Below are 59464 nucleotides of genomic sequence, written 5' to 3' on the forward strand. Positions count from 1 at the left end.
TAGTTTCCAAAGCTCAGTCCTGGGGTTGTTCAGCCCATACTGTGGCCTTCTTGGCCTGGTTATCCCAGGCTCTGGCCACTTAGATTGTATCCTTTAGTTACTAGCAATTTATTAGAACCCAATCCATCTTGGGGGATGCTCAACTATACAAGGCTAAGTAGCTTAAGTAAGTGGGAACATGAGGCTTCATGTCAATCCTCTGGCTGCCCCTTCCCAAACCACAAGGTCCTGGTCCTAGCTCTGACTCCACTAGAAGAGTAAGGTGGGACCACGCATGCAGAGGAGTCACCCACAGGGATCACACATAAGACTTGTACTCTCGGGAATGGCACTCAGATATTGTCCACACCTAGAGCTCCATGCGCAGGAATCTCACAGATGCGGGGTTGTGCGTGAACACTGCCATACCCAGGATGAATATGAAACACTTTGAGTCCCACATGACAAATGTTGCTTACACTAGAGGGGTGTGTTCTGGAACAGTTGCTTCAGGGTGCTATATCTGAGCAAGCCACGAGGTGGTACCCAAAGCTCGAGTTCACTAGCTCACTTCAAACTGAGCATGTGCAAAAAACACACCATTGTCTTTAGCTTTTCTCTTTATAACCCCTAGTGCTCTAAATTCTGCATTCTTTCTAAGGGTTTGGTTTAATCTCCCCCAAATAAATCAAAACTCTCTTGGCTTTGTGACCCTTTGTCCTTGGATCCATAATCTTGTCCCATTATCAGAATAGACCCAAAAGAATTCACTCATTTTGGCAGAGGCTAAATGCATTTAATTCAGTTAAAAATGAAAATAAAATATAATACTATGAAACTCCAAATTGGCTGAATTTAGTCACACCTAGTAAAGTCTGAATTTCCAACTCTCTCTCTTCTGTATCCTCTATCTGGGCATGGGTAACCAGTAACAGGTGGCCCCAAAGACCATTTTTTGAGGAATGCTTTCAAGCATTCTTAGTGTCAAAGATCAAAGGAGGAGCAGAAGTCTAGTTTCACCACAATGGCCTCACACCATCTCACTCCTCCCATAAAGGTTATTGCTCCTGGCTGGCAGCCAGGCAAAACCTGCTATACAATACTTCAGTAGGCCGGCCCTGGGGAAATAATCCCTTGGGGCTGCCCATGTAGCCAACTTCCTTCTCTGAATCTCCTCCCACTGTGTAATAAATAGATGCACCTAGAATCCCAAGAGAGTCAACCACCAGCACTGTGAACAGCCCTTAAAATGTCCTCCCAAAGATTAGCCGGTACATAGTGCCTGGAAATTTTAATATCACCCCTGAGCTACCTTTCCCACCGTATTTTCTCAGAGGGAGAAAGTTTTAAGCTATGAAGCAGAAGTGTGCTTCAAAAAATGGTTACATACTTGCCCACAGGGGTCACACACAGAGAATCCACAAGCACAGAGGTTGCACACATGGGATTGCACATAAAGGAATCAGACACACAGGAATAGTGTATAAAGAGATCACACACAGGGGTCACTCACACCAAGATTACACACAGGATTGCACACACATGAATTATACACAAATACACAGGGATCATACCACAGTGACTTTCGCAGCCAATAGGAAGAGGAGGTTGGGTCCCCCTTACAGGCCAGGGTCTGGGGCATGGGGACATGGTTGGAGAGCAGAGCGAAGACTTGGAATAGGCCCCTTTAAGCAGTCTTTGAGACCTTGACCTCAATGTTCCATGGAAGTTGTTGGGACATCAGCAGTTGGTAGGGAGGGGACCATGGAGAAGTGGCCTGTCTATCAGCTCTGGGCTCTGTCCTCTAGCTCATCCACCCTGGCTCTCTTGCTTATTACTTTCACCTTCCTTCTTCTCATTCTGATGTCCTTCTTCATTTTCTACTATTTTCTGCCTGGAGAGGGAATGCCATGGACCTACCTAGGGCCTTTACAAGGGGCATTCCCCAGTGGGCAAGCAACAGGCAGGTGGACCAGCAGACACTGAAGGAGCAGGCAGACTTTCCAAGGGAGATGTGGGCTAAATTAACTAAAGACTGACAGACTGATCAGGAACAGGCAGATCAGGTTTACCAGGAAGAAGGAGACTGGATTTATCAGATAGATAGATATAGCAACTAAATCTTGAGCAGACAGATTGACTAGGGACTAGATACTTTAAACCAAGCAAACCAGGGTAGACAGGCTGACCAGGGAGAGGCAAACCTGACTCAAAAGAAAAAGGCCAGTTGAACTTATCAGACATAGAAGAATAGGCAGGAAAGAGATAGACAGGAAAGATATACTGACTGTCTGAGTGACAGATGAACCAAACCAAGTAGGTACTAAGACTGACCAGGATGCATGTGAACAAGATTTACCAGAGGATACATGCACACAATCAGTCAAAGACAGACTGACTAAAGATAGATATATTGGCCAGGGGCAAGCAGACCATACCAACTGAGGAGAGATAGTTTAACTACAAGATAAATGGGACCAAACTGACTGGAGAAAAACAATCTGACCAAGGTACAGATGAATCAAACCAACCAGATTGATATGGACTGACAAAGAGAAAAATGGCCCAAACAAATGAGGACAGAGAGATTGACCAGGAGACAATGAAGACCTAACCATTGTGTAGACACAGACTGATGAGGAGACAGATAGACAAAGCCAAATAGCAACAAATGAATTGTCTACGGATAAAAAGACCAAACCAACTAGTGATGGACTATCCAGGGATCAGATGGTCCAAACTGACTAGAGATAACAAATTGACTGGTAGTATGTGGACCAAACCATCTAGGGTCAGACAGACCAGGGGACAAATGTACCAAACTGATCAGAGATAGATGGACCAAATGAAAAAGATAGATATTGACTAGAGGACAGAATAAACAGAAGACAGAAAGTTCCACAAGGAAGAGACTTAATGACTAAAACACAGAAACACTAGCCATAAGCCAACCAGAAGACAGATTAAACTGAAGAAGAAAATAAAAACTAATAGGGACAGATAGGCAGACTAGGGAAAAGGAGGATTGACCAAAGAACAAAGAGGACCACTCAAGGAAAAAAAAAAACTTTCAGAAGACTTGATGATAGACAGAAGCAGGGCCTATGAGGACACATTGATTAATGAACTGAAGTCACATCACTTGGCCTTGTAGTGAGCAAAGGCCAACTTTAGCTGGACCTGCCCCAAGCCCTGCCCAAGACCTAGCAATTCACCCATGGGTCCACCCATGTCCCTGCCAGAGAAGCTGTAAATGTAGGAGGTACATCCTGGAATCTTAGGGTAGGAGAAAATGGACTGAGCACAAGGAAAGAGCTTTGGGGTTTCTGTAAGAGCAACATTGAGGAATCTGGGGTGGCATTTATGTGTGGAAGGGGAACAACAGGAATCTATAGGGAGCATGGGGGAATGGGTCTGTGTGAAGAACAGTAGAGATATGTCAGGAGAACAATAAGGTTATAGGAGTTCTTTTGGAGGGCAGAAGGAATCTATACCTTTAGGACAATGGAGGAATCTGTGGTGGATACAGGGAGGTGTCTGTATGATGGGGGCAGAATAAGGAGTAATGGGAGGATAGAATCATAGAACATTAGTAATGGAAGGAACCTTAGAGATCATCTCTCTCCTTCATTTTATAGATGAAGAAACAGAGACTGTCTTTAGGAGTGAGGTTGGGTCAGCTTGTGAGAGACAGCCTAAGAGATAGTATGTAGGGGACAGATGGTATTATGGGTTAGTGGAGTATTTTGTATGAGGACAATAGAACTCTGTGGGGGAATCAGTAAGTTGGGAAGTAGTGGGCATCTGCAGAGAAGGGAGTTTGTAGATGAAAAGATGGTGGAAGATTTGTTGTAGGGAGCTGGTGTGGTAAGGACAGTAGATCTGGGGGGACAGGATCTTATGAGTTTATCAGGAACAATGGGAGAAGTCTCTGAGGAAGGGTAGCTGGTGGTTGTTGTCCTTCATGCTCAAAGAGGATCAAAATGACATCACTATGTTGGGGTCAAGGTACAGTGTGTTTGACTGGCTGATCACACCAGTACAAACTCAGAAGGCTCTTTCACAGGTTGGGCACAAATACTCCATATAAACATTTGGAGTGGAGATGTCTAAATTTGTGCATTTCACATTTCTTTTGAGCTATTGCAATTTTTCTTTGCTCATAGAGCACAGTGCCTTCTTTGATGTAGGCACACTATGCTGGATGCTCCTGTGCCAGTGTCTCCCATGTCTCACAATCAATACCAAAGTTTTTCAGAGAGAAGTTGAGAGTGTCTTTATATCACTTCTGACTTACATGTTAGTGCTTGCCTTGTGTGAGTTCTCCATAAAATAGTCTTTTAGCAAATGTATATTTGCCATTTTAACTACATGGCCAACTCAACAGAGTTGCACTCTCTGCAGTAGAGTTTGAATGCTTGGCAGTTTAGCTCTAGAAAAGACTTTGGTGTCCAGTGTTTTATCTTGCCAGGTGATCTTCAGAATCTTCCTAAGACAATTCGAATGAAAACGATTCAGTTTCCTGGCATGGTACTGGTAGACTGTTCCGGTTTCACAGGCATGTAACAATGAGGTCAACACAATGGCTCTGTAGACCTTCAGTTTGGTAGGCAGCTTAATACCTCTTCTCTCCCACACTGTCCTTCAGAGCCTCCCATACACTGAGCCAGCTCTGGCAATGCATGTATCAATCTCATTATCAGCGTGTACATCCCTGGAAAGTATACTGCCAAGGTAAGTGAACTTATCCACAGCATCCAGAACTTCTCCATTTGCTGTAACCTACGGTTCCACATATAGATGGTGTGGTGCTGGCTGGTGGAGAACCTCTGTTTTCTTGGTGTTAATTGTCAGGCCAAAATCATGGAAGGGCATAATAATGGCTGAGAAAAAAGTAGAAGGATGTTTCTGAGTTATGGAGATCTCCAGAGGATTACAAAAAAGAAAATGTTGGGGGAGAGAGGTCATTGATCTCCAACTTCTGGCTTAAGGCACTGAGCCTATGACCTTCTTGGTACCAGAACTGGTTTGGCTCTAGGATCTGAGATTTGTCATGTCTCATCCTATATTGCTTGTCTTTCTCCTTTTGCCACCACCTCTATTCCTGAGGCCCTAGCACAAGTGCCCACTCTCTGTTTTCCCCCACTGCTACCCACTCCCAACCACAAAAATACATTGTCCAGAGTTTATTCAATAGTTTATTATTTCAATGGATCTCTGAACTCTTTGATGTGGGTATTCCCTCTGAAGTTGCAGATGAAAAACTATCCATGCCTTCTTGTCGTCCTGTGCAATCCTTGTCTGTATTCTTTCTTAAATTCTCTATAGACCATCTATGAAACACCCTGGAGGCCTTCCTCCAACATTCCATGGGCATGAGTACATAACTCTGGCCATCCATCTTTTACCTCTCAGGCTCATTATTTGACTAACACATCTCTTTTTTTAATCACCTGATTTCCTGGATCATATATTTTGTACTACTTCTTGAGTACAAGTCATCATGAACATATCCCATTTATTCCCAACCTGCATTTTTCCATTGTCCTTTGGGTCTCTAGTGATTTTGACCCTTCGAAGATTGTGACATTTTGTAATTCTCAAACAAATAGCATCAGCAGAAAGATTATTCACAAAGGAATAATAATATTAATAATAATAATAATGATAACAACAGTTCTCATTTCTGAAGTGCTTTAAAGTTTACAAAGACATTTCATCCCAAAAACTATGTAAGGAAAAGCTGAGAGGTTAAGTGATTTTTTTTTCAAGAGTCACAGAGCTAGTATTATAGGCATGATTTGAACCCAGGTTCATAGATTTAGGGGTAAGAGGTACTTTTAAAGATCATCTAGTTCCATCCTCTAATTTTTACAGATACTTCTTAGGGCCCAGAGCTTCTGCAAAGGGAATTCAGTTCTGGCCTCAAGAGTAGGAGTAACTGAGTCGTTAATAGATAAGTTACATAGAAAAGAAGCAAATCTTTACAGCATCCCATTAAGAACTTCATTCAAGCTTGCTATCAGTATTTTTAAAGGTTCAATTAAACAACTCTGGAATCTAATCAGCTGTATTATCACCCAGCTCATATCTCACTATCTTGTACACAAAGATATTTAAAAAAAAAAAAACTTTGTCAAATGCCTTGTTGAAATCCAGATATAACATCTCTATGCCATTCTACCAGTCTAATCATTCCATCAAAGAAGGAAATGAGACTGGTTTAGCATAACCTGTTCTTGATGAACCCATTTTTAGCTGTTAATGACCAATGCCTTCTCTAAGTACTCATAAGGAGTCCCTTTAATAGAAAGTTATAGAATTTTGCTAGGATTTGAAGTCAAGTTCATTGGTCTATACAATTTCAAGAATTCAACTTTTGGAAAATCAGGACACTAGCAAGTTTCCAGTTCTGGAGGCATCTCTTTCATCCAGATATGTCAGTCTCTTTTAGCCATTTCCTTCTTTCCTTTCTCTGTGAAATCAACTGCAACTTCACCCCCACCCCACATATACACACAAAGATCCTAATACTCCAAACTTCCTCCCTTTCGCAAACAAAGATTTCCACTGTCTGTCTCTTACCTTCTGATGAAGAAGATGGTGTCAGATAAAAGTATTTGGCTTTGAGGACCAATGTATAAGATATAGGAGTAACAGACTCTTTACCAGGGAGGGGATACATTTTAGAAGATATTTGCTTGGAGATTAGATTTGATTTGATAAAGACTTAAACTGAATTCAGAGACACAGGAAGAAAAGTGCTACTACCTGGTAGCTAAATTCCATAGAAAGCAGTAGATATGGGATGAGAATAGCAGTGAAAAGTCCAGTAAAATCACAGGAAGAAGATTGGGCTTAATACTCATGAGCTCAAAGATATGTTCATTGATTCTGGGAGGAGGGCTGCTAAACAAAAAAAGGTAGAGCCTGGAATTCAAGAAGGCCAAGGAGGACCTCAAAGGTATCACTGAGACTTGCTGGAATGCAACTCATGAATGGAATGTAACAATGGAAGGATTGACTTTGTACCAAAGGAACAGATTAGATAGTTAGGGAAGTGGTTTAACAACTTAGAACAAGAAGTGAGGGGAAATGGAGGGAATCTGGAAAAATGTTAGAGAGATCCAGATAGAGTCTCAGCAGGGGGATAGTGCTAATTTTTACACAGGATAAAGAGGGGGAGTCTGTATCTGAGGCCGGTATAAAAGTCCGTGAAGAGCAGTGGAGATTTTGTATGTGTGTAACTGTGTATGTATATAGTGATGAAGGGAAGGAAGTATGACAGACCTTTGTAGGAGATGGGTCTCTGTGGGTGGGTAGGGACCATGGGACACTGGGTTTTGATGGGGAAGGATTAATGGTGATCTGTGCTGGGAGTCGGTGTGGGGAGAGAGTTGGGGAGGGCTGGAAAGTGGCAATGGGGGTCTGATTTTGATGGAAAGTGGGAGTATCTTATGAGGGGTATTGTGTACTGTGTGTAGGGTGTTAAGGATCTGTAGGGGGCAGCAATAGGTTTGTGTGAAGTCAACAATGGCGGGGAGTAGGGAGTTGGTGGGAGAAAAATTGGAGGGGCTTGTATGGAGTCGGGGATGGGGCAGCAGGTCTACGTAGGGGAAACCAGAGGAAGTAGATAGTTCAGATACATTTATTAATTACCTACTCTGGGGTCAGGATGGGGAGATCTGTGTAGAAGTAGTGGGGAGTGAAGACTATAGGAAGTAGACAGTAGAGGTTTTGCAATGGGGCAGAAGGAATGGTTGGGGTTGTTTTGAATTGATTTTGTGGATGTCTATGTATGTATGAGAAAGTGAGGGACTTGGTTGGGGAGCATTGATGGTGGCTATGTGTATGTGTGACAGAGGTGGGTCTGTGTGGGGAAAGGTCTTAGGGGCCAAAGGTGGGGGTGAGGACTTGTGTGGGGACAGTGGGGCTATGTTTTGACTGGACGGTGTGGGGTATGGAGAATCACATGGTAGGAACCTTGAGGGTGTTATGGGTCTGTGTGGAAGATAGTAGTTGGTTAGTGGGGGACTTTGTATGGGACTAGTAGGGAGATCTATGTAGAGGAAACCATCTGGGATGTGCATAAGAGTTGGCATGAATGAAATAAATGGCAAAACATTTATTAAGTGCTATGTGCAAAGCACTGTGCTAAATGTTGGGGATACAGATAGAAAATCTAGACAGCTCCTGCTTCAAGATACTAATATTCTAACGGGAGACAATGTACATAGAGATAAGAGGTTTCAGCTGCAAGTCAGATGGAAAGGCCCAGTGGCCCTTCACAGTGCAGTAGCAAAACAGATAGCAATAGTTCTGATTTAATGTCATTTCCATTAATAAAACCACTTCTGATCCATTTCTGATATTGAACCTTTGACAGTGCTAAGAAGTTGGTGTAGACAATTTCTTTACTGGGTCTTCAGTATCTGTGGCTGCTAAGGAAGCAAAAGCCAATTGCCAATCGAGTCTGATCCCTACAAGGGCTGCTTCCCTGGGATGTCTATGACCATGGAATTGGAGGTAAGGTTAGTAAGCTGAGAGGCTCTTGGGTTATTGGTTGGTCAAAGCAATTGGTCAATTACCATGACAGCTGGTCAGCTTTTGGTGTTGGTTGTGGCAGGAATGGTGGAACCCATCACAAAGCTTTCCCCCCAGATGATGGCTATGAGTGGCCAGGCTAGAAGCTGGGTCTGAGGTTAGGAGGAGGGGAGAAATTCTATTTCTTGGTGGTGACAGAGTTCTGAGGTGCCAGTGGCAGAGTCTGAGGGAGTTGATGGTTCAAGAGTTGATGGCTGCTTGCCCTACCTGACATATTCTGTCCCTTGTCTCTTCTCAGCATACTTTGGTGTTTCATTTAGGCTGGCTTGCTGCCTGGATGGAGGTGTTAGTGTGGTAGGGATGGCAGGTCCCTTCTCAGTGGGTGTTGCTCCCTTTGAATAAAGGCTGTGGTAGTTATCCTGGTGGTCTAAGAAGAGGCTGCTATTCCTAGGGCATGCAAATGTACTTTAAGGTTTGAAAAACACTTTATATACATTATTTCATTTGAACCCCAAAACAATCCTATGAAGTAAATATTTTATGTTTTATTATTTATTACTGTTTTATATTTATATTTTATAGAATTAGAAACTGAAGCAAATAGAGGCTAAATATTTAACTTAATGCATCACAGACTTAGAACTGGAAGGGATATTCTATTATTTTCTAGTCCAACCCCTCTCATTTTCTCCTATTACAGAAGAGGAAACTACCCCAGAGAGACTAAAGGGCCAAGGTCATATAGGTAGTAAATGGATTTGAACCTAGGTGCTCTGACTTCTCCATGGTTATACAACTAATAAGTATCAGAGGCAACACTGGAACCCAGGACTCTTCTTATTCCAGGTCTAATGCTGTTTCTGCGGCACCACTGCTGCCTGTAAAGGTATACAATGAATTAAATTCCATAAAAATTTATTGGGCACCTACTGTGGGGTGGGAGGGATTCTGTGTGGAAGCACTGCAAGGGAGAACTGCGGAGGGGATGGTGGTGGTGGTGGTAGTGATGATGATGGTGGGAATCTCTGCAGGAGAGAAAATGTAGAGTTGAATTGTGGGAGTTCTGTATTGGAGAATAGTGAAAGTTGTTTGGAGTGAACAGTGTCAATATGAATGGGGAGGTCTACATAGAAGGTTGTGTGGGGAAGACTTGGGTCATAAGGACTTTTGAGAGCACATTGCAGGTGTGTGGAGAGGTCCAGTGATGGGTCTGTAGAGGAAAGAAGAAAGTTGGTAGGGGAACAGTGTAGATCCACTATATGGGATCTTCTATTTGGCTTTTAAAGTTCTCTATAACCTGGTTCTTTCCTACCTTTCCTACACTTTACCCACATAAGCATACTTTATGATCCAGTGACATCATTCTCTTATTGTTCCCTAGGTTTAAAATAAACTAATTATTGTTATAGATTAAATGAAATTTCAAGAAGTAGAGAGTACAAAGGTGTTGGGGGGGCATTGTCAAGAAAGACCTCATTTAGGAGGTGGCACATGAATTGTGAATTTGAGGAGGGCATGCCTACAGCCTAGGTAGTGGCATGCATGAAGATAGAATTTCTTATAAGAGAAATAATAGGTCAGTATCAGTCAGAGAGGATGGGTGAGGATAGTAATAGAAAATAGCTGGAAATTTGAATAGAAGTTATATTGTGGAAAATGTCAAGCAGAAGAAATTGTATTATATTCTAGAGGCAACAGGGAGTCATTGACAATTTGGGGGGAGGGATGTGCTATGACCAGATACTTTAGGCATATCACTTTGTGGAGAAGTAGTGGAAAAGGGAAAGACTGGAAGTAGGAGACCAGTTAGGAATTATTGCCATAGTCCAGGTGAGATGAGATAAATTCTTGCTTAAACTAGGGTAATGTCTGAGTAAATGGAGAAAATGGACAGGTATGGTCTAAGTAGAGGAGGAAGAATCCACAAGCCTTGGCAACTGATTGGTTACTGTAACTGAAGCAGGGAGAAATCTACTGGGGTTCAGGACTGTGTGTGTAGTGGGGTGGGGATAGTAGAGATTATTTGGGAGTAGATAGTGCAGTTTACTCCACAGGGAGCCCTGTGGGGATGGCAGCTGGTGGTTCTGTAGAGGGTCTGAGACCATAGAGGGTGAATGGTGACAGATTCTCTGTGTGGGAAAAGTGGGAATTGTTTGAGAGGGGATAGAGAGGCATGTCCGCTTTGGAGATAGAGGACTTGGTTGATTCAAGTCTCTGCTCTGTCACTTGCAAGCAAGTCATAGATGTGCCTTCAGTTTCCTCATTTCAGAATAATGAATATGGACTAGATGACCCTGGAGGTTCCTTCCAGCTCTTAAATTTATGAAACAAGGGTGTCTGGGGGAGGGGGTTAGTGGTAATGTTTATGTGTGGGAAGACAGAGACGAGTTCATATTTGGGATTCATAGAAAGCTCCTTATGGAGGAATGTATGAAGTCCATTATAGGGGAGGTGGGGAAGTCTGGGTGTGACGATGGTATAAGGGAAATTGGAGGGGGTCTGTGTATAGGCTTATGGGGGGGGACAAAGAGTATGTACAATTACAGAAGATCTTTGTGGGGGTAGATGAGAGTGGGGAGGGAATTCTGTGGGGACACCATCAGCTGTCTCTGGGCAAGACATTCATGTGATCTTGTTTTGGACTGGATTAGTAATGTTATTGGTTTAGAGCACTCTTGGTGAAAGAAATCCCTTGTACCAATGCAGATCTTCCCAGGTTCTGCACCTTATAATCTAAGAGAGTCGGGGGTGGGGCAGTACTCAGGTTAATAAGTTTGAGTCTGGACTTGAACCCAGGTCTTTTTGACCCTGAGGATAAGTTCTCTACTAGTCTGTCAACATAAACATCCGTCTAACGTGTATGGAGGCGAGAGGGAACAATAAAGAGCAATAGAGAGTGACCTCGAGTTGCCTGTGTAAGGGTGGGGCAGTGGGAGGAGGTATGTATGTGAACAGTACAGAAGGATTCAGTTGGGGAGGGGGTTATATATGCGGGAGAGGAGAATAGAGAGTTGTCCCCAGAATACTCACCTCTGTGTGGGGGTAGTGAAGGTGATCTATGTGGGCGAGGAGGTTTTGAAAGGGGGGAAATTTGTGTCAAAATAATAAACGATTCATCGGGGAGCATTTGTATTGTGGGGACAATAGATGATTCAGTGGGAGCTCCGTGTATTCGAGAAGGGACAATAGAGTGTTGGGGGGGGAGGATTAGAGATTTCAGTGGGGGGAGGGGATGACTAGATCGGGAGGTGGAGACAATAGATGAGTCACTGATGGATCTAGGGATCTGTCCTGCGGCGGGCGGGGCGGGAGGGCGAGTGGTGGAGGGGGAAGGGAGAGCAGGCCATGGCTGGTTGGATTAGCTATGCCCAGTCTGTGCAGGGTGGTTGGTTTAGACAATGGGCAGGCAGGTTTAAGCGGGAGGGTTGCAGAAAGGGTAGCGTTGGTTGTGGGCTGGGTCGAGTGCTGGGATTTAGAGGGACTAGATGGTACCTAGAATGAGGGTGGAGAAAAGAGCTTACTCAGTAGGAGGGGTAAGTGAGCCACAGACAGAGAGCAGCATCGGGTAACAGGCCTTAGGTGGGGCGGAGCCCTGGCTAAATGGGGGTAGACTTGGAGGAAGGATAGCGGGTGTGCCTTGGCTTTTGGGAGGAGGAACCTTGGGCCAGAGAGGGCTGAGCCAATTTGGGAACAGACGGAGATGGGGTTTGGAAGGAGAGGGACACCGTAGGAGGGAGTTTATGAGCTCGGGAAGGGACAGAGGTGTAAGATTGAGAGGCAGGACTTGGGATAAGCCAAGCAGTAGGATGCTGGGGCCCTGGTAGAGTGTACGTGGGTCCGGGGACGGGGGTGGTGTGGCGGGGCTGGGCTCTGGGGAGCCGTAGGCGGAGCTTGATTCCCCTCCCCCTTTGGTGAGGGGTGGGGCGGGCGGGGCCTTGGTGCTGTTGGGGTGGAGGGTGGGTGGAGCCGGAGAACCAACGGGCAGCCCCACCCTTTCTTTTCCCCCCTCCCCTCCTTCCCCGGCGGCCTAGGGTGGCTAGAACGTGGGTGGAGCCGGACCCTGGAGTCCTGGGCGGGTGTAGGGTAGGGTGGTGGGGAGCGGGGAGGGCCTTGGGGGCGGGGCCGGGAGTCGAAGAGCCCATCGTCAGCCCCTCCCTCTCTTTCCCTTTCTCCCCGCCCCTCTCTCCCGCCTTCCCTGCCGTGTGCAGCCCGGGCCCGGCGGGCGGGCGCTGGGACTGGGACGTGGGTGCGGCGCGGCGCTGTTCGGTCAGCCTGGTGCAGTGACGGCCCCGGGGACAGCGGGGACAGCGCTGCTGGCACCACGTGAGCCTGAACCCGGCCGGGCCGCACAGAAAGCAAGGCGGGGAGCCTGGCTCCCGGCCCCTCCCAGCTTTCCTCAGCCTGGGGTGAGTGCTGCGGGTGAGGGTGGGCGGCCGGGCTGCCTTGCAGGATGTGTTTGTGTGCGAGTTTAATTATGTGGTTGACTCTGTGTGACAGTATGCATGCCTGTTTGCGGGTGTAGGTATGTACGCACGTATGTTTGGGCTCCGGCGTCTCGGACTCTGGAGCGTGGGGTGGGGTGGCATTGATGCTGAAGGGCCTCTCTGTCCCTAGGGCACAGCTGGCATGGGATTGCTTCGGGGCACAGTGCCACTGCCAGGCACGCCCATCCCCTCTAGCCCCCCTCCTTTCCTGCTAGCCCAACCCTTGCTGACATTTGCCCATCGGGACCTCCTTTTTCACCTCCTTCCAATCTGCCTCACCAAAGCAAGGAGGAAACCTGAATGCATCACCCAGTTCCTTAGTCCAAAGGACTGGACGCCAGGAGGGGGTAGCAGGTGGGGTAGGAGCTAGGTCTTCTGCAAGTCTGCCTACCGAAGGTCGGAAATCTGGGCCCATCTCTTGGCCCATGCCAGAGGTGGCTCTGAGGGAAGCCTGTTGGGAGGCAGGGACTTGACCAGATGGCTCTCCGTATTCTTTAGGGGGCTGTCCCCTCCCCCTCTCCCTGAAGATTCCTTTTAGGCGGAAGGGAAGGGGCTCCAGGGCTCTTGCATCTTAGACGGAATCTGGTTTTTCACTAGAACCCCATGTCTGGCCCCTCCCTGTTTGTGGACTTTTGTAGCTTCCCTTCCTCCTGGCCTTGGCTTCCTGCCTATTTCCCTCTCCTGGCCCACCCAATCTGGCAAGTCCCGTAACAGGCCTGGCTAAACTCTGGGAGAGGGGGCTGTAGGATTGATATCTTTAACACTGATGTTGGTTTTGCCTTCTGGTGTTCACTGGTGCTCCTTAGATATGAGGGTCCTCTCATCTCTCTCCCAGTTACTGTGATTGTGGCTTGTACATGTGATGTAGACTGTTATTGTTGTAGGTCAGGAAAGGAAGTGATCATCATAATTTGGCTTCTTACCGTCTGATCCATCCTGCATATGCACTGCTAGAACACAGCTCTGATCATCTGAACACAAATCAGATCACAGAATTCCTTCTGAGCCACTCCAGGCATGGTCCCTCTGACTCTATAGCTTTGTCACTCCCCAGGTCAAAATCTATCAATGGTTCTGCAGTAGCTGGACCTCTGAGGTCATTAGTAGAGAAATTTCTGCAATTGTACTTCACCACTTTGAGGAATGGGGAACTCATTTCCCAAAGCTTCCCATTTCATTTTTGAATAGGCATATTGTTAGTTCTTATAGTTAAGCAAAATCATAACTCTACAACTGGTCCTAGTTTTGTCCTCTGAGGTAAACAGAGTCAGTTTCTCTCCTATGACAGCCTTTCAAATAGTCATTAATTCCACAAATATTCACTTGTGATTATGTTCATGGCCCCCTAATAATAATAACAGCTAGCATTTGCAGAGTTCTTTAAGGTTTGCAAGGTGCTTTAAAAATATAATCTCATTTGATCCTCATAGCTACCCTGGGAGGTAGGTGCTATTGCTATTCCCATTTTATAGATGAGGAAACTGAGGCAAATTTGCCCAGAGGCATGCAAGTAGTAACTGTCAGGGTTTGAACGCAAACTTTCCTAACTCCAGGTCCAGTGCTTTATCCACTGTGCCTCCTAATTATTACTTGCTGTCTCCTAATAATAACTAATAAAGAGATGAATGGTGTGTTTGTGTGTATGTATGTGTATATGTATTTTTTTTCTCCCTCTGGCCTTAGCTAAATGTACCAGAGAAGAAAAGAAACAGGCAGAAAGAAAGTGTTATGGGTGTTCAGAGGAGGGAGAAATCACTTCACAGATGAACTGATATTTCACCTGGGTTTTGAAGGGCCATGTTCTCCTTAAGCCTTCTCTTTTTCAGGCTAACCATCCTTGATTCCTTTACCTGGGCCTCAGATGTCATGGTTTTGAGTTCCTTCACTACCCTGGTTGTATTCCTGTGATGTGTGTCACTTTGTCAATGTCCTTCTGAAAGTGTGCCCTCCCCACAACTGAACACAAAACTCTAGATGTTGTTTGATTGGAGCAAAAGATAATAAGATTATCACTTCCCTTGTTTCTGGTTGCTGTGCTTCTATTTATATAGTCCATGATCTTGTTAACTCCATCAGAATATTGACTCAAATTGAGCTTGCAGTCCACCAACACCCACCCCTCAGAATTTTAACTTGAAGTGCTGGCTTTACCGTACTCCCCCCCATTCTTTTTTATGTAACTGATTTTTTAAAAAATTAAATTTATTTTTAGTTTTCAACATTCACTTCCATAAGATTTTGAGTTCCAAATTTTCTCCCCCTCCTTTCCCTCTCCCCACCTCAAGACAGCATGCAATCTGATATAGGCTGTACATATACATTCATATTAAACATATTTTCACATTAGTCATGTTGGAAAGAAGAATTAGAACCAATGGGAGGAACCATGAGAAAGAAGAAACAAAAAAAAGCAAATAGTATGCTTCGATGTGCATTCAGACTCCATAGTTTTTTTTCTGGATGTGAATCGCATTTTCCATCATAAGTCTTTTGAAGTTGTCTTAGATCCTTGTTACGTAATTGATTTTTGAACTCAAGAGCAGGACCTTACATTTGTCACTATTGAGGCTTATAATTACATTTTGCTTATCAGTCTATGCTTTTGGTGTTTTTTTTAACCTTAATGTTGACATCCAACATATTAGCAATCTAGAGGTTTTTTTTTTTAACCTTTATCTTGTCATTCAACATGTTAGCAATCTCTATTTACTTTACTTCTTCCATAAATTTGAGAAGCAAGCTGTTTATGTCTTCATTTAGGTCTTGGATAAAAAAATCTTGGAAAAGAACAGGATCTAGGACAGATCCCTGTGGCACTCTCCTCAATACTTTCCTCCATCCTGATTAATACTGCTCCATTATTCAATGTTCTTTGGCTCTGTTTGTTGAAACCCCTGTATATCTGCCTAACTGTACTATTTCCACTTACATTTTTATTTTCATTTTGTTAAGGGTATTGTGAAAGACTGTCAAATGTTTAGTTCCAATCAAGTTAAAATGTACACTATGTAACCCCTAATCTTACCAACACAGTCACTGTATAAGAAAAGAAGATGTTACTGTATGTTATGACTTGTATTTAGGATACCTAAACTGCTTCCTGTGGAACGACACTTTCTAATGTTTCAGAAGCTCTGTGATTTCGCTGGGGATAAAATGCTATAGTAGAGGGTCTTCATAAGTTCTGTGTGGAAGGGAGGATAATCTAAAACCTGGCAGTCAGCAATTTGGTGATGAAACTCTCTGAACTTAATTAGGCTGGTCCTCAGATGACATATACATTCTGTTACCAGGCTTGGACAAGAAGCCTTTCCAGTGTGGTGTGGGACTTGCCAGAGCCTGTACTTTACTGTCATAGACTTTTAAGAGCCCAGGGCTACCTCCATGCCATGGTGAGAATAGGATTTTAGTGGAGGAACAAATACCAAATTCTTTTCTAAATGGTGACCAACACTTATTTAATAATCTGTAGCCAGGGAGTTATGTCAAATTTAATCATCCTATCTTTCATTAATGCATCTTTTTCTTCTTTTAGAAAACTTAGGCATTTGCCCTTTTTTAGTCATCTGGAACCTTTCCCGTTGTCAGTGATTTCTCAAAGATTATATCAGCATTGACTCTGAAATCATATCTTATGTCCCTTTAGCACCTAGGAATGTCTCTGAATCTAGATAATAGAACCTGAGAGTTGGTGGGTATCTCATCTAGCCCCAAAGCCTCATTTTTACAGAAAAGAGACCCAGAAAAGCAATGACTTGTTTAAATTCTCAAAGTTTGTTTGTGGCAGATTTCCAGTTCAGTGTTTTCTTTATTGTAACAGGTTGCCTTTGTCATAATTAATATGAAGACAAAACCCACAGCCCTCTGAATCATTTTAGAAATTATTTTACTTGTTTATGGCTTAAGGCTCTAAACAAGCCATTATTTGAACATTTAAAAATGAATTTTATCGATATTTTTTGTTTGATATCACAGTCATTTCTGGGTGAAGAAAATAGCCACCAGAGTGGATCCTCCTATGTGACAAGGAAAAATAATAAGAAATATCTAGTACCCTGATTTCACCTTAAAGTGTAGCAAACATCCTGCTCTGTCAGCCCACTTTTCTGATGGTTTGAGGAGGGAGGTATATGTCATTATCTGTTCTCTGGGAACTTCACAGATTTTTACCTCCAGTTTGACTTCCTTTTAGTATCTTTTCATTCACATCTTCATAATCATTGTTTGTGACATTCCTTTGGCTCTGCATATTTTGCTTTTCATCAGTTCATGGAAATCATCCCATGTTTCTCCAGATGCCTTATACTTGTCATTTCCTAATGCATAATAATATCCTAGTACATGCAGATTTCATAATTTTTTTCAGTTATTCTCCAATCACTGGACATCCATTTTGTTTCCAGGTCTTTGTCATCGCAGAGTGCTGCTACGAACATTTTAGCATATATTTGACCTTTGTTTAGTCTGACTTGCTTGGCTTATTATATGCCCAATAATGGAATCCCTGGGTAAAAGGGTAATGACTATTTAAACACTAGTTTAATTTAATTTAATTCAGAAATATCATAGTCCTCAGGAAGAAACAAGAATGTTTACTGGTATTTACTTGTTTTATTTTTTAAATAACACCTTCACTTTAAAAAAATTTCATCCAAATATCTATTTTCAAATGTGTTAGCATGCATTTCAGCATTACTGAGAAGGATGCTTAAGGCATGGAACAGTTGGCTTTATTCTCCACGACTGGTTATTTGGGAGGCCATTTTCTTTAGTGATTCTAACACTTTGGTGTCAAACAGACCAAATTCTTTCACTTATTGGGGCTTGTATGAGTAGTACACAAGCCTTGGAGCCTATTCAACCCTTTTATCAAGTGCCTACTATGTACTAGGTGCTGTGCTTGAGAGCTAAACTTTGTGGTATAATAGAGTTCTGGGCTTGGAGTCAGGAAGACCTGAGTTCAAATCCAGCTTCAGACACTTACTAGCTGTGTGATCCTGGGCAAGCCACTTAACCTCTATACGTGTGCCTCAGTTTCTTCAACTGTAAAACGGGATAATAATAACACTTACCTCAAAGATTGTTGTGAGGAACAAATGAGATAATATTTGTAAAGTGCTTAGCACACAACTAACAAATACTTCTTCCCTCTTCTTCCTTTCAGCTGTACTTACCAGTAAGGATGCAAAGATGAAAAACTATAATCTCTGCCCCCAAGAAGCTTACATTCTAAAAGGGGAGATGAACATATAAATAAATGCTAAAAAAGATAGAGAATGATTGTGAAAATAGGAGAGGTGAGAGCTAAGCTGGATCTTAAAGGAAAAGAATTTTAGTAGGTGGAGGTGTGTGTGTGTGTGTATGTGTGTGTGTGTGTGTTTAGAAGGAGTCTGATCCAGACATGGAGAGTGGAATGAATGCATGCATGTAGAAGAATGTAGGACAAGGTCTGGGAATGATGAATAGTATTTGGCTGAACTGTACAGTATGCAAAGAGGAATAATTAATAATAACTAAAATTTGTATGCTGCTTTAAGGTTTGCGAAACCTTATCTCATTTGATCCTCACAAAATCTCTGAGTAGATGCTGTTATCACCATTTTACAGATGAGGCTGAGAGGCCAAACAACTTGCCCAGAGTCACATAGCTAGTCAGTATCTAAAACTGGATTTGAACTCAGGTTTTCCTCATTCCACGTCCAATACTCAATCCACTGCATCTCTATGAGAGAAACCATGAAAGGTGGGATGGAGTTGATTGTCAAGGGCCTTGAATGCCAACCTGAGTTTGTGTTCTATCTTATAAGAAGAGGCTGGTCACTGAAGGGTTTTGAGCAGGAGAGTGATGTGTTCAGACCTTGTGCATTAAAGAGAGCCTAGAAGAAGAGAGCTTGTTAGGGAGAATGTTAACTGTAGTAGGGAGAGATAATGAAAGCCTAATTGAGGCTAGTGGCAGTTAAAAGTAGAAAAGAAAAGGAACTTTTTTAGAGTCATTGGTGGAATCAGTTGGAAGAGACCTCAGAGAGGTCAATTAGTCCAACCTGTACCTGAACAAAAATCCTCTCTAACTTTCCTGAGAAGTGGTCACTTGTCCTTCACTTAAAGACTTTCAGGGATGAGGAACATATTGCCCCATAAAGCTTGTTTTACTTTTGGACAGCTCCAATTGCTAAGATGTTTTTCCTTCCATCAGTTTAATTTAACAAACATTAATTGCCTATTATTTCCAGGGAAATGGAAGGCAGTGGAGATACAAACACAGACTTAAAACAGTTTCTGCCTTTTAGATGGTTATGTTCTGTGGGAGGAATTTACATCCTAAATCTAGCCAAAAACTGCTTTTCTGAAACTTTTCTTCATTACTCCTAGCCTTACCCTCCATAGAACAAATCTAATCCCCTTTCCACATGACAACTCTTCAGATAGTTATGTTCCCTCTAAGCCTTTTCTTTTTTAGGCTAAATACTCCCGGGTCCTCTAACTGTTCTATGGTCTGGTCTCTCTTTCACTATGCAAGTTGCCCTCCTCTGCTTAAGTTTGTCCATGTCCTTCCTAAAATTCAGTGTACAGGGCTGTTCATAGCACTGCATATATGATCTTACCAGAGCAGGCTAAAACAAGACTATCACCCCCTTCCTTTTGAATACTCTTCTACTAATGTAGCCCAAGAGCGCATTAACATTGCTTGGCTACTGGCGCACTGTTGACTCATTGGGCTTACAATCCGCTAAAACCCCTTAGATGTTTGGGGTTTTTTTTTGCACATTTAATAAACACTTTACAGGATCACAGAATCCCAGAGTCAGAAGGGACCATAAAGTCCATCTAAGTCCAACACATGGGGGAAGGGAAGAAGTATTTATATAGCACCAAACAGATGCCAGGCACTGTACTAAGCACTTTACAAATATTACCTCCTTTTATCTTCACAACAACCCTGGGAGGTAGGTGCTATTATTATTCCCATTTCACAGGTGAGGAAACTGAGGCAGACAGAGGTTAAGTGACTTGCTCAAGGTCACATAGCTAGTCAGTGTCTCAGGCTAGATTTGAACTCAGGTCTAACTTGCTCTAGGCCTAGGACACTGCTGCACCTAGCTGTGCCATATACCTGCCTGAGAATCATGTCTACAGCATCCTCCCAACATGATCAACCAGTCTTCATTTGAAGCTCTCTAATGAGGGAAAACCCTCTATATCCCAAGGTACTATTGTCTAGCTACATTTCCCTATCCTGGGAGGCATAGTGAGTAGAGCACTGGACCTCGGGTCAGGAAGACTTGAGTTCAAATCTGGCCTTAGACACTTACTATATGTGTGACTCTGGGAAAGCCTGCCTCAGTTTTCTCATATGTAAAATGGGAAGGTAATAATGGTGCTTACCTCCCAGGAAATTGTTATAAGGATAAAATGAGATGATATTGGTAGAGTACTTTGCAAACTCTAAATGGTAGCTAGTATTATTCTGTTCTTGTACAGTTGATAAGTGTAGAACTTTTCACTTAACTATTAACTTTCATCTTTTCACGTTGGGTCATTATTAGCTTATTGGCTAATTGAATAGGGGTGTGTGTTGTATTTCTCCAGCTAAGCTATAGACCCTCTGATTGCCTGGACTGTGTCTTCTCTCTTATTATGCCCTTAAAGGGCCTAACATAGAGCTGGGAATATTTGTGTGTGTTCAGCAAGATGCCTGTTAAATGAATGGGCTGGGAGAGTTGGGAGAAAGCTTCTTGAAGGACCTAGGAGTAGAACTTACTCTTGACAGATGGTGATGGTGATTAGGAAGAGGAGGATAGTGATGGGGAAACTAATAGCTGAAATCTATATGGCTCTTAAGCTTTTCAAAAATTACACGTCTACATACAAACAATATCTGTGCATATATACACGTGTATACTATATATGGCCTAGGTAGTATAGATGACATATACACACATATACATGTATAAAATGTGCACATGCCCCCTTCCTTCCCCCATACTTAAAGCTGCACTAAGACTCGCTTGTTCCTCACCACAGTGCCGTGGGATGGATAGTGTTAAATGCCTTTGAGATTCTCTATCAGATAAAGAAATGGAAATTCTTCATCAAATAAAGAAATGGAAGTTCAGAGGGATTAAATGATTTGCTCATGGTACTGTAACTTGTCAGGGAAAGGCGAAATTTGAACACAGGTCTCTTGACTCCAAATCTAGCTTTTCCCACAACACCTTGATGTAGAGGATCATAGAGTTAAGACTGAAAGGGACCTTAGAACCCATCTAGTCCAGCCTCCTCATTTTATAGTTGAGGAAATGTGCTTTAAGTTTTACTAACCCTTTACATGCATTATTTCATTGTGGAGAAGAAAGAGGGGGGTTTTGGATGAGGGGAAGGGAACACGATGTTAGAAGAGAGAGCATCATCTGCTGAGAGGGGGAAGAGGGGTCCAGTGGTGGGGGGAGTGAGGACAGGGTAGTGAGGCAGTGAGAGAAAGGAAAAGGCTGTCTGGTACCAAGTTGGGGACAGTGAACGTTGAACCCATGTCTTTGTTTTGGGTCTGGCATGCATAGTTCTGCACTTTCCTTTGGCAGTGCCCTGTGTCTCAAGAGTACACACTGATACCTGAGTGACCTTGGGCAGGTCACTTCTCTGAGCCTCAAGTTTACACATTTGTCAAATGAGGGGGTTGGACTACACGGCTTCTAAGGCCCCTTCCAGCTGTAAGTCTATGCCTCGAGTCTAAGGATTGAATCATATGAATTTTAGAAGTTGAAAGAAACCCTAGAATCACAGCATTCCAGTTAAGTGATCATCCAGCCTTTGTTTCCCAGTGATGGACTATGTCCTGAAACAACATATTTCAGTTTTTCGCAGCTCTAAATTATATTAAGTCAAAATTAGCTTCTCTGTAACTTCTACCTGTTGCTTCTGGTTCTGCTTTATGGGTACAAAGAATAAATTTAAGCCCTCTTCTGTGACAGCCTCCAAATAATTATACCAGACCAAATGTCATGCTGTTGCCTCCTGCCCCCCTCCTCCCCCTAGTCTTTTCTTCTCTGGGCCAAGTATTCACTCCCAGTTCCTTCAACCAAGTTTCAAGTGGAATATTTTCCAGTCCCTTCACCATTTGTGATATGTGCACAAATAGCAGTAAAACAAGGAAGAATGCGGTATGTGTCATGAAATTATAGGAGTTTATTGGAGGGAGATCAGGACAGCCTTAATGGATATGGTGGTAAATAGCTGGGTCTTGAAGACTGGGTAGGATTTTGACAGGTACAGACACGAGTGTGGTGGTGGGGAAAGGCCTTTTAAAGTGGATTGAACAGTGTGAGCCAAAGAGGCAGGGGCATGACTATGTAAGGCATGTTCCAGAACAGCCAGGAGCTCTGTTTTATATGTGGATGTGTAAGAGAAAGCAGAATGTGGTGTAGGGGATGGTAGGAAAGAAGAAGGGGATCAGAAGTATAGTTTGAGAAAGGAACAAGGGGGAGCCTTTGGGGAGGTACTCAGGCTGAGCTGAGGGTGACTGATAGGGAGGGCAGTCACTGCCCAAAGGGTGCCCCGTATCTGGGACAAGCTGGGGCATAGATAGACAGAAGCCCATGCTGTTGCCAATGATTCCACTTCCACTCCTCCAAATACTTGCCACATAGGTCTGCCTCCAGATCTAGGCCTCCTTGTCCTAACCCCAGGCTCCTCTGCTTTCCAACCAGCCCTTCTGGATCAAGGCCCAACCCGCTGCCACTCTCCCCCTTCTGCTGCTTGCATGTCCTGCACCTTAGTCACTTCTCCCTCTCCCAAATCCATGCCCATCTTCCTTCACTGTCTCTCCGAATGATTAAGATTCCTTATGCCAAGATCTTAGACCCCAAACCCACCCACCTTAAGCTGCCCGCTGCTCAGGAACACGCCCTTTCCCCATTCCCCAGCCCCCAAGCTGAAGCCAGGGAGGGGTACTTCCCCTCCCCCCTGCCCCCCTTTCCCATCTGATGATTCTGGCATACAGAAGTGGCTCTCATTTTCTGGAGTGGAGGAGGGTCCCACGGGTTTCCAGGCGAGCCATTGAACCTAGCAGGGGCGGGGGTGCCAGCGAGGGGGAACCACCGAGGGGGAGCTCGGAATGCTTCTCTGCAGCAGGAAGGGAAAAGGGAAGAGGAAGAGGAGGAGCCGGAGCCCCGGCTGACTCTCGGTCCTCTCTCTCCAGCCCCAGGCAGCACTGGCCTTGGGTACTAGCTGCTCCTCACTCTCTTCCGCCCCATAGCCACCGTGCTGCCCTAGAGGCCCATGTCCCCTCTTGGGTCTCGTGGTGAGTGGGACTCGGGGTTTGGGCTGCCTAAACTGGGTGTATCCCTACCTAGTGGCCTCTTGACCCTCTCTGAGCCTGCCCCCCTCCCATAGCTTCTTGACCGCTTCTCAGTCCAGTGAAGCATTGAGCCTCATTTTCCTGAGACTATTTCATCCGCTCCTCCCCTCATTCCCTCTGAGTACGTGTAATTCTCCTGGGTCAGCATCCTCTTCATCCAAATTTTGTTCCCTGTGTCAGCCCCAGCAGCCCCCTTACTCAGCTTCGAGTACCCCAATCCATGAGTCTGTGCTGCTCCCTTGCCCCCTGTGCCCCTTCCCTTGCTCCATTCCAGTGACTTCCTGACCCTCTAAGCCTTCGTTCTTCACTCAGTGCATGTATCCCCTTCAGGCAGAATCTGGTTTTTCTCTCGCTGTCTCCTGATCCTGCTCTCCCTCTACCCCCATCATAGAATCTTGAAATTTAGATCTGAAAGGAACCGTGGAGGCTAGCCCAACCATCTGGTCCAGCCCCTTCCTTTTACGGATGAGGAGCTGTGGCCCAAAGAGGCTTAGTGACTTGCTCAAGGTCATACAGCTACTTAGTGATGGTGTTAGGATTTCTACCCAGGTCCTCTGACTCCAGATCCAGCAGCCTTTCCACCATACTGTGCTGCCTTCCTTATGCCAGCACCTAGGTCCCTTAAACACCTGCTTCCTTGTGTGTGCCTTGGCTAAAGTGCCTGAGCCCCTAAACTCCCCCCAAATTCTCCTGTCATTTGAACATCTCCATCACTGTTCAGTCACATCCCTCTGGTTCCTGTACCCTTTCCGCAGCCCCTTCACTTTGCTTTAAATGCCCTTGAACTCTTTCTGTTACTCAGGTCCCAGAGCACCCTTCCCCTCCAGCCCTCCCCCACTTTACTCAGTTCCTTGAGTAAAAAAAAAAATCTATGTTCAAATCCTGCCTCAGATGCTTTGTAGCCACATGACCTTGGACAAGTCACTAATTCCCTCTGGTAGTTTCCTCATGTAAAATAAAGAGGTTGAATTTGATGGCTCTAAATTTTTGGTCCTAGCTTTTTCATCCCACCCTCCTGACTTAGCTCCCATAGAGCCTCAGTACTCCCAGCTCTGAACTCCTCACTTTAACTCTTGGGCAGTGATCTGAAACCCTAGAGCCAAAACTCCATACTTAGCCCCTGTACAGCCTTCCTAGTCTACTGACTTCAGCTTCTTCACCCTCCCTTTCTCAGTCTCAGTGGGTTAGAGCTGAAGGGCAAGATGACCCCAATTCTGGCCTTCCAGATCCATCCCTTAAGTTTGTGTCTTCTGAAGATCTTTTGAAGGAACTCAGAGTTTTTTTGCCTGGAGAAAAGACATATAGGAGATTTGATCTGTTTTCAAATATTTGAAGGACTGTCCTGTAGAAGAGTGATTGGCTTTGTTCTGCTTGGCCCCAGGGAACAGAACTGAGAGCAGTCGGTGCAAGCTGAAGAGAAACAAATTTTGGTTTAAAGAACTTGTTAAGCATTATAATCCTTATCTTATCCTAAAGTGGAGTGGGTTGCTCCTGGATGTAGTAGGTTCTCCCTCTCTTTAGGCCTTCTGATAAAGGATAGATTTGCCAGCTATGTGGCAGGAGGAATTTTTTTTCAGTTGTGGGTTAGACTAGCTGGTTTCTAAGCCAACTTGGACATTCTGGGCTTCCTTCCCTCCTGTAAATAAGGCCCAGTCTTCCTCCAGCTTTTCTCAAAGAATTCTGTTTCTCCCACCACCTGGTCCCTCCTCCTCATCTCATACTTAACATGGGGCTCTATCCTGCCTTCATACCTCCACCAGTTTTTCTAACACTGTTTAGGGAGGCCCTATCCTATATATATTCTTGCCTCAAGTTGGTTTGAGGGGTCCCAGGAGAGGATGTTTCTTCCTCATCTTGAGGAAGAAACTCTGCCTTGACCTTGCTGAGGCATCCTTGGCTACTTGTTGATCTCTGTGACTTTGGGCCTTTCTGACCTCCGTCCTATTTGCCTAGGGCATGCTCACAAGCCTTATGTTAAGGCTCTCACAAGGAAGTATGTTCCCCACTTATTCTTAGGCTTCATTTCAATTCCTGATTAGGCCTGACCCCTTGTGTGCTTTTCCTTAGATTTTTTTTTTTTTTTGCTTCCTGCAAGACCCCTACTCCAATTGGATCTCTCATGCTATGTTCTTTATTTAATGCCATCACTAAGGTGATGGGTACAACCTGAGCCAAATGGCTATTCATATTCTTCTTTATCGCAGGTTACTCATCATCCCTCAGGAGCCTGTAGGATTTCTGGCCAGGAAAGTGGTCTCTCAGAGTTTTATTTTACAATTTTGTATTGGTTCAGTTCTTTCAATTGTATCTGACTCTTTGTGACCCCATTTGGGGTTTTCTTGGCAAAGATTCTGGAATGGTTTTTTATTTCCTTCTCTAGCTCATTTTATAGATGATGAAACTGAGGCAAACAAGATTAAGTGACTTGCCCAGGGTCACACAGCTAGTAAGTGTTTGAGGCCAGATTGGAAATCAGGTCACCCTGACTCTAGGCCTGGTGCTCTATCCACTGCACCACCTAAGTGCTGTGCCCTTTTACAATTTTAAATGGCACACGTACCAGTGATGCGTGGATGGTCCTGCATCCCAGCCTACCCATCTTCTTCTCTTGCACTGGCTGTCCCAGATTTCCCTACTCCATCTTTGGTTTCCTGCATACACAGAAAGCCAGTTTTAGCAAATATCCGTGTTATCAGAAGGAAGGGATTCAAGAAGGAAGGAGTTTATGTGACTGTCTACAGAGTTCACATGGGGAGGAGATACTATTGCTAAGAGGTAGGACTGTTTACTGAATAGATCTGAAGGAACATGCCCGTGAAAACCATTTGGGGGAGAAGGATAAAGGGTAGAGAAGGCAGGTGAGACACCCTCTGCTCTGCCCTGCTGTGCCTGTTAGTGGCCTCTCATGGAAGAAGAAGGGGATTGACTGACATGTGTTTTTCTCTCCCCAAAGACTGGCCTGAGGGGGAGGAACTAATTGTCTGCACCATGGCGAAGCGGGAGGGCAGTACCAGCCCAGTGGTTCGGCAGATTGACAAGCAGTTCCTGGTATGCAGCATCTGCCTCGATCGATACCATTGCCCTAAGGTTTTACCCTGCCTGCACACCTTCTGTGAGAGGTAAGCAGCAAGGGTGTGTGTAGAGGTGATGGGGGAATCACAGTGTTCCTTCTCCCTGACTCTGATCCTGGATCCTCCTGCCCATATTATGATGCTGCTTACACCTTTCTCTCCTCCTTGCAGGTGCTTGCAGAGCTATATCCCTGCGCAGAGTCTGACATTGTCATGTCCTGTATGCCGCCAGACTTCCATCCTCCCCGAGCAGGGTGTTTCTGCTTTGCAGAATAACTTCTTTATCAGCAACCTGATAGAAGTAATGCAGAGGACCCCTGATGGAGGCCGTGATCCCACTGCCCCTCACCCACTCTGCGCTGTGGCTGGGCGTCCTCTCTCCTGTCCCAACCATGAAGGCAAGGTGGGCCCAAGAGAGGGCCAGTGAGGCCAGGGCTGTGCCTGTCTGGACAGTACAAAGATAGGGATGGGAAAAGGGTGGAGAGGAAGAAGAGATAGGAGTGGGATGAGGGGTATTTGGGACAGTGGGGATACAAGGGTCTGGGGCCTCTGGCTGGTTGAAGGAGAGACTAGTGGGGAAGACTGGGCAGGGATTGGCTAAGAGATTACTGGGGTGGCTAGCTATTGTGGGCTCTAGCCCATCAGTTTCTGCTTGTTTGCTCCCAGACAATGGAGTTCTACTGTGAGTCATGTGAGACAGCCATGTGTGGGGAATGTCGAGCTGGGGAACATGGGGAGCACCGCACTGTGTTGCTCCGGGATGTGGTGGAGCAGCACAAGGCAGCCCTGCAGAGACAGCTGGACACTGTGCGCAGTCGGTAGGAATGGTCAGGGTATGCTGGGTCTGTGGGGAGAAAAGACCCTGGGAAAGGGGAGGAGGGCTGCTCAACTGGCCCCACAGCTTTGCTAGAATGAGGCACTGGATTCAAATCCCATGTCTCAGAAAATTACTAGCTCTGTGACCCTGGGCATCCTTTGAGCCTCTGTTTCCTCAGTTATACAATGAAACAACTGGACTTGATGGTTTCTGAGTTTGCTTCTGACTCTAAATCTGTGATCTTTTAATCCCTCACAGATTTCAGTGATAGCCTTCCTTGCCTGTTCCCCCTCTAGGTTGCCCCAACTGACGGCGGCCATTGCCTTGGTGGGAGAGATCAGCCAGCAACTGGTGGATCGGAAGGCTGAGGCCCTGGCCCAGATCAGCGGGGCCTTTGAGGAACTGGAGCAGGCTCTACAGCAGCGCAAGGGGGCACTGGTCAGGGACCTGGAGGCCATCTGTGGGGCCAAGCAGAAGGTGGGCTCCCAGCCCCCTTTCCCAACTTCCCCCCCAATTTGCCCCTCTTTTCCCCATTTCCCCATCCTGCTCCTTTTTTTTGTTCTCCCTATCCCATTCCCTTATCCCCTTCCTCATTTGGGTCCTTCCTTTTTTCTGGGTCTGTCCTCAGCACCATCCCCACTGTGATCCATAGTGCTTTCTGTGCCCTAATGGTATTTATTCCTGCTGAACCCCATAGGAGTGCCCCTTCTATGCCCCGTGGTGCTCTCCCTGCACCCCACAGTGCCCTCTGCATGGTGCTCTCCATGTGCCATCATGGTACCCCTCGTCCCATATCCCTTTGCTCTGCATCCCTGCTACGCCCCAAGGTGCACTCACTATATCCCCCTGGTGTCCTCTGCATGTTACCCTCCCAGTGCCCCTATGGTACCCTATCTATGCCCCCACGGTGCCCGCCCCATGCCCCCAGGTGCTGCAGGCCCAGCTGGAGACCCTTCGTCAGGGCCAGGAGCATATCGGGAGCAGCTGCAGCTTTGCGGAGCAGGCCCTGCGGCTAGGCTCAGAGACGGAAGTGCTGCTCGTGCGCAAGCAGATGGGGGAGCGGCTGGCAGCATTGGCCAGCCAGGCCTTCCCTGAGCGGCCTCATGAGAATGGGCAGCTGGAGCTTCTTCTAGAGACGGATGGCCTGCGCCGCTCTATTCTCAACTTGGGTGCACTCCTTACCACTAGTGCCACAGCCCACGAGACAGTGGCTACAGGTGAGGGCCTTCGCCAGGCACTGGTAGGGCAGCCAGCCTCACTGACTATCACCACCAAAGACAAGGACGGGCAGCTTGTGCGCACAGGTAGTGCGGAACTTCGGGCTGAGCTGACAGGCCCCGATGGGGCTCGCCTTGAAGCCCATGTGCTGGACCACAAGAATGGCACTTATGAGCTGGTCTACACAGCCCGGGCAGAGGGTGAACTTCTCCTCTCTGTACTACTATACGGGCAGCCTGTACGGGGCAGCCCCTTCCGAGTGCGTGCCCTGCGTCCTGGTGACTTGCCCCCCTCTCCTGATGATGTCAAGCGCCGGGTCAAGTCCCCTGGTGGTCCTGGTGGCCATGTGCGTCAGAAGGCTGTGCGCCGGCCCAGCTCCATGTATAGCACAGGAGGCAAGAGGAAGGATAACCCTATTGAGGATGAACTAGTCTTCCGAGTTGGTGAGTGGCCTCCCTAGCCAGCTGCCCATAGTGACAACTGAGGCCTATGCAAGGTCACTGGTATGTTTGGGGGAGGGGGGCAGGAGGAGCAAGGAGAGGGAAGGAAAATTTGGCTGCAGGGCCTATTTTCATGCCCCCTCAGAGTGGTGCTCTTCCTACAGGCAGCCGTGGGCGAGAGAAGGGCGAATTTACCAACTTACAGGGCATCTCTGCAGCCAGCAGTGGCCGTATTGTGGTGGCTGACAGCAACAACCAGTGCATCCAGGTAATGATCATCCCTCCAACCCAACCATCTGGATATTGAGGTGACATTTCTTCTACCACCATCCACTCACCTGTATCCAGGTAACAGCATCCACCAAAAGACCAGGGTATTTAGGTAATGCTAGCCTCACCTCAACCCACTAACGAAGGTACTGAAGCAATTCAGGCTTTCATTGGATGTACTACTAATACCCAGACCTTAGCTTGCTGGGTACTCTGGGAAGAACAAAAAAAAGCTAGAACTGGCACCTGCCCTGACTCAAGGAACATTTTTTTTTGCCTAGGGAAGACTTGAATATATATGTAGGCAGAGAGGAAGGAATGAGTTGAGAGGGAGGTTGAAAATATGGGAGAGAATATGGATGATTTGAACATAGGATCATGGAGGAGTAGATCTGGATTCAAGGGGAGGGCTCAGTCTAATAGAATGAGGACACCTCTTCTACCTTTGCCCTCTTCTTCCCTAACAACCAGTGAGTAGAACAAATGGACTGTGTAGAAGGGTCTGGGGTCTGTAGCTAGGGAAGTCTCTCCATTCAGTCTCTGCTTTCATCTCAGTCAACTCTGTCCCCTTCGTAGACCTCTTTTTAGTCAGTCTCCACAAGAGTGTAATCTCTCACTGCTCTTCCTAGGTATTCTCTAATGAAGGCCAGTTCAAACTCCGCTTTGGTGTACGAGGCCGCTCTCCTGGGCAGCTACAGCGTCCCACAGGCGTAGCAGTGGACACCAATGGTGACATTATTGTGGCTGATTATGACAACCGCTGGGTCAGTGTCTTCTCACCTGAAGGCAAGTTCAAGGTGAGAGGCATGCATGGCTTATCAGTTTCTATCTCCTTCCCTGTGCTGAGCCTGAGAAGGGAGAAGACATGAGACTATTTAGAAATTAAGCAATAGTTCATTAGAAGACTGGATCCACAGTTAAGCTGTGGAGTTAGTGAGAAAGTTACTGGTTTCTCCAAGCTGGAGTCTTTTATACAACTCCTTTTTCCTGGACTCTTCTTGGTTGTGTCCTCTCTCTGAGGTAGGCCCCTTAGGCTCTCTGGTAGAGCCCTCTGGTCTCCTCTGCCTGTAGTCTCATATTTTCTTCCCTCTTCATGGAGCCTGGAGCCAAGGACTCTAATATTCTTCTTTGGAGAGACAAAAGAAGAGTGAGATTGGAGAAGCCTTACTCTGCTTCTTTCTTCATTTTCCTCTAGTTTTTGGCCTCACTATTTCCATGGTAGTCTGTCTGTAAGACCCTATGCTAGGATATGATGATTTCCCTACCCTTTTCCCATCCTGGATTGACCAGCTTAAGCCCCAACTTCCCTTTCTGGACTTTTGCAGACTAAGATTGGAGCTGGGAGGCTCATGGGACCCAAAGGTGTGGCTGTGGACCGAAATGGACACATCATTGTGGTGGACAACAAGGCTTGCTGTGTCTTCACCTTCCAGCCCAATGGAAAGCTAGTGGGTCGCTTTGGGGGCCGTGGTGCCACTGACCGCCATTTTGCAGGTATGGGGATAGGGTTGTATAGCCAAGAAACCATGAAAATTACTAAGAGATTCCCCACTGCCCCGAGTCTTTTTCTTCTTTGGAGACTGTGTCACATCTTCTTTACACTGGACCTGAGGCCACCCTATCCACACATACCTACTACCCTGGGAATCTCCCCCACAACCTGAGAAGCAGAAGGCATCTGTACCTAACCACCAAATCCCCTACAAAGGGTTATCTGCTTTATGGCCTTCAGACATGGAGAGCTTACTATCTCTCAAAGCAACTGATTTTCCTTTCAGAAACCCAACCACCATGAAGTTTTTCTTTATGTCAAACCTAAATCTCTTCACCTCTGTAGCTTCTACCCATTGCTCCTAGTTCTGCCCTCCAGGGCCAAATAGAACAAATCTAGTTCTCTTTCTGTATACTGTCTTCTAATACTTAAAAGGGCTGGGATCATGTCTCTTCTCTCTGCACTAAATACCCTGAATTCTTTCAACTGTTCCTCACGTGGGATGATTTCCATTGTCCTCATCATCCGTGTCACCCACTTCTAGATGTGCTCCAGCTAGTTGCCATCTTAAAATACGGTCTTCAGAAACTGAGCAGAGCACTTCAGAGGTGACTTCATCAGGGCAGAATAGAGTGAGGCCATCACTTTCATCATTTGGGAAGCGGTGCCTCCTCTAATGTAGCCTTGGGTCCCATTAGCTTTTGTGGTTATATTCTGTTGGCTTACTGAATTTGTAGTCCACTAAAATCCTCAGATATCTTTTTCATGAATTGCTGTCTAGACGTGTCTCCCTTATACTAATAATATTATACTAATACAGCTGATTTTGTGTGTGTGTGTGTGTGTGTGTGCACGCGCATGTATATATTTTTCCCTATTAAGTATCATCTTATCAGATTTGATCCATTGTTTTTGCCTGTCATGATGGTTTTGGATTCTAGCTCTATCAGTCAGTATGTTAGGTATCCCTTTCAGATTTGTATCTTAACAAATTTGATAAAGATGCCATTCATTTAAGTCATTGAAAAAAAATATTAAATAACACAGGGTCAAGGATAGATCCCTCGGGGGCCCTGCTAAAGACTTCCCTCTGAGTTTGTGTTGACCCATTGGTAGTTTCTCTTTGGGTCTGTTCATCATACCATTTCAGATTCCACCTCACTGTCCTCTTATCATTTGGTCAAGAACAGCATGACTTTGTCAAAATTCCTTACTGAAATCCTAGTGTTTAGTCTCTGTAGCATCCTCTTGATCTACCAGACTAGTGACAGTCAAAAAAGGGAAATGAGGTTAGTCTGGCATGACCTGTTTTTGATGAAGCTATTCTGGCTCTTTGTGGTCACTGTGTCCTTTCTTTAAATGCCCAGAAATCTGCCCCTTTAACATTAGGATCCAGAGCAGGGCTTCTTAACTTGGGGTCTGTGAACTTGCTTTTAAAAATATTTAGAAAACAATTTCAGTATAATTGATTTTCTTTGAGATCTTAAATATTTTATTTTGTGCATCTAAAAAAGTGATTCCAAGAAGAGATTCTCAGATTTTACCAGACTGTCCAAAGGGGTCCATGGCACAGAAAGTTTTAAGAACTCTGATATAGAATTTTGTCAGAAATCGATACGACAACCTCATTGGCTTATTTTGAATCAAATTCTACCTTCTTCCTTTTTTTAATAAATCAGGATGATTTTTTCCTTCTCTGGTCTTGTAGCACTTCTCTTGTTCTTCATGATTTTTCTTTTTAAAAAAGTATTATATTATTGGCCAACATATTTCACAAATAAGGTCAAAGGAAAACTAATTATAAATGATTGTACATGAAACCGAAAACTTCCATTGTTTTTAGTTTGATTTTTTTAAAAAATTGTTTTCACTTTACCCCAATCTTCTTGTTTCCATGTCCCCTTCTCATTTTCCTTTCTGTGCATTTCTCGTTTCTTTCAGAATCTTGGATACAGTTAGTCCAGGTTAAGTGCTCTCCTGTCTTCTTGTTTGGGTTTCCACTCTGTTTACCATTGTTTATTTATCCTTCCCAGTCCAAATATTATCTACTTTGGCAGAGAAGCCAGGAGTAGAATATAAGTTGATTATAGTTCTGCCTTCCCTCCATTGTCCGTTATCACCATCCCATTTACTCTGAGCAGCCATTGTAAGTGTGTGATCACACTTAACCTCTGTCCACCTCACTTGTCTCATTTGGAACACAGGGATAAAAACAGGACTAACCTCCCAGGGTGGTTGTGAGGATCAAAAGAGGTGCTGTGCTTTGCAAACCTTATTGATCTCTATAAAGGTCTTCCAGTAAGATTGTTATTTTCATTTCGCTCCCAAGAAAGCAAAAAAAAAAAAAAAGACCCTTTTAGTTCTTTGTATTGTCAATCATCAGCTTCAACTCATTCTGAGCTTTACTACTACTGACACTATTTTTGGAGAATCATGCCAGTCTTGTATTAATTATCAGTTAGCTGTCTCTGTTTTTAATTTTTCATAATGTCTTTTTTAGCATCTGAGTTGGTTGGTGTTTGTGTTTGTGTTATAAGTATTTCATTCTTAAGAGTATTCCTTCTTTTGACCGAGCAAAAAAGTCAGACCATTGGCTCCTATCTCTATTTCCAAAGAGTGCTTTGAAATATATTCTCTCAAACAGAAAGTGTCTTCATTTGGGCCTGAATTTCCTCTTCTCTCAAGAATTTTAAGATAAGAGTGAGTAGTCCTATCCTGCCAAGGTTCTTATCTTTTCTACTGCAATGCAGTTAAATTTAATGTAATCATTTGCTAAATACCCTCTGCTTGCAAGGTGCCATGTTGGGCACTAGGGATACAGAGAAAATACACAAACCAGATCTTGGCATCAAAGTGCTTATACTCTCCTGGGGAAATACAACATATACAAAGATAAGTAAATATGAGAGAACTTAACGCAGAAAGGGGATTGGGAAAGGCTTCCTGGAGGAGGTCAAACTGAATCAACATGACTTTCTCTGAAATAGAAAATAGTAGGAATCCTTTTAGATTGACTTTCTTTACATAATTCTTTTATTTCTTGCTTTTTCAACCACTCACTCAAAGCTTTCCCAGGGGAATATCTTCTTATTATCAGAGAACCATAAACCCTCATCTATTTCTTTTAGTCTGAGATTTCTATTCTTGTAATACCTAGCAGCAAAATACTTTGGTTTTGTGTTTGTGTTTGTGTTTTTTTTTAATCTACCTTAGAAGGCAAACCCAGAGTTAAAAAGAACTATAGATGTCACTTAATCCAACCTCCCAATATATAGGTTTTCCATTTAGTTTCCCTAGCACATGGTCATGAATGTTCATATAAAATACAGTATTCCTAAAGTCTGGACACTTAGCAAAAATGCATTTTCAAGAAATGAAATGAATGAAATTTTCAGCAACATTTTATTTAATTGGAATATTAACAAATAACATCTTCAATATGATTTCCATCATTTGTGATGCAAAGGTTGATGCGCTTTGCAAGATTCATGTGAACTCGATGCAGTAACTCCACATTGCCATCAATTTTAGCACATTCATTCTTTATGTGTTTTCTGTGTTCAATCAAGTGTGTTGCATCTGTGATTTTCATTGAGTACACCTTCTCCTTTAGCATATCCCAGAAAAAGAAGTCACTGAACAACACAGAGTCTTTGGTGAAATGGTTAATGAGATGTTAATGATATTTCCTATGTGTCCAGACTTTAGGGACACCCTGTGTAACAAACAAATAAAATAACCTTTTTGTCAATCTTTAAGACTGCTCCCAGCCTAATCACACAACCCCATAATTCTCAAAGTTTAATCTATTGTCTAGCTTCTTATGGTACTGTATAACACTAGAACTATTTAACATTTCAGTGACTTCCTCCATGTTGGTTGGAATCAGGTCTATCTAGCAGTTGTCTTAATTGCTTTCTTTGATTTCTGAAGAATAAAATTATCGTTAAGGCAAATCAAGCATGTGTTAGAGAGGAGTCCAGTAGATGTCCAGATAGTTCTCTCTCATGTGTACCCTCTCATATGCCTTTTCCCCCTTTCTCCATATGGGCCCACCCTGTTCACTACCCTCCACTGGGCATGTGAGTGTATACATACAGACACACAGACACACACACACACACACATTTACCCCTGCTGGCCTGGGACCACCCAGTGAATCTCTGAGCAATTTGTGAGGGCCATCATCCCTATCTCTATATTGAAATTCTTTCTTACTGATTCTTCTCTCCTGTGTCTTAAGGTCCCCACTTTGTTGCTGTGAATAACAAGAATGAAATTGTGGTGACAGATTTTCATAATCATTCAGTGAAGGTTAGTGACATCCACACAAACATCCTTTTATATCCCTGTCCTTCCTATACTCTGGATCTCCAGGCCACCCTTTTCCCATGACTCTTTTCCTTCCCAAAGCCATTTCTTTTCCTCTCTGTTTTCCCTGAACTCTGCTATCCTCAGCCCCCAGGGGGCCCAATGTCCCTCATGCTGGGTGTTTTTGAATTGGCTCTTAAGTCCCCTCCTATTCCAGGTGTACAGTGCAGATGGAGACTTCCTCTTCAAGTTTGGCTCTCATGGTGAGGGTAATGGACAGTTCAATGCCCCTACTGGTGTGGCTGTGGACTCGAATGGGAACATTATTGTGGCAGACTGGGGAAACAGCCGTATCCAGGTGAGTCCTTATGGTCTTTGGTCCCTAGAGGTCTGGGAGGTTAGGGGCAGGACTCAGGCTGAACTTCCCTGACTTTCCCTCTGCCCTGCAGGTATTTGACAGTACAGGCTCTTTCCTATCCTATATCAACACCACTGCAGAACCACTCTATGGCCCCCAGGGCTTGGCACTGACCTCCGATGGCCACGTGGTAGTGGCTGATGCAGGCAACCACTGTTTCAAGGCCTATCGCTACCTCCAGTAGCTGCTCTGCTGACTCAGACCTGGATGGATAGACAGATGGACACCACCACTTCAAGGATGGGATGGGCCCAGGACCCCTGCACTGCGGGCCAAATCAGGGAGCAATGAATGTGGGAGCCATGTGCCCTTCACCACGCCAGGGCCTTCCCCAGGGATCTTCTCCCCATGTTCACCAGTTGACCTTTATCTTTCTCCCTCCCCCCGCCATCCCTTCACGCTGCACTTTATTTATTCGGTTCCTGCTTTGGTGATTGGGGTGGAAGGGAGGCTGTGGGGAAGGTGGCCAGGGCTGGGAGGCCTATAAAATCTCCCTGAGCTTACCATCCTGCTACCTGCCCACTTGCCCACCCACATGGTTTTTGGTTTCCACAAGAATGTGCTAAGCTTCACCCCTAACCCCTTGCCCCACTTAGACCTACACCCCAAGTTGGGGTCTAGACCCCCTTTAGGCCTGGTCTTAGCCCCGTCACGTAGATCAGTTGCTGCCGGTTTTTCTGGCCTGTCTCCAGGAGGAGCCTGGGGCCTTCACAGCCAAGGGTTCTGGCTGCCTCCAAGCTGCTTCACAGGGCAGTGGAGTAGGCTGGCAGGCCATGGTTGCCCCTCTGCCCTCTCAGACAAACTGACAGACAGACAGTAACACCCTTGCCCGGCCCGCTTCAATGTACAAAATAAACGGTCTCCGTGGCTTCCATTTTGATCCTTCTTGGGGGAGAAGGGGAATGATGCTGATTTGGGCACCTCCCCAACCCAGGAACATGGGGTGAGGAGGTGGACCAGGAGCACTAAAACAGGGAAAGAAATGGGATGGAGGAAAGCAGGCAATTGTTCCCTCAGACCTTGGTTCACAGTGCACTGTGGGTGCAGAGCAGGCTCTCCTAATGAAATTTTGAGGTTGGGCTGTGGTGGTAAGGGAGAGGGTTGCCTCCGAGACTGTAGGTCTGCCATTCTTTTCCTTCATTCCTTATCCCAGGCTATGGTAGGGGACCTGAGGGGATCTGGAACCTGGAATGATCTAAGGTTCCTAGCAACATCAGAACAGTCACCGCCTGGGTAAAGATGAGACAGGAATGAAGTAAGCTCACAGAGCCATGAGATGAAAGGGTCCTGGAGAACAAGTTCTGACTTGCTGAGAAGGGACAGAGTGGTATGATGACAAAGAAGGTCATGGCAAATGCGAGAGCTGCCCTGGGCATCTTGTACCCTGAGGAAGGCGGGTTTCCAGGATTAACTTCACACACTTACCACCTGATATTGGGACCAAAGCAGTGGGCAAACCCTCTAGTCAGGCTCCTAGGAGCTGCCTAGGTAGTTCAATAAAAGTGTGAACAACCCAGACTTAGGACCTCATTGTGAGGGTGCTACCACACCTACACACAAAACCATACTCCTACCTACAAAGAGTGAACACCAGAGTAGAAATTTAGAGGAACAAAATGGAATTAAGTTGTAGAGGAAATTTCATATGGATGGACTTCCATAAACTGGGAAGGGACTAGTTTAGGGGTGGATTTGTTTCTAAATGAGATGCCCTCCTGGATCCTTAGGGACATTCTTGGGGTACATAGTAGACTCAGCAGTACAATAAAAAATGGCTGGGCAGTGGAAAGACAAATAACCATTCTTTGTGAGGAGCTTGAGGTTGGCAGCAAAAAGTGTGTGTGAATCCCAGAAATCCTAATTGAATGAGGGAGCTAAAGATGCTGTTAACAGAGATTTGAGGTATGAGAGAGAAACACACTTTAGCTAATTCCCAGGCCAAGGGAAGTAGGTTTCATGCCTCAAGATCTACAATTCCTATTTCTCAAAAGCAGCACTGTCATGTGGGACATGTTAGGATGGCATAAAGGTCTGGACATTAATTGTTCCCCTTGAAGGAGTTAATGTGGTGATATGGTAGGCTATATTACTCCAAAGTATCTGTCATCTCATCAGTATTTTTCCTTCTTCCAGTGATACAGATCTCAATTTTACCCATGCCTGTTTATCTTGTGTGGTATTTGTCCATGTCTTCCTATAACTCTTCGCATTAGGACCACCAAATGTGGGAAGGGCCTTCCTTATCTTTTCTTGATATGGTATGGGTGCTAGTGGAGCAAGTGAAAGCTGTTCAGAAGTTGTTCCTTGTTCTTGTTGTGTAACTGACACATCTTTTTTTTTCTAGTCATAAATTTATCTCCTTACAGTCATTATAATGACCACAATTGTGTGTTGGACATTGCAAAGATATTTACATTTAGCCTCAACCCTGAGTGATGGTACCAATAGATAACTCCATTTTACCAGTGATGAATAAACTCAGAGGTTGTAACTTACCCATGGGTTGCACAGCTAGTAAGTATCAAGGCAGGGTTTGAATTCAGGTCTTACTGATTAAAGTACTCTGATGCCCCAACATGGCATCCAGGTGACCTTCTGCTCACAGTCTATGCTGGTGAAGTGCAAGCTCTGGATGTTTCTACCACACTGCAAAGTACTATTCCAAAAAAAAATTCTGTCTGCTTTCTCAGGATCAACTTAGCCAAGTATGAAGAGGTTTGTAACCAATTTGGCCACCTGGTTATATGTTCTTTGGCTATGATAACCTATGAAACAAAGGGGAAAAATGGTCTATTTGTTTCTGCAGTGATGTTGGCAGACTGGCAGAAAAGGGGAGCAGAAAATGCTAAGTCTTGTCCAATTACCAAGCAAATACACTACTGGAATAACTGAATCATATGAGTCTTGACACTCTTGATGGGTTATAATATATCCTTAATTTGTAAAGATGGGACAACACAACTGGAAGATTGAAACTCCCACTTCTCTGAAGCAAGCCTAACATTTATGGATAAGAAGCAAGCCTAACATTTATGGATAAAACATCCGTTAGTCAAACATCATAGAGTGGAGGAAGGCAATCCTCATCTGGAGATATCGTATAGGGGCCAAGTCAGAATTAGGAAATAAAAAGCCAATCTAGTTTAGCACCAGGGTGTTTGCAAAATTGACTCATCCAAGAGGAGAAAAATGGAAAATGGGGTAGGGGAAGAAATTCAGGTTTTGGGGGAAGGGTGAACAGTCTCAATCAGCATATTAGGAAGTTGCCTGGTTTATCCTGTCTCCCCAAAGTTCTGGTCCTTTTATGATGACTACTAGTATTCACCCTCACCCTGGCATAATCAGGGATAGGGTGTATCTATGCTCCCCTCAGATCACTGAGGCATTCAGGAACTATTTCTATCAGGGGTGTCCATTTTACTTCAGTGGATGGCACTCCTCTGGGCTAGACCTGACAAGACTAAAGACAGAATCATAGAATTTCAGATATGGAAAAGACTCCAGTTACCAACCAGTCCAAATTATACCTACCTGACAAAGAATCCACTCTGTAACATATCTGACATGTAGTCATCCAGCCTCCGAAGACCTCCCATTTTGTTGAACCTACTGCTTCCCAGGGTAGCTGGCCCTTTCAATTCCTGATCAGCTCTTGTTGATGAGCTTTTCTTTCCATTGAGCTTAAATTCACCTTGTTGCAATTTCCACTCAATATTCTTAATTTTGCCTTCTTGAGATAAGAACAAATCTAGTCTTCTGCATGACAACCCTTCCCATCCTAGAAGACCACTATCATATCCATCCAGTCAGCCTTCCTGACTTCAGACTAAAACATCACCAGTTCTTGAACTGATCCTTTTAAGGCATGACCTCTAAACCCTCCACTGTCATGGTTGCCTTTCTCTGGACACTCCAGTACTTTCTAGGAATGGATGCACAAATGAACCCTGTCTGACTAGGGCAGAGTACACAAGACTATGGTCTTCTTTATTCCTGGATGCTATGCCTCTCAATTCAGTTTAAGATTACACTAACTTTCTTGGCTGCTGTATGAGACCATTGACTCATTGCACTTGAACTTGCAATTCTATAAAATCCCCAGACCTTTTTCGGATGAACTGCTAACTTTGCCTGCTCCATCTTGTACTTGTAGAGTTGGTTTTTTGAACCCAAAGGTAGGATTTTGTGTTTATGCCTATTAAATTTCATTTTATTTGATTTGGTCCAATGTTCTAACCTGTCGGGATATTTTGAAATCTTGATAGAAGGACCAAGCTCCCAGAGGAGACATGAGGTAAAGGGACCAAGAGCACAGGGAGAGGACTAAGCCTTATCAAGGAAATGGCCCACCTATTCCTCAGACTGAAGCAAATGAAAGAATGGAGGATAATATTGAAAAGATAGTGCAAAAGAGGTGCAAAACTGAGAATAAGGAGTTCAGGACAGATGAGAGGGAAGAGAGAAGAGGAAGTGGTGTAGGTAATCTGAGGAGAAAAGTAAGGCTTCAAAACAGATACTTTAAGGAATATAATAGAGAATCGGGAAGATTAAAAGGATCATTGTGAAGTAATGAGGACCCATTTGATATTAGATTAAAAACTTGTAGTAGAATCAGTAGGGTTGATTTTGTTGTTCAGTCATATTTGACTTTTCATGACCCCACTTGGGAGTTTCTTGGCAGAGATAATGGAGTTCCCTCTCCAGCTCCTTTTACAAATGAGGAAACCGAGGTAAACAGAGTTAAGTGATTTGCCCAGGGTCACACAGCTAGTGTCTGAGGCCAGATTTGAATTCATGAAGATGAGTCTTCTTGACTCCAGGCCTGGCACACTATCCACTGTGCCACTTAGCGATACAAAGTAGCGAAGAAAGAACAATATTAGGGAGTTACCCAGAGTTGAAGTTTGGCATAAGATGAACAGTAATAGAGCAAAGAGACAATGTATTCATTCAGTGGTAGAAGACAGTGTAAAATTGAACTGATTTAATTATCTGGCTGAGATTTTGAAGGAAAAAAATGTGAAAACAGGGGGTGAGACCTGGGAAAGCAGGAAGAGATGGAGCAAATAGATGTTGCCGTGAGGACAGAGGATAGGTATGGGGGGTTGTGGTGGGGGATGAAGCACAGGGAGAGAAAAGAGGTTGTGGTTAGAGAGGGGTTTCAGAGTTCTGAATGATAGAGGTGGACCGCTTCTGGGTAATGAGATCAAGGACATTACCATCCCTATGTATGTCTGAGGGGGGGTCAAGGTAGATACATGGATACATTCCTTTCCCCATCCCTTTACTTATCCTATTTCTTTTAAATAAAGTATTCTAGAGCCATATTCGAGTATGAGGTATCATCACACCAAAATTCAGTAATAACCCATAAGGTCAAAAGTGATTTCTTCCATTGGAAACTAGTTTATCTTACTCATGTAGTACATGGTCTGAAGCAATTATCCCAGCTCCTACTCTAACAAGTTAGGTTCCCAGAGAGCAACTGCTAACATTCCTTCAGGGCACTAAGAGTAGTTTTGAGGTTTTGAAGGGTTTGTCTAGTGCTATAGGGTTTATACCTAAGGCTCACTGGTGTGCTTCCTACCATCGTTGTCAGTTGATATCAGTTAATCAGCCATACTTAGGTTTTAGAAAGGAGTATTTACTAAACTGGCAAGAATAGTTCTTGCCATTTCCTTCCAAATAGTTACAAAAATTCATACACTATCTGAAAATAAGTCTACCAAAGCACACAAAATACTTATATAGATTGAATTAAAAATACTCCTTAAAGAATTAAAGAACTATTTAAATGTCTGGGGGGATATTCAGTGCTCTTGGCTAGGTCAATATAAAAATGACAATCTGTACCGCCAAAATTAATTTACAATTTTAATGCTTTATCAAGCAAAGTATCAAAAGGATGCTTTATAAAACTTGATAAATAGCAAAATTCATTTTGAAAAATAAAATCTAGGATATCAAAGGAAATAAAAAAGGGATAAAAGGGAAATAGCCCTTTCAAACTTTATTTTATAAAGCAACAATCATTAAAACCATTTAGTACCAGTTAAAAAAAGAGAGGTAGATCAGTGGAACAGTCTAGACAAAGAAGAATTAGAAACAATGGGACTCAAAAACCCAGTGCCAAATTAATCAAAAAGCATAAATTACTTAAAATAATTCCCTATTGATAAAAACTTAAGGAAAAACTATAAAGCAATCTGGTGGAAATTAGGCTTGGACCAATATCTCCCACCACATTCCACAATACATTCTAAATGGATATGTGACCTTAATATTAAAGATCATTTAATTTAAAAAAAAATTAAAAGAGGAGCAGGTCATTATAGTATGAAGGCAGAATTCATGATTTCAAAGAAAATCATGGATATGCCTGAATGGTTCAGAACCGAAGGATATAAGGAATTCTGTAAGTAGAAGGCAGAAGAATTAAAGCATTTATTCAAGCTCCAAAGTAGCAGACCCATGAATCAGCGTCCCCAATTCGATATCCAGAGCAAAAGCTTCCAGGCCCAATAAGTCCACCTCACAAGAGTAACCAGGAGGTTACAGAAAAACATGATGACATTAAACCAAATCATATTCGTGCTTCCCCCCTCTGGTAAGAAGATTACCCACTGGTCTCAAGCCCTTGCTCAGCACTCTCTGGTCCGCACACACGGGTCAGCCCTGTTACCAGCAATGCCTGCTGCTTCAGCTCCTTTGGCTTCGGCTTCAGCTTCAGCTTTGGCTGTCACTGTTGCTCTCGCTGCCACTGGCTCCCGATGCGTCTCAATCTCCAAGCAGTGTTCTCTCCTTTTATACAGCTTCAGACGTCATTAAGCGTTGTCTGAGCAACCAGAACTTAAGCTCCTATGATTCGCTCTAGTCTTAGTGCCTCCCTTTAGGACCCTGGGAGCTTCACACCCACATCAGCTTAGCGCCTAGTAATTAGGAGTTTGGGGCAAACTTAGGAGCAAAGATCTAATCAGACCTTCTTAGCTGCCCCCCCCCCACCACTCCCTTAGTAGGCCCCACGGAGGGGGGGGGGGCACCTTAAACCTATTCAAATGGGTGGGAAAGAGCTTCTCACGTACTGATTGCCTGAACAGTCATCTACCTCTCACAACTATGGGTAGAAAATTGGTTTTCTCAAAATTATACACAGACACACACAGACAAACACATACATTTTCAATCACAAGAAATCTGCTTTCTTTCTCCTTCAAAACCTCCCACCTTCAATTGAGAAGGAAAGAAAAACAAAACATCTGTTATAAACATATCTAGCCAAGCAAAACAAATGTCTATATGGGCCACATCCAAAAAATTATGTCTTATTCTGCACTTTTAGTTCTTCAACTATCTATCAGAAGGTGGGAATCAAGTTTCATTATTAGCCCTCTGAAATTATGGTTGGTCATTATTCTGATCAAAGTCCCTAATTCTTTCAAAGTTCTTTGTCTTTACACATTGTCATTGTATAAATTGTTTTCCTTGTTCTGTTTGCTTCACTCTGCATCAGTTCATATAAATCTTCTCAGGTTTCTTTAAAACTATCCCCTTCATCATTTCTTATATTATACTAGCATTCCATCATATTTATATAACATAGCTTGTACAACCATTCTTCAACTTACGGACACACTCCAAGATTCACATTCTTTGTCACCTCGCCAAGAGTTACAAATATTTTTGTATATTCTCAGAGTTTATTTTGTTTAGGACTAAATCCTTCCTTAATCTACTCTTATTCTAATTCTCCCTTCTCTCCTTTTGCTACTATTTCCGTGTTGAGTAACATGTATTTCTGTACCCAAATCCATGTGCGTGTGTTTGTGGGGGTATTCTTCCCTTTTTGACCAGTTCATTTGAGAGTGAAATTTGTGTGATAGCCACTTCCCCCTTTGTCCCCTCCTTGTTTACCTTCATACACTGATTATGTGAGATAATTTCCCCTATTTTTCTCTTCCCCACCTCCCAATAAGTTCCTTTTCTCCTCTCTTCCCATTCTCCTCTTAAGATCATTAAGACAAAACCACTCCTTAGCCTTATCTAATTAGGCTTTATCTATGACTGTACCGGTAAGGCAAGATTCATGACCTTGAGGATGACCAGGAACATGTCTGTATGGTTTGGAATTGCAAAGTATGAAAAACTCTAGGTAGGAGGCAAAGGAAGTATAACATTTATTTAGACACCAACCAAGACCAATGACTCCAATTCGACATAGCAGTAATTATATTCCAAAACCAATAAGCCCACCTCAATGTAGCAACAAGGAAATTATAATACAGTATTATAGCAAGGAACCAAATCATCCTGTAACTTCCCCCCCCCTGCTAATGCCTTCTCATAAACGATCCTCATGAATCCTAACTGTCTACTTGCCTGCATCCTCTCCCATAGTTCTGAAAGCCCTTGCAGTTCTCAGAGTCCTTGAAGTCTCCTGGATTCTCAGTTCTCTGATATCTCAATGCTGTAGATTCTCAGCTCTTTGATCTCCGCTACTCTTTGGTCTACACTCTCTACTCTGCAGTTCCTCTTGACACTGGCTCTCTCTCAATATCTGCTGCTTCAATGTCTTCTTGATGTTTGCTTCTCAATTCTGCTGCTCTCAGTTCTGCTGCTCTCAGTTTTGCTTCCCAATTCTTCTCAATTCTGGGCTCTCTTTATATACAGTCCCAGCTGGCATCTGATTGGGTAGAACTTAGCGAACATGCAATTGGCTCTGGCCTTAGCACCTCTCCATAGGGCCCTGAGGGTTTCACACCTCTAGTGACCTAAATAGCAAAAGGGTGTGGGCCTGGGGCCTCACACCTAGTAAGTAAGGGGTGTATGCCTGTCTACAATCAAGCCTCTCCTAGTCAAATTTCCCTTAACTGGCTCCACTTGAGAAACTTCCCTTAACTAGCTCTGCCTGAGGCCTATTGAATGGATGGGGAAAGATCTTTAATCACACTATCACCACTATGACTCATGATGATCATAGGTTTAGAAGGGACATGTGAAATCTTTCTACATGTGAATGTATAATGTTATTTAGTACCTTATTGTTGTTTATTCATGCTTACATTTTTATGTTTCTCTTAACTCCTGTGTTTCCATTTCAAAGTTTCTATGTAGCTTTGGTTTTTTCATTAAGAATATGTGGAAGTCCTCTATTTTGTTAAAGGTCTATTATTTCCTTGTAGAATTAAACTTAATTTTGCTGGGTAAATTATTCTTGGTTGTAAGCCAATGTCCTCTGTGTTCTAAAATACCTTATTTCAAGCTCTTTGTTTTATAGTGGTGGCTGCTAAATCACTTATGATTCTGACTGTGGCTCCTTGGCATTTGAGTTCCTTCTGTCTGCTCAAAGTATTTTTTTCTTTAACTTAGAATCTCTCAATTTTAGCTATAATCTATCTGGGAGTTTTTATTTTGGAGTTTCTTTCAGGAAGTGACTGGTGGATTCTTTATATTTCCACCGTTGCCCTCCAGTTCTGAGAAGTCTGGGCAGTTTTAAGATTTCTTAAAATATTGTGTTTAGGCTCTCTCTTTTAATTTTTTTTGTCTTGGTATCTAGGTGGTCCTGGGAAGCTAGGTGGCACAGTAGATAGAATTCTGGGCCTAGAGCCAGGAAGAACTGAGTTCAAATCTTGCCTCAGATACTTGCTAACTATGTAATCCTGGGCAAGTCACTGAACTCTGTTTGCCTCAGTTCCTCATCTGTAAAATGAGCTGAGAAGAAAATGGCAAACTACTCCAATATCTTTGCTAAGAAAACCCCAAATGTAGTCACAAAGAGTCAGACATGACTGAAATGACTGTACAACAACAAATTTAGTGCTCTAAATCACTATTGATTAGAGAAATGCATATTAAAACAACTCTGAGGTACCATACCACACCTATCAGATTGGCTAACATAACACAAAAGGAAAATGATAAATGTTGGAGACGATGTGGGAAAATTGGAACACTAATGCACTGTTGGTGGAATTGTGAACTGATCCAACCATTCTGGAGAGCAATTTGGAAGAAAGGGCTATAAAACTGTGCATACCCTTTCATCCAGCAATACCACTGCTAGATCTGTATCCCAAAGAGATCATAAAAAAGGGAAAAGGACCCACATGTACAAAAATATTTGTAGCATCTCTTTTTGTGGTGGCAAAGAGTTGGAAATTGAGGGGATGCCCATCAATTGAGGAATGACTGGACAAGTTGTGGTATATGAATGTAATGGAATAATATTGTGCTATAAAAAATGATGAGCAGGATTTTAGAAAAATCTGAAAAGACTCATATGAACTGATGCTGAGTGAAGTGAGCAAAACCAGGAGAATATTGTACATAGTAACAGCAACACTACGTGATAATCAACTTTAATAGACTTGGCTCTTCTCAGAAATATGATGATCCAAGACAACTCCGAAAGACTCATGATGGAAAATGCTGTTCACATCCAGAGAAAGAACTGTGGAGTCTAAATGCAGATCAAAGCAGACTATTTTCACTTTTTTGCTTTCTCGTTTTTCCCTTTTGTTCTGATTCTTCTTTCACAACATGACTAATGTAGAAATATGTTTAATATGATCATACACATATAGTCTATATCAGATTGCTTGCCATCTTGGGGAGAAGGTGAAAAATAGCATGTTTTGGTCTGCAAACTCCATCAGTTCTTTCTCTGGAAGTGGATAGAATTTTTCATCATGAGGGAAGGAGAAAAAAAATTGAAACAAAATCTTATGAAGAATGTTGAAAACTGCCTTTAATATGTAATTGGAGAGGTAGCTAGGTGGCACAGTGAATAGAGCACGGGCCCTGGAGTCAGGAGGACCTGAGTTTAAATCCAGCCTCAGACACTTGACATTTACTAGCTGTATAACCTTGGGAAAGTCACTTAACCCCAATTGCCTTGCCTTCTACCCTCCAAAACAAAACAAAACAAAAATATAACTGGAAAAAAATTAAAATACTATTAAGTGGGGGAAAAGACAAATTTAGGTAGTCCAACGATTCTTAAAATTTTTTGTCCTCCATCTGTTTTCTAAGTAATTTGCTTTGCTATGAGATGACTTACATATTCTTCTATCTTCAAGTCTTTTGATTTTTAAAAAAAATATTTCTTGTCTAATGGACAAGAAATATTCTTAGTGTTTGTTGCCTGGGCAAGGTTTTGTACCTCTTATGCTAAGCTGTTAATTCTCTTTCCAATTTTTTTCCATATCTCTAATTTTTCTTTCTATAGCCCCCTAACTTATTTATTCTTTTTTGAATTTTTTTCAATTATATGTAAAAACAATTTTTAACATTAATTTAAAAGCTTTTTTAGTTCCAAATTCTCTCTTTCGCTCTCACCTCCCTCCATTCCTGAAACAGCAAGCAATTTAATATAGGTTATACAAATGCAATCATGCAAGACATATTTCTATATTAGTCATGTTGTGAAAGTAAACACAGACCAAAAAAACATAAAAAATAAAGAAAGCGAAAATAGTATACTTTGATCTGTATTCAGACTCCATCAGTTCTTTCTCTGGAAGTGGATTGAATTTTTCATCTTGAGTCCTTTGGAATTGTCTTTGATCATTGTATTGCTGAGGATAGCTAAGTTATTCACAATTGATCATCATACAATACTGCTGTAACTGTGTCTCCTGGTGCTACTCATTCTACTTTGCATCAGTTCATGTAAGTCTTTCTAGGTTTTTCTGAAATCATTCTGATCATCTTTTCTTATAGCATTCCTTTACAATCATATATCACAACTTTTAAATTCCCCTATTGATGGGCATTCCCTCTATTTTCAATTCTCTGACACCACAAAAAAGAGCTGCTATATATTTTTACAAATAGATCCTTTTCATTTTAAAAAATTTCTTTGGGATGTAGATTTAGTAGTGGTGTTGCTGGGTTGAAGGGAATGGATATTTTTATAGGCTTTTGGGCAAATTGCTCTCCAGAATGGTTGGATCAGGTCACAAATCCACCAACACTGTATTAGTGTCCCAATTTTCCCATATCCTCTCCAACATTTATCAGTTTCCTTCTCTGCCACATTAGCCAATCTGATAAGTGTAAAGTAGTACCTCAGAGTTGTTTCAATTTGCACTTCTCTAATCAATAGTGATTTAAAGCATTTTTTAATATGACTAGAGATGGCTTTGATTTCTTCATCTGAAGACTGCCTGTACATATCCTTTGATTATTTGTCAATTGAGAAATGACTTGTATTATTATAAAATTGACTCAATTCTTTATATATTTGAGAAATGAGGCCTTTATTAGAGATACCTGCTGTAAAATCTCCCCCCACCCCTTTCCCCAGCTTTCTGCTTTCTTTCTAATCTTGGCTGCGCTGGTTTTGTTTGTGCAAAAACTTTTTAATGTAATATAATCAAAATCATCAATTTTTACAAATTGTAATGCTCTCTATCTCTTATTTGGTCTTAAATTTTTCCCATCTCCATAGATCTGACAAATAAACTATTCCATGCTTTCCTAATTTTCTTATGATATCACCCTTTATGTCTAAATCATGTACTCATTTGGTCCTTATTTTAGTATACAGTATGAGATGTTGGTCTATACCTAGTTTCTGCCAAACTGTTTTCCAATTTTCCCAGCAGTTTTTGTCAAATAGTGAGTTTTTACCCCAAAATCTTGGATCTTTGGGTTTGTCAAATACTAGATTTCTACAGTCATTTACTATGGTGTCTTGTTTACCTAATGTATTTCACTGATCTACCACTCTATTTCTTAGCTAGTACCAGATTGTTTTGATGATTATCACTTTATAATACAGTTTGAGATCTGGTACTGCTAAGCTACTTTCCTTCACATTTTTTTCCCATTAATTCCCTTGATATTCTGGACAGTTTGTTCTTCCAGATGAATATTGTTATTATTTTTTCTAGCTCTATAAAATAATATTTTGGCAGTTTGATTGGTATGGCATAAAATAAGTAAATTAGTTTAGGTAGAATTGTCATTTTTACTATATTGGCTTAGCCTATCCATGAGCAATGAATGTTTTTCCAATTAGTCATATATTATTTTTATTTGTGTGAAATGTGTTTTGTAATTGTGGTCATATAGTTCCTGGTTTGTCTTACCAGGTATACTTCCAAGTATTTATATTGTCTACAGTTATTTTAAATGGAATCTCTCTTTCTATCTCTTGCTGTTGAACTTTGTGGGTAATATATAGAAATGCTAATGATTTCTGTGGGTTTATTTTATATTCTGCAACTTTGCTAAAATTGTTAATTATTTCAAATAGTTTTTTAATTGATTCTCTAGGATTCTCTAAGTATACCATCGTATCATCTGCAAAGAGAGATAGTTTTGTTTCCTAATTGCCTATTCTAATTTTTTCAATTTTGTTTTCTTCTCTTATTGCTGTAGCTAGCATTTCCAGTACAATACTGAATAATAGAGGTGATAATTGGCATCCTTGCTTCACCAGAGATCTTATTGGGGAGGCTTCTAGCTTATCCCCATTACAGATAATGCTTGCTGATGGTTTCAGATAAATATTATTTATCATTTTAAGGTATTCTCCATTTATTCCTAAGTTTTCTAGTGTTTTTAATAGGTATGGGTGTTGTATTTTGTCATAAGATTTTTCTGCATCTTTTGAAATAATTATGATTTCTGTTGGTTTTGTTATTGATATGGTCAATTATGCTGGTAGTTTTCCTAATGTTGAACCAACCCTGCATTCCTGGCATAAATCCCTTCTGGTCATAGTGTATGATCTTTGTGATATATTGCTGTAATCTCCTTGCTGGTATCTTATTTAAATCTTTTGCATCAATATTCATTAGAGAAATTGATCTACAATTTTCTTTCTCTGTTTTGGCTCTTTCTGGTTTAGGTACCAGCAGCATATTTGTGTTGTAAATGGAATTTGTGCCATAAAAGGCCTCCTTATTTGCCTATTTTTATTTTTTTCTATTTTAAAATTTTTTCTAAAACTTAAATACATAATAAGAAAAGAAAAAGAAACACATTGTAAACTTAAATATTAAAACTTAAATACAAAATAAGAAAAGAAAAAAATGTCCCGTGTGCAGCAGAATGTAAGAGAAGATTCAAAATATATGGCAATAAATTTCCAATTCAAGAAAGCTTATGTAATAAATACTTTGCATTGTGTTGAGAGCTATCCATCTTTTCTTTGCTTCCTTTAAGTTTTCTATTGTTCTCTGCTGTACACTTTTTCCTTTGTTCTTTTTCCTCCTTCTCCCCAACCCCCCCCCCCAGAAGGCTACAATTAAGCGTGGTTATATTTATATAGAGATATATATGTACACATACATATATACATACACACAGATATAAACATATACTTTCCCTAACAAATTCTACTCCTGAAATTTTGTGGGGGGAAATCTTGAGAGCTTGGAATTTTCTGACCTGCTCTGCCATCTTCCCAGAATCCTCTTATTTGCCTATTTTTCCAAATAGTTTGTATTAGGTCTCATTTCATTTATAAGAAATTTTTAAAAACTTTTGCTTAATCTCTTTGAGGAAATCTACTTGAATTTGTCCCCAAGCTGTGGGTTTTTTTTTGAGGCTTTGCTTGTAGATGTTTGGGATCATTCTCTTCATTAAGTTTTTATCTTGAGCAGTTCTGTCACCATAATAGCTTTTTAGAGTGGGATTCTTTTTTATTTACTTATTCTTCCAGCCTATTTCCCGAGTGTAGATTTCATATTAGGGCTGGGTCCTGTACAGTTATGGAGGGAAGGTATAGGCTGATCCTGTTGCTACTTTTTGGGGGGTATCAAGTGTCGTATTATTCTAGGAGTTCAGTGATAGCTCAAGCTGGGGACCTGTAAGCTTTTGGTGCTATTAAAGAGGTCTGGTACAGGGCAAAGTCTTGATTGTTTCCTCTCTGATCTAAGTTCTGCAATTTCCTGACCTGGGTTTGGGTCTGAGCAACGATTGCTGCTGGTAGACTTAGTACCTACCAGTCAGCTGGGAAGCTTTGCTAATTTGGAGTGTTTCAACTTCACGTTGCTGTTTTGACTGTGATTCCTGCCCTGGGTATTCCTCTACAAGCTTCATCCTGGGCTAGAGGCTGGGATTGATATCATACTCTGTTCCTGGGATGCTGTTGTTGCTTGCTTTAGAACTTCCTCCTTGCATGGTATATAGCTCAGAACCCATGGCTACTGCCTTCTTAGGGACACAATTCCCATCCTCTGTACACACTGGATCTATGAACCAGAACTGAGTAGTGGGTGACAAAGCTGCCAGTTGGCACCTGTTCCCAGACTCTGCATGTGGTGCTCCAATATAGTGTGGTTCTTGGATCTGCTCTTGTTCTGGTTCATGCCCTCTCCCTGAGCACTGGAGGGCTCTATGAGGCTCCAGGCTCTTGGCCAGACCTCCCTCCCCCAATATTTGCAGACCTCTCAATTGGTCTACCTATGCCAACCTGATTTGGAAAAAATGGCAATGGTGATGTGCCATGAATAAAGACTGAAATGCAGTCTTTGCACTGGCTGAGGGAACAGTGAAACCCTTTTCCCCTCCATTAAATCATTATTTATTTATTTAATATTTTTAGTTTTCAGCATTAATTTTCACAAGAGTTTGAATTACAAATTTTCTCCCCATTTCTACCCTCCCCCCACTCCAAGATGGCATATATTCTGATTGCCCCATTCCCCAGTCAGCCCTCCCCTCTGTCACCCCACTCCCCCCCATCCCCCTTTCCCTTACTTTCTTGGAGGGCAAGATAGATTTTTATGCCCCATTGCCTGTATATCTTGTTTCCTAGTTGCGTGCAAAAACTTTTTTTTGAACATCTTCTTTTAAAACTTTGAGTTCCAAATTCTCTCCCCTCTTCCCTCCCCTATTACCCTCCCTAAGAAGGCAAGCAATTCAACATAGGCCACATGTGTATCATTATGCAAAACCCTTCCACAATACTCATGTTGTGAAAGACTAACTGTATTTTGCTCCTTCACATCCTATTCCCCTTTATGCAATTTTCTCTCTTGACCCTGTCCTTTTCAAAAGTGTTTGCTTTTGATTACCTCCTCCCCCTATCTGCCCTCTCTTCTATTGTCCCCCCTTTTTATCTCCTTCCTCCTTCTTTCCTGTGGGGTAAGATGCCCAATTGAGTGTGTATGTTATTCCCTCCTCAGGTCAAATCTGATGAGAGCAAGATTCACTCATTCCCCCTCACTTGCCCCCTCTTCCCTCCCAACAGAACTGATTTTTCTTGCCATTTTTATGTGAGATAATTTACCCCATTCTATCTCTCCCTTTCTCCCTCTCTCAATATATTCCTCTCTCATTCCTTAATTTGATTTTATTTTTTTAGATATCATCCCTTCATATTCAACTCACCCTGTGCCCTCTGTCTATATATATATATATATATATATGTGTGTGTGTGTGTGTGTGTGTGTATGTATATGTATATATATGTATATATGTGTGTGTGTGTGCGTGCGTGTCTGTGTGTGTGTGTATGTATATTCCCCTCAGCTACCCTAATACTGAGGTCTCATGAATTATACATGTCATCTTTCCATGTGGAATGTAAACAAAACAGTTCAACTTTAGTAAGTCCCTTATGATTTCTCTTTCTTGTTTACCTTTTCATGCTTCTCTTGATTCTTGTGTTTGAAAGTCAAATTTTCTATTCAGCTCTGGTCTTTTCACTGAGAAAGCTTGAAAGTCCTCTGTTTTATTGAAAATTCATATTTTGCTTTGGAGCATGACACTCAGTCTTGCTGGGTAGGTGATTCTTAGTTTTAATACTAGCTCTATTGACCTCCAGAATATCATATTCCAAGCCCTTCAATCCCTTAATGTAGAAGCTGCTAGACCTTGTATTATCCTCATTGTGTTTCCACAATACTCAAATTGTTTCTTTCTGGCTGCTTGCAATATTTTCTCCTTGATCTGGGAGCTATGGAATTTGGCGACAATATTCCTAGGAGTTTTCTTTTTGGGATCGTTTTGAAGAGACAATCTGTGGATTCTTTCAATTTCTATTTTACCCTCTGGCTCTAGAATATCAGGGCAGTTCTCCCTGATAATTTCTTGAAGGATGATGTCTAGGCTTTTTTTTTTTTTAATCTTGGCTTTCAGGTAGTCCAATAATTTTTAAATTATCTCTCCTGGATCTATTTTCCAGGCCAGTGGTTTTTCCAATGAGATATTTCACATTGTCTTCCATTTTTTCATTCCTTTGGTTCTGTTTTATAATGCCTTGATTTCTCATAAAGTCACTAGCTTCCACTTGCTCCAATCTAATTTTTAAGCTAGTATTTTCTTCAGTGGTCTTTTGGACCTCCTTTTCCACTTGGCCAATTCTGCCTTTCAAGGTGTTCTTCTCCTCATTGGCTTTTTGGAGCTCTTTTGCCATTTGAGTTAGTCTATTTTTTAAGGTATTGTTTTCTTCAGTATTTTTTTGGGGTCTCCTTTAGCCAGTCATTGACTTGTTTTTCATGGTTTTCTTGCATCCTTCTCATTTCTCTTCCCAATTTTTCCTCTACTTCTCTAACTTGCTTTTCCAAATCCTTTTTGAGCTGTTCCATGGCCTGAGACCAATTCATGTTTTTCTTGGAGACTTTTGATGTAGGCTCTTTAACTTTGTTGACTTGTTCTGGCTGTATGTTTTGGTCTTCTTTGTCACCAAAGAAAGATTCCAAAGTCTGAATCTGAATCTGAGTCCATTTTTGCTGCCTGGTCATGTTCCCAGCCAACCACTTGACCTTTGAGTTTTTCATTAGGGTATTGGACTCAGATCTTAAGCAGGCTCTGCACTCCCACTCTGATCTGCCACTTAATTCCTCCCACCAGGTGGGCCTGGGGCAGGAAGCAACTGCAGCTGTAGTTCTGTAGCTGCACCACCTCCACTGCCCTCCAGGGCAGTGGCCCAACCGCAAACTCCTTTCACTCTGTCCCCGCAGTTTTTTCCCACTAACCTTCTCTGTTGTCTTTGGTGTTTGTGGGTTGAGAAGTCTGGTAACTGCCACAGCTCACTGATTCAGGGCGCTAGGGCCTAATCTGCCTGGCTCCTGGTCTGTTTGGTCCAGGTGCAGCCCACGTTGGGCTCTGCTCTGTTCTGCTCCCAGCTCCATGCACGATAGACCTTACCCAGTGACCACCCAGGCTGTGCTGGGCTAGAGCCCTACTTCCCTCTGCTATTTCATGGGTTCTGCGGTTTTAGAATTTGTTCCAAGCCATTTTTTATGTGTTTGGAAGGTCCTGGGGGAGAACACTAGGCAAGTCCCTGCTTTCCAGCCACCATCTTGGCTCTGCCCCCTCTCCCCCTCCATTATCCATCATTTATCCTTAATGACACATTTCACTGTTGGTGTCCTACAAGATGTGATTTAGTGAAATGGGATATCAAATATGTGTGTATGTGTGTGTGTATACACACACATGCATGCGTATGTATACATATGTATATATACACACATAAATGTATACATATACATTTATATATTTAAAAGCTTCATGAGTTCACATATGGCACCTAAGCCTTCTGGTTATTCCAGGTGTCCCCAGCTATATTTGTTCTTGAGCTTGAGTGAGGGGCTTTCCTTGGGAGATTTATTAATCTGGCAGTCATCATCATTGTGTCACTATCTTGCATGCAAAGAGAGGATTTGTTAATCTGGAAAATGCAGTAATTTGCAGTAACTTCAATGTTTCAAAATATTCGTGACTTTATTGAGGTGAGACCATTATCACACCTCCAAATCTTAGTAGGTGACTTATGAGTTGGTATGTGCAAAAAAAAAAAATCAGCTAGCTCTCCAACAATGGACCTCTTTGCGCTTGGCTTAATTTGGTGCATTAATTCAGAACCTTAAAGCAGTGGTCTCTCAACTTTTTGGTCACAAACCCCTATCAGCAAAACATTTTTGAGCATCCCCCTCAATACATATATATTTACACATTATATACATGTACTAAGAAGTATGCTTATTGTACAACTTATACAAAATAGAAATTAAAGAATAAGATAAGATGTAAGAATCTATTAATAGTACAAAAACCCTTTTTGCTTTCCCTAAAAATACTATTAATAATGATAAAAATATCATTAGTGAGAGCAACATGATTGATTATGCTTCATTACTTTTAAAAATCTTGATTGAACACTTTGTAATACAGAGATTTGGTTCTAAGTTTAATTTATTTCACTTCTTAGTTTTAATGGTTGCCAGAGCTGAAAAAAGAGACCTTAAGATACGTAGATCCAAATGGAAGACATGAAGCATCAGCTGCACTTACTAATTCATGATACTAAATTTTCATTCCCATCCACTGATTATATAAAGTTTTTTTTTGAAATTTGATTAGTAAATTTTTATCTTCTCTTATGTCAATCACTTGTTTTTGTAAACTAATCATATGGAGTTGCATTTTTGTGTTTTTAATGAATGTATTCAAAACCCACTGAAACTATTCAAATGAAAGTTTCAAAAACAGGTTAGGAAATTCCATTTCCAAGTTTTTAAAACATGCAAATATAAGAATTTTATAGGTGAAATATCATTTTTAAAGACCTGGAGAGGGAAAGGAAATATCCAGAAGGAGATAGTTTGGTCAACAGTATCATGTGCTTCAGAGAATTCAGAAAGGGTGAAGACTAAGGTAAGGTCATCAGTCTATTAATTAAAGGACCATTTGTAATTCTGGAGAGAGTGTTGCAACTGAGTAGAGAGAAAGATGAGGAGGGGGCTGAGAATCTGGGAGACTGGAAGGCTGGGAATATCCTTGACAGGAAGAGAAATAGAAAAGGGTGGAGTTGGGGGAGGGGAAGGGAGGATATTGAAATGAGATCTCTGATGTAGTTCACAACTCCTCTGTGCTTGTTCATCTTTTACTATTTTCAATTGAAAAATAAAAAGGCTTCTGCCCCAAAGCACAAGGCCTGTCTGCTGAGGGATACTTGTAGCTGTCACAAGGAAAGCTGGGGGCCAGGGAATTTTACCTGTGCAGTTGCTGTGACATGCCTAGGTCTCTGTTAAATCAATCAGGGGAGAGGTGGGGAGATTGCACAGCCATAGGAGGCCAGCTGCTGGAGGGGTTAGAGTCAGGGATTGTTGCGTTATAATGGGTAAAGAGGGTATTGCAGTGGAGATTTCTGATTGGCTATCACCGGGAGGGTGGAATGCAATCCATCTTCCCAGCCTCAGATGGGTTACAACTTGAGGCCATGCCACAGTCCCCTGGGGCTCCCCCACTTTGGAGACCACTGCCTTAAAACCCTTTTCCAGCTGTCTACTCAGCTCTGAAGAGCTCTGCCCTTAGTATAGTCCTGGAATCAGATATAACATAACTAGCATTTTTTTTATATACTACTTCAAGATTTGCTTTGCAAATATTGTCTTATTTTATCCTCACAGAAACCCTGGAAGGTAGGTGCTATTATTATCCCCATTTTACAGATGAGTAAACTGAGGCTGAGGGGAGTTAAGTAACTTGCCCAGGGTCACGAAGCTGGTGTTCGAGGCAGGATTCTTGGCTCCCAAGCCCAGCGTTGCATCTGTTCACCATCTAGTGACCCACTTAAACAAGAATGTCCATGGAAGGACTGCCCACTACCTCTTGAGGCAGCCTATTTTAGCTGCTTTTTCTAATTCCATTTTTAGGAAATTTGTCCATTGGAAGAACTGAAAGATGATGTGATGCTATACTTAAAGAATCCTAGAGAATCAACTAAAAGACTACTTGAAATAATTAACAACTTTTAGCAAAGTTGTAGGATATAAAATAAATCCACATAGATCATTGGCATTTCTATATGTTATTAACAAAGCCAGCAGCAAGATAGAAAGAGAAATTCCATTTAAAGTAACTGTAGACAATATAAAATATTTGGGAGTGTATCTGCCAAGACAAACCCAGGAACCATATGAACTCAGTTACAAAACATTTTTCACACAAAAAATGAAGTCAGATCTAAATAATTGGAAAAATATCAGTTGCTCATGGGTAGGCTGAGCTAATTTAATAAAAATGGCAATTCTACCTAAATTAATTTGCTTATTCAGTGCAATACCAACCAAACTACCAAAAATTATTTTGTAGAGCTAGAAAAAATAATAACAAAATTCATCTGGAAGAACAAAAGGTCCAGAATAACAAGGGAATTAATGAAAAAGGAAGGTGGCCTAGTTGTATCAGATCTAAAACTGTATTGTAAAGCAGCAATCATCAAAACTACTTGGTTTGGCTAAGAAATAGAGTGATGGATCAATGCAATAGGTTAGGTACACAAGGCACAGGAGTCAATGACTATAGTAATCTACTATTTGATAAACCCAAAGACTCCAGCTGCTGGGATAAGAACTCACCATTTGACAAAAAAAAAGTGCTGGGAAAACTGGAAAACAATGTGGCAGAAACCAGGCATAGGCCAACATCTTACACTGTATACCAAGATAAGGTCAAAATGGGCGCATAATTCAGACATAAGCAGTGCAATTATAAGCAAATTAGGAGAGCAAGGAATAGATTTATGTCAGATTTATGGAGAAGGGAAGAATTTATCACCAAACAAGAAATAAGGAACATTTTGAAATGCAAAATGGATAATTTTGATTACATTAAGTTGAAGAGTTTTCGCACAAACAGAGCCAATGCAATCAAGATTAGAAGGGAAGCAGAAAGCTGGGAAAAAGTTTTACAGCCAGTATCTCTGATGAAGGCCTCATTTCTAAAATATATAGAGAACTGAGTCAAATCTATAAGAATACAATTCATTCCCTAATTGATAAATGATCAAAGGATATGAACAGGCAGTTTTCAGATGAAGAAATCAAAGCTATCCATAGTCATAGGAAGAAATGCTCTAAATCACTATTCATTAAAGAAATACAAATTGAAACAACTCTGAGGTATCATATCATACCTATCAGATTGGCTAACATGACAAAACAGGAAAATGATAAATTTTGAAGATGTGGGAAAAATTGGAACACTAATGCATTGTTGGTAGCGTTGTGAACTTATCCAACCATTCTGGAGAACAATTTGCAACTATGCCCAAAGTGCTATAAAACTGTGCATACACTTTGATCTAGCAATACTACTACTAGGTCTGTATCCCAAAGAGATTATACAAAAAGGAAAAAGGACCCACATGTACAAAAATATTTACAGCAGCTCTTTTTGTAGTGGCAAAGAATTGGAAATTGAGGGGATGCCCATCAATTGGAGAATGACTGAACAAGTTGTGCTATATGAATGTAATGGAATACTATTGTTTCATAAGAAATAGTGAGCAGGCCAACTTCAAAAAACAAACAAACAAACGTGGAAGGACTTGCATGAACTTATGCTGAGTGAAGTGAGCAGAACCAAGGAACACTGTACACAGTGACAGCAACGTTGTGTGATGACTAACTTTGTTAGAAGTGCTCTAAGACAATTCTAAAAGACTCCTGATGGAAAATGCTCTCCACATCCAGAGAAGGAACTATGGGGTCTGAATGCAGATCGAAGTAGACTATTTTCTCTTTCTTTTGTTGTTTTTGTTTTTTCTTTCTCACGGTTTTCCCCTTTTGTTTTGATTCTTCTTTCACAACATGACTAATGTGGAAATATGTTTAATATGATCATATCTGTATAACCTATATCAGATTGCATGCAATCTTGGGGAAGAGATAGCGGAGGGAGGAGGGGAAAATTTAGAACATAAAATCTTATAAAAAGTGAATGTTGGGGGCAGCTAGGTGGTGCAGTGAGTAGAACACCAGCCCTGGAGTTAGGAGAACCTGAGTTCAAATTTGACCTCAGACACTTGACACATGTACTAGCTGTGTGACCTTGGACAAGTCTCTTAACCCGAATTGCCCTGCCAAAAACAAACAAAAAAAAAACCAAAAAAAAAAAAAGTGAATGTTGAAAACTAAAAATAAATAAATAAGTTAAATAAATAAAAAGAAGAACTGAAATCGGCCTTTCCCTCATTACTCCCAGTTCTTTCTCCCTGGAGTCAAGCAGAAAAATCAAGTCCCTTAATAATTCTTCCGAATACTCAAACACAGCTATATGATTCTCTGTAAATCCTTTGGTCTCCGGGCTAACTAGCCCCAATTCCTTCAATGAAATAGTTTCACGTCCCCCTCACCATTCTGGTTGCCCTCCTTTAAATGACCTTCAGCTTGTCAATGTTTTTCTAAACATGGGGTGCCCACAACCACAAATAAAAAATATTCTTGATGTGGTCCTGTCAGGGCAGTGAATTGCAGAATTGTCACCTCCCTTATTCTGGATACCATATTTTTATTAGTGCAGTCTAAGATGGATTTAGCTTTTTTGACTACCCTGGCACACTTGATTCACAAAGAATTTGTAGTACATTGAGATCCACATGGTTTTTTTCAGCATGGGTGCACAGTGGGAATAGGTAAAGAACAGAACTGCCAAAAATTCTCTCAAGTGAGAGCAGGGAGCTGAGTCATAAGTACCTCTGCTCCGGAGAATTGTGGCCTGTGCCAACAGAGTTAAGGTTCTCTCTTTGCCCACAGATAGAATACTAACCAACTGCCTCTCAACCAAAGGAATTATGCCCTTCCTGTGTATACGCAAGGGACTATATCCTCAGTAACTGAGACTAGAGGTATGAACCAATGAAGAGACATAAAACATATAGAAGAATCAGGAAAGGAAATTCCCTGAAATTATAGGCATTAAGGATCAGTCAGGACCACAATGCTGAGCACCTTTCATTATTATCAAACCCATAGCAAACCACTCTGAATGACTCCTTTAGAACATTGGTCTGAGACCCCATCTGACTGACTACATCATTGATGCTCTCCTCATCCCTCCCTTTCTATCTATCATCTCCTATTAATCCTCCATAGATAGTCTCTCCAACAACAACATAATGTAAGCTTCTTGAAGGCACATTTTCACTTTTTTATTTCCAATGCCTCACACGGTCCCTGACACATAGTAGGTGCTTTATAACTGTATGTTGAATGAATAAACTGAATGGGTACATTGAAAGCTTTTTTCTAGTCTTTTTAAAAATATTTCTTAGGTCCCAGGCAGTATTCCAGCTCTCCATCTGTTACCCTTCTGCCTCACTAA

The 59464-nt window shown here is 42.4% G+C and overlaps 1 protein-coding gene across 1 annotated transcript; it reads left to right on the forward strand.

The window, feature by feature from the left end:
* The first annotated feature begins 12474 nt into the window (after positions 1-12474).
* TRIM3 (tripartite motif containing 3) lies at positions 12475-36267 on the forward strand. Its single transcript, XM_036743487.1, has 12 exons — positions 12475-12929; positions 26312-26477; positions 26601-26832; positions 27096-27247; positions 27543-27723; positions 28175-28907; positions 29069-29172; positions 29804-29971; positions 30500-30668; positions 34910-34980; positions 35195-35335; positions 35427-36267. The coding sequence occupies exons 2-12, from the start codon at positions 26347-26349 to the stop codon at positions 35577-35579; spliced, it is 2235 nt and encodes a 744-aa protein (XP_036599382.1). The 5' UTR covers positions 12475-12929; positions 26312-26346; the 3' UTR covers positions 35580-36267.
* Positions 36268-59464: the final 23197 nt, after the last annotated feature.

This window comes from Trichosurus vulpecula, chromosome 2 (genome assembly GCF_011100635.1).
Source record: "Trichosurus vulpecula isolate mTriVul1 chromosome 2, mTriVul1.pri, whole genome shotgun sequence".
NCBI lineage: Eukaryota > Metazoa > Chordata > Mammalia > Diprotodontia > Phalangeridae > Trichosurus > Trichosurus vulpecula.

Excerpts from the sequence above, each read along its gene's own strand:
- TRIM3 (XM_036743487.1), top strand. The coding sequence starts at position 26,347 with ATGGCGAAGCGGGAGGGCAGTACCAGCCCAGTGGTTCGGCAGATTGAC. Across the intron at positions 26,833-27,095 it reads GTCCCAACCATGAAGGCAAG|ACAATGGAGTTCTACTGTGA; the intron begins GTGGGCCCAAGA and ends GTTTGCTCCCAG. Across the intron at positions 35,336-35,426 it reads GGGGAAACAGCCGTATCCAG|GTATTTGACAGTACAGGCTC; the intron begins GTGAGTCCTTAT and ends TCTGCCCTGCAG.